The sequence below is a fragment of the Dendrobates tinctorius genome, unplaced genomic scaffold (assembly GCF_039654945.1).
Source record: "Dendrobates tinctorius isolate UK_male_01 unplaced genomic scaffold, ASM3965494v1 ptg000515l, whole genome shotgun sequence".
Lineage (NCBI taxonomy): Eukaryota > Metazoa > Chordata > Amphibia > Anura > Dendrobatidae > Dendrobates > Dendrobates tinctorius.
In genome coordinates this window covers 818,081-889,579 of record NW_027362174.1, presented here as the reverse complement: position 1 = coordinate 889,579, position 71,499 = coordinate 818,081, and the positions used below count along the sequence as shown (strand labels likewise).

The following is a 71,499-nucleotide window of genomic DNA, read 5'->3' as shown; positions in this document are numbered from 1 at the left end:
CTTGAGATTGCTCATGCGTCCTCACAATTTGGTTTCTCAAGTCCTCAGACAGTTCTTTGGTCTTCTTTCTTTTCTCCATGCTCAATGTGGTACACACAAGGACACAGCACAGAGGTTGAGTCAACTTTAATCCATGTTAACTGGCTGCAAGTGTGATTTAGTTATTGCCAACACCTGTTAGGTGCCACAGGTAAGTTACAGGTGCTGTTAATTACACAAATTAGAGAAGCATCACATGATTTTTCGAACGGTGCCAATACTTTTGTCCACCCTCTTTGTTATGTTTGGTGTGGAATTATATCCAATTTGGCTTTAGGACAATTCTTTTTGTGTTTTTTCATTTAAGACAAATTAAATGAAGATAATAATACCAAAGAATTTGTGTTTGCAATCATTTTCAGGAAGAAACTGAGTATTATCTGACAGAATTGCAGGGGTGTCAATACTTTTGGCCATGACTGTATAATAGGTTCCATGGGAGATGCATGTCCCTAATGCATCAGCCCACAGGCTGCGCCCAGCCGCCCCCCCACCTTTGTAATTCCCACAGTAAATATCGGCAGGCTCTGGCCACCTGCGGCTATTGTAATGTATGTCTGGCCTGCCGCTTTTCTATTGGCCTGCCCTCTGTATCTGTGTGATATATTCTGTGTCCTGTGAGTAAAGTGTTGTCAGACTGGAAATACGTGGAGAAGCAGTGATCTTTTATATGCGCCCATGTAACCAAGGAATTCCAGCCAGCGTCCTTCATTCAGACTCCAGCCAAAGCAGAGTGGACCTCTGGAAACACGGGGTGGTACTGAAAGAGGTTCCCCAGCTTGGTAGACCCCTTTACACTGGTGGCAGGCAGCGGAATATGATACCCCTTCTACAGGAGGAAAGGAATGAATGGAAAACAACTACCAGAAGTTAAAGAGGACTACATTAAAAGATCTGATGGAAGCCCGAGGGTTGATCGCCAGCAACAAAACAAAAGCGGATTTGATAGCAGCCATCATGGAACACGACAGTTGCCAGCGCATTGGCAAGAGGGGGGATCGATGCAAGGCCAAATTACGCCCCCTCCCCATTGTGGAGGAACCATTTAGCCGAGTAACGGTCGATCTGATAGGGCCGTTAGCCAAACCCAGTCCGTCAGGGAAAAAGTATATATTGACAGTGGTAGATTATGCCACACGGTATCCAGAGGCGGTTGCGTTACCTAACATACTGGCAGAGACTGTGGCGGCCGCCCTGCTCCAGGTGTTCTCACGGGTTGGATTTCCCCGGGAGATTATCTCGGACCAGGGTACCCAGTTTACAGCAGAGGTGACCAACAAACTATGGAAGCTGTGCGGTGTAAAGTCCATTAGCGCCCCGTACCACCCGCAAACCAATGGGTTGTGTGAACGCTTTAACGGGACATTAAAACAGCTCACGGGTCCCGTAGAAGCGAGTAATCGCGAAACGGCCGTTGTCTGGCACCTCCCTTCCCTAGCATTACTCCACGTCCTGCATGTCCACACATTTGATGGAAAATACAGTGGGGAAAAAAAGTATTTAGTCAGTCAGCAATAGTGCAAGTTCCACCACTTAAAAAGATGAGAGGCGTCTGTAATTTACATCATAGGTAGACCTCAACTATGGGAGACAAACTGAGAAAAAAAAATCCAGAAAATCACATTGTCTGTTTTTTTTTTCATTTTATTTGCATATTATGGTGGAAAATAAGTATTTGGTCAGAAACAAAATTTCATCTCAATACTTTGTGATATATCCTTTGTTGGCAATGACAGAGGTCAAACGTTTTCTGTAAGTCTTCACAAGGTTGCCACACACTGTTGTTGGTATGTTGGCCCATTCCTCCATGCAGATCTCCTCTAGAGCAGTGATGTTTTTGGCTTTTCGCTTGGCAACACGGACTTTCAACTCCCTCCAAAGGTTTTCTATAGGATTGAGATCTGGAGACTGGCTAGGCCACTCCAGGACCTTGAAATGCTTCTTACGAAGCCACTCCTTCGTTGCCCTGGCGGTGTGCTTTGGATCATTGTCATGTTGAAAGACCCAGCCACGTTTCATCTTCAATGCCCTTGCTGATGGAAGGAGGTTTGCACTCAAAATCTCACGATACATGGCCCCATTCATTCTTTCATGTACCCGGATCAGTCGTCCTGGCCCCTTTGCAGAGAAACAGCCCCAAAGCATGATGTTTCCACCACCATGCTTTACAGTAGGTATGGTGTTTGATGGATGCAACTCAGTATTCTTTTTCCTCCAAACACGACAAGTTGTGTTTCTACCAAACAGTTCCAGTTTGGTTTCATCAGACCATAGGACATTCTCCTCTGGATCATCCAAATGCTCTCTAGCAAACTTCAGACTGGCCCGGACATGTACAGGCTTAAGCAGTGGGACACGTCTGGCACTGCAGGATCTGAGTCCATGGTGGCGTAGTGTGTTACTTATGGTAGGCCTTGTTACATTGGTCCCAGCTCTCTGCAGTTCATTCACTAGGTCCCCCCGCGTGGTTCTGGGATTTTTGCTCACCGTTCTTGTGATCATTCTGACCCCACGGGGTGGGATTTTGCGTGGAGCACCAGATCGAGGGAGATTATCAGTGGTCTTGTATGTCTTCCATTTTCTAATTATTGCTCCCACAGTTGATTTCTTCACTCCAAGCTGGTTGGCTATTGCAGATTCAGTCTTCCCAGCCTGGTGCAGGGCTACAATTTTGTTTCTGGTGTCCTTTGACAGCTCTTTGGTCTTCACCATAGTGGAGTTTGGAGTCAGACTGTTTGAGGGTGTGCACAGGTGTCTTTTTATACTGATAACAAGTTTAAACAGGTGCCATTACTACAGGTAATGAGTGGAGGAAAGAGGAGACTCTTAAAGAAGAAGTTACAGGTCTGTGAGAGCCAGAAATCTTGATTGCTTGTTTCTGACCAAATACTTATTTTCCACCATAATATGCAAATAAAATGAAAAAAAAAACAGACAATGTGATTTTCTGGATTTTTTTTTCTCAGTTTGTCTCCCATAGTTGAGGTCTACCTATGATGTAAATTACAGACGCCTCTCATCTTTTTAAGTGGTGGAACTTGCACTATTGCTGACTGACTAAATACTTTTTTTCCCCACTGTATGTGAAATAAAGACTCACAGTTTTTCAGCTACATTGGTGAGTGCTGCATATTTCTTCTTTTTTTGCTTCACATTGAAATATTCATGTTTTTTCATGCAAGCACCTCCATTTTTTGACTGAATCATATGCCGCAATACTTCAGTTAAAGAGCTCCGTCTGATAATGTGGTGATTTGTGTGCCCTAGTATGCCGTTCATCTGTTTGCTCTTTGCTGGGAGCAGTTATATGTATGTATAATAGGTGCCATGGGAGATGCATGTCCCTAATGCATCAGCCCAAAGGCTGCGCCCAACCACCCCCCCACCTTTGTAATTCCCACAGTAAATATCGGCAGGCTCCGGCCACCTGCGGCTATTGTAATATATGTCTGGCCTGCCGCTTTTCTATTGGCCTGCCCTCTGTATCTGTGTGATATATTCTGTGTCCTGTGAGTAAAGTGTTGTCAGACTGGAAATACGTGGAGAAGCAGTGATCTTTTATATGCGCCCATGTAACCAAGGAATTCCAGCCAGCGTCCTTCATTCAGACTCCAGCCAAAGCAGAGTGGACCTCTGGAAACACGGGGTGGTACTGAAAGAGGTACCCCAGCTTTGTAGACCCCGTTACATGCAGCATCCCCCCTTCCCCCCTCCTTAACAGCTCTGTGTCTGCATTGCTAATAGGACACTTCCTGTTACAAGCATTTGGCTCCTCTCCGCAGCTAGGAATGTTAATTAAGCTGAGTGGAAATAGTGTCTTTGTCCTGGCCATGAGGCTGGCTACAGGTATAGGAAATATTAAAAGAAGCCCTAGCGTGCCCCTCCCTCGCGGCAGAGATATAATAATCACATCTCTGCGTAGGCAACGAGGCCAGCTTTCTAATCCCTAATGTTCACGGCTCTCACCCCTCTAGAAACTGAGATATGGATTGCTCCCAAATGGAGTGTCTTAATTACGGCATGCTTGGTGTTGTCTTATTGGGTTCGATAAACTGGGAAACATGATATCCTTGGTGAGTTTATACGAGCTTCCCTCATTAAGATATGGTTATTATAAGTTTTTAGATAAATTGCAACTTAGAGAGTAGGGGGGTTGAACCTCACCAGACCGCCCGTTTCATGAGGTCACAAACCCAAAGGGATAAGGTATTCCCTCCCAAAATTCATACAGTTGAAGCTGCAGATGCCATGCTAGAAAGACCTACACGATGTCTTGGGATATCTGGCTGCTGCCCATCCCCCTTGCCATATGGGATTGCCTAAAGAACCATAAGCAACTGTGAGTGTAATTTCTGTCTTTTCATCCATGTTATTTTTATATTCACAATGTACATATGTAATGTCTCAACTTTGTAACAACTTTTTATCTGTGTAATCACTGCCCTTTTGGGAATAAATGACAAAATTATCAGTTTGTCTCCATGCTCTAAGAAACGAACTATGCGCCTTTTTTTAGATAATCGCTACTAATTTGGGGGTTTGCCACGGACCCTCTTAATTAACTCTTTGATTAAGTGAATTGTGGCTAGTGGCAGCATGGTGTGTGCGGTTGGTTAGGCTAGTTGGCAGTACAGAAGGGTCTTATATTGCTGAATGAGTGGCTGAGGCCAGCGATTTGATAATTCCCTTACTGCAGTAGTCTAATTGCCCGTGCACAACAAGCAGCCCATCCAGCGACTAATTATCCCAGGTGCAGTTCCCTGACTGACCTGAGGAAAAGGGGGGGCGCCGGAGAGCTGCGAGTTCCAAAGTGGAACTGAGAAGGTGGGATATCTATAAATCCCCACAGTTCTTGAAAGGTTGTTAGCAGTGGTGGGGCATCCAAAATAACCCCCCTGCGGTAAATTGTTAGAGCAAGATTAGCTAGCTGGATATTTTTGTCACATGATGCCGGTGGTGGGATAACTAAGATAAGCCCCCACTGTGCCTGTGATAGCCGTGTGCCTTTAGTACGTCGCGTCCCTCTGTCCGCTGACCCACCCGTGTCAGTTGTGGGATCGTCACATATTGGTGGCACAGGGTAACATAGTTTTGAAGGCTGAAGGAAGACCTTATGTCCATCTAGTTCAGCCTATTTTTAGTGCAGCTGTTCTGCATTGCTGATCCTGGGGAAGGCAAAAAACCCACAGAGTAGAAGCCAATTTTCTCCATAGGGAAAAAAATTCCTTCCCCTAAGCTGGGTCAACCATCTACCTATAATATTCTGTTATTCGTAACCTTCTATACTGTTACTCACAAGAAAAGCCTCCATTCCTTTCTTACATTCATACAGTGAGTTGGCCATCACCACTTCCTCAGGATGAGAATTCCAGAGCCTCACTGCTCTTACCGTGAAGAACCCTCTTCTATGCTGGTGCAGAAATTGTCTTTCCTCCAAACAAAGAGAATGCCCCCTTGTTCTTGTCACAGTCCTTGGTACAAACAGTTCATTGGAGAGATCTCCGTATTGCCCTCTGATATACTTGTACATATATATTAGGTCTCCCCTAAGTCTTCTCTTTTCTAGAGTAAATAGACCTAATTTTGATAACCTTTCTGGGTATTGTAGTGAACCAACTCCATTTATCATTTTAGTAGCCCGCCTTTGAACCCTTTCAAGTTCAGTAATGTCTTTCTTGAGCACCGGCGTCCAAAATTGCACACAATCCTCCAAGTGTGGTCTGACGAGTGATTTGTACAGAAGGAGAATTATGTTTTCATCTCGTGTTCCCAGACCTCTTCTAATGCATCCCATGACCCTACTTGCTTTGGTGGCAGCTGCCTGACACTGGGCACTCCAATTTAGCTTCTTATTGACTAAGATGCCTAAGTCTTTTTCCATGTCTGATTTCCCCAGCAGTTTCCCATTTAGTAAGTAATTGTAGCCTCTGTTTCTCCTTCCCATGTGCAGAACCTTACACTTATCTGGGTTAAACCTCATTTGCCATTTTTCAGCCCAATTCTCCAGTTTACTCAAATCTGTCTGTAGTTGCAAACTGTCCTCCTTTGTGGTAACGACCTTACATAGTTTTGTATCATCTGCAAATACTCATATTTTACTGTGTAAGCCATCCACTAGATCATTAATAAATATATTAAATAGTAGGGGGCCCAATACAGACCCCTGTTGTCCCCCAGTAGTAACCCTGGCCCAATCTGAGGATGCCCCATTAATAACCACTCTTTGTTTTCTATCACTCAGCCAGCTCCCTACCCATCTACACACATTTTCCCCTAGCCCAAGCTTTCTCATTTTACCAATCTTTTATGTGGGACAGTGTCAAATGCTTTAGAGAAGTCGAGATAAATGTCATCCAATGATTCTCCTGGGTCCATTTGAGAGCTTACATCCTCATAGAAGCTGATCAGGTTAGTATGACAGGAGCGATCCTTCATAAATCCATGTTGATATGGAGTTAAACATTTATTAACATTGAGATATTCCATAATGGTATCCCTTAGAAACCCTTCAAAAATTTTACCCACAACAGATGCTAAGGTTACCGGCCTATAGTATCCAGGTTCCCTTTTACACCCCTTTTTGAATATTGGTACCACATTTGCTTGCCGCCAATCAAATGGAACAGACCCTGTTTCTATAGAGTCTTTAAATATAAGGAATAGAGGCCTGTCTATCGCATTACTTAACTCCCTTAATACCCAAGGGTGAATGCCATCAGGGCCTGGTGATTTGTCCGTTTTAATCTTACTAAGGCAGTTCTGCACTTCTTCCTGGGTCAGGCAGGTAATACTTAATGGGGAGTTTACATTATCGCTCTGCATTTCCCCTGGCAAATTTTTTTCCTGTGTGAACACTGTTGAGAAAAAAGTAGTTAAAACATTTGCTTTTCCCACAGCGTTCTGTATGATTTCACCCTCATTGTTTATTATAGGGCCGACACCATCAATTTTAATCATTTTACTGTTTAAATGACACACGCCAGTTTTTCTTTTTTATAAATTTTGAATTTTTTTTCCACCACTTAAATAAAAAAGAACCCAGACATGTTTGGTGTCTATGAACTCGTAATGACCTGGAGAATCATAAAGGAAGGTCAGTTTTAGCAATTAATGAACATGGTAAAAAACAAACAAAAACAACTGTGGAATTTAACTTTTTTGCAATTTCACCTCACTTGGAATTTTTTTTCCCTTTTTCCAGTACAAGATATGTTAAAACCCAGGGTGTCCTTCAAAAATACAACTTATCCCACAAAAAACAAGCCTTCACATTGCCATATTGTCCAAAAATTAAAAAAGTTATGACTATGGTATGAAGGGGAGCAAAAAACAGAAATTAAAAAACTGAAATACCCCTGGTCCTTAAGGGGTTAAAAAAGACATGTGTTGTAAAGTTACTTTATGCACCCAAAAAAGCACATCTATATCATAAACTATTTTACAAAAATGATGTTGGGTCCCCCTACATTTGATAACCAGCTCAGGTAAAGCAGACAGCTGCGGGCTGATATTAGGCTGGGAAGGTCCATAGTTATTTCCCAACCTAAAAATAGAAGCCCACAGCCGCCACCAAATTGGCGCATGCACAGATTCAGTAATATTGTCACTTTGCCCTTCCCTATTAGTTTAGCGGGGTGGCAATCCGGGTAATAGTTTATGGGGTTGATGTCAGCTTTGCAATGAGCTGGATTTGTAATGGAGGGGCGTAAATCAGATCCCCCATTACTAACCCAGTAATAATTAAAAAACACACAAACAGGAAAAAATAGTTTATTTTAAAAAACACTCTCCCACACCTCGTTCACCCATTTATTAATAAGCAAAAAACACATGAAGAATAGATCCAACCTAATCCAGCAAATGAGAAGTTCAAAAATGGGAACCTAAAAGATGTGAAAAGAGAGTTAAATAAATAAAAACAGGGGACAGTCTCTCATACACCAGTTTATTCAAATACCCGCAGCTCCGACGTAATCTATTGGGGTTCCCACGATGTCCAGCAATTCTGTATTGTAACCTATGGAGCGCTGTTCTGAGAATGAGGCTTCATTGGCCACTCCCGGTCATGTCTCACGAGAGATGACATACTATGTTACAGACGAGTGTTGTAGAGCGTTATAGTTATAAAAGACATTTTACTTTTGAGTGGTGGTCTCCCGCATTGAACTCTACAACATATGGTTTTGGCCATCCAAAGTTAACAGCATCATGTGGTCTGAAGAGGCGTAGCGCCCCATTAGCTAAAGTCCACACACCTAGCCTGGACCCCCATGTTCCTGTAGCATGCCAGGGCATGGAAGATGAGAACCGCACACCAAGGATACTGCCTTGGGCCACGTTACATTTGGTGTAGTCTGCAGGTTCGAGTCTTGCAACAGAAAGAACAAAGGGATGCGGGGAAGACTCGCATTACATGGATGTTGGTAACCATGGTGTGGCTTAAGCTGGCTCCGAGTATGGTCATTCAAATGGCGATTAGTGGCACAGCGCGAGAAGAAGAGGACCCGCCCATCGTGAGCATAGAGGTATTGAAAAGGGAGCGAAAAACACTCCAGCCCCCAAAGGTTCCGCTTCCAGAAGGGAGTGTCCCAAAGAGACGCCAGCCTACAGTGAGAAATGCCCACCCAAAGAAGGTGAAGTGGAAAGAGAAGGCCAACTCTTGTAAACAGCTCTGGCCAAAATTAAGAGACCACCACATCACATCCCTGTCATGGCTGCCCAATCTCCAGACCAGAACCCCATTGAGCACCTCTGGAATGTAATCAAGAGGAAGATGGATAGTCACAAGCCATCAGACAAAGAAGAACTGCTGACATGTGTGTACCAGGATCGGCATAAGGTCACCCAAAAGCCATGTGAGAGACTGGAGGAAAGCAGCCAAGACGCAGGAAAGCTGGGATTAACAATCGTGGGGATTCCACAGAATATTGATCTCTGAACTCTTCCTGAGGTAAAACATTAGTATTGTTGTTTTGAAATGATTATGGACTTGTTTTCTTTGCATTATTTGAGGTCTGAAAGCACTGTTTGTTTGTTGTTTTTTTAATTTTGACCATTTCTCCTTTTCAAAAAAAACAAAAAACAATTTATTGCTTAGAAATTCTGAGACATGTTGTCAGAAGTTTGTAGACTAAAAGAACAATTTACATTTTACTCAAAAATATAAAGAGAAAAATCAGACAAACTGGACATTTGGAAGTGGTCTCTTAATTTTTGCCAGAGCTGTGCATGACAAGGGAGAACAGATGGACGCATTATCAAAATGGGATGGTGTGCCAAAGAAAACCCCACCCAGTGGGAGGCAGAGCATTGATGTAGAATGGACAGCAACAAGGAGGCCAGCGCCATTAATCTCCTGGGAGTCGGGGAGAGAGCAGTACCTCATGGAATCCAGTGAGAGTCTGTGCTGGCGAAAGAAGCCCACAAAGGTGGTGACTGGGGCAGGTCGGTCCCCTTCCTGTCTGGAGTGGCTCAAGCAGAGCTGAAAAACGCAATGGATGCTGGAAAAAATGATTGCTCCATGAGGAACACAGTGGCAGGCCTCACACTCAGTGTGTGGTCGGGTGGTGGAAGGGTGGAATGGAGGTGGTGGAGCAAGAACTGGATGACGACATGATGGAGGAAGTGATCACCTGTCTAACTGGAAGAATGATGGTGCCTCTCAAGAAAACATTTCTGCGGCAGTGCCCACCTCGGTCCCTGACAGTGGTGGGGCAAAAGAGCATGAGGCACGTAGCCTGAAGGAGAGGGAAGACTGGGTGGTCTGGTGGAGAAGGCCAGTTGTGGGACTGGAGATCACACCCCTCACCCAAAGACTCGTGACCTTACAAGCCCATGTACCAGTGGGTACCCCACCACTGCCCCTGCCTGCGTCTAAAACTGTGAAGGTGACGAACACAGCTATAAATCGATGGATCTGAGAGGTCATAGAGGCCAAAAAGTAGATAGGAGTGGATAAAGGTCCAGTTGGATGGTCCAGAGGGAGAAAGCCTTGTCCAGCAAATGATGCAGGGATGGTGTTGTCCTTTGACGGAGAGCGGTGATCTGGTTTCTTGGAAGAGGAATACACAAGACATATTGTATAAGTGAACTCCCGCCCCGTCAAGTGTTGTCCTTTTCTCTCTTGCATGCAGAGGTTGTTGCCTGGGGAGTAGGTAACATTTTTGAAAGAGGATGGTTCATGAGTATGGTACACATTGGCCATCTTACAAGTGAAGATGGGGCCAGATGCAGAGGGAGAGTCTACAGCGGTGCAGTCCACAGTAGAGGCGGGGGAGGAGCCCACCGCAAAGACTCTAATGCTCCTGTGTACAGGGATCCACTTGGAGGACGTGTTCGAGGAGATAATCCCAAATCCTCACAGTTCGGGTGAGTAGTTGGGAGCTGTATGTGGAGTGTCCTCAGGACTGTCAGTTACAGTGACTAGCCCAACTGCTGTGTCCGTGGCCCAAGGTGCGCATTCTGAGGTGTATGTGCGAGAGACGAGGCCAAGGAAGACCTTGGTCTGAGAGACCAGAGGGGCTCCCGTTGTGCCGTTAGACCCTGGTGTCTGGAGCAGTTAAAGGTTACAGAAGAGCTAAAATCCAGATGACCTGTGCTCCAAATGTTCAAGACTCCCATAGTTTGCTACATAAGGATGGCTGAATCCTTTTATCCCCCAATTATGTTGCACTCCTTGCGCTTTCCTCTGCTGGATTGAAATGCGCTGAAGCCCGATCCAGGATTAAAATTGCCACTAATGGGCTATGTTGCTGTCATAAGGACTGATGACGCCCCAATGGACTGTGCTCTTTTTGTATGGGCTACCTTCACTTTGTTGTTTGTATGTTCCAGGGCCCTTTCAAAAGAAGAGTCAGATAAACCAAATGGACTGGTTTCAGGTTAAAGGACTTCATCTGTTGCTGTTGCGGAGTCCTTACCGAGAAGGACTGAGTCAACTTTGCACTAGAAGAAAAAAAGGGCCCAGCATTGTACAACACATGTTGTATCGTGGCAAAATTGTTTGGTGTCTTTCAGGTTCCAGATGGCCAAGGACAGCCATGGTTAAAGAAGGGGGAAATGTAAGAAGGTGAATTCGTTGCCCACATTCCCCATTGAAGACATGTTTTTTGTTGTAATGCGTTACAAGGTTTGAATGCTTAATAATCTGTATTGATAGTGATAGAGTCTAGCACTAGCTAGCCTACAGAGTTAATAGTTGAGACTAACCCAGAGTGGGAGGGGATAAAGTGAAGTCAAATAGAGCCTAGCATGCAACTAGAGCAGACCTCTGGTCTGATTAATCAGCAAAGCCGCATAAAGTGGGTGTCCCCGAAGCGAGCGGAGACCAAGGCAATGGATAGCATGATCAGGAGTAGAGAAGAGGAAAAATGATAGAAAGAGTGAGTGATCCTTAGGATACAAGGCCTGTGGCAAGAAGCTTAGCGGGATGGTATGGAGTTACTGTATCTAACAGTCAAGTGACAGAGCAGCACTGAGAAGGAAAGTGGGACGAAGAGAGAGAGGGCTCCGTGTGACAGCTCCAAGGTGTCGGCAAGTAGAGAAGCTAAGTAACGACCATAGCGGCATCAGTAGTTCCCCTATGGGGAAAAGGACACTGTACAGCGGGTTGAGAAATAGGACTCTTGATTACCGGTTAGTGGTGCTTTTGTTGGGGACTAGGGAAGCCCTGAAGTGCTGTGCTGGGTGGTGGTGAAGCAGGAGAGAGAGACTAAGGGACAGAGAGTAGAGCGAGCCCAGGAATGTGTATGAAAATGTCATCTATTTATATAAAATTGTGTATCACCAACCAATCACGAAGCATCTTTCATTTCACCAGAGATGTTTAAAAGAAGCTGAGCTGTGATTGGTTGTTATGAGCAACAGTTTTCCCGCTCCACAACACCTCTGCAGACACTGACATGGTGGGAGAAATCTCGCATCCCCGGGAACATAAGCTCCCAGCCATTGTCTGATCCCCAGAAAGGAGCAGAGAGCACATGACAGAAATGAATCCCCCCCTCCCCGCCCATATCCCCATCACACATCCTCCATACCCATAGGTCTTCGCTCTTAAAGGGATCTCCTGTATGGAAGTCAAGACAAATCCACTCAGCGCTCTGGTTCTGACGCCAGGCTGATGGGATGATGTGGGATATTAGGGGTAGTAGTCCGGTGGCTCTGGCTGACGGGATGATGTGGGATATTAGGGGTAGTAGTCCGGTGGCTCTGGCTGACGGGATGATGTGGGATATTAGGGGTAGTAGTCCGGTGGCTCTGGCTGACGGGATGATGTGGGATATTAGGGGTAGTAGTCCGGTGGCTCTGGCTGACGGGATGATGTGGGATATTAGGGGTAGTAATCCGGTGGCTCTGGCTGACAGGATGATGTGGGATATTAGGGGTAGTAATCCGGTGGCTCTGGCTGATGGGATGATGTGGGATATTAGGGGTAGTAGTCCGGTGGCTCTGGCTGACAGGATGATGTGAGATATTAGTGGTAGTAGTCCGGTGGCTCTGGCTGATGGGATGATGTGGGATATTAGGGGTAGTAGTCCGGTGGCTCTGGCTGACAGGATGATGTGAGATATTAGTGGTAGTAGTCCGGTGGCTCTGGCTGACAGGATGATGTGGGATATTAGGGGTAGTAGTCCGGTGGCTCTGGCTGACGGGATGATGTGGGATATTAGGGGTAGTAGTCCGGTGGCTCTGGCTGACGGGATGATGTGGGATATTAGGGGTAGTAGTCCGGTGGCTCTGGCTGACGGGATGATGTGGGATATTAGTGGTAGTAGTCCGGTGGCTCTGGCTGACGGGATGATGTGGGATATTAGGGGTAGTAGTCCGGTGGCTCTGGCTGACGGGATGATGTGGGATATTAGGGGTAGTAGTCCGGTGGCTCTGGCTGACGGGATGATGTGGGATATTAGTGGTAGTAGTCCGGTGGCTCTGGCTGACGGGATGATGTGGGATATTAGGGGTAGTAGTCCAGTGGCTCTGGCTGATGGGATGATGTGGGATATTAGGGGTAGTAGTCCGGTGTCTCTGGCTGACGGGATGATGTGGGATATTAGGGGTAGTAGTCCGGTGGCTCTGGCTGACGGGATGATGTGGTATATTAGGGGTAGTAGTCCGGTGGCTCTGGCTGACGGGATGATGTGGGATATTAGTGGTAGTAGTCCGGTGGCTCTGGCTGACGGGATGATGTGGGATATTAGGGGTAGTAGTCCGGTGGCTCTGGCTGACGGGATGATGTGGGATATTAGGGGTAGTAGTCCGGTGGCTCTGGCTGACGGGATGATGTGGGATATTAGGGGTAGTAGTCCGGTGGCTCTGGCTGACGGGATGATGTGGGATATTAGTGGTAGTAGTCCGGTGGCTCTGGCTTACGGATGATGTGGGATATTAGGGGTAGTAGTCTGGTGGCTCTGGCTGACGGGATGATGTGGGATATTAGTGGTAGTAGTCCGGTGGCTCTGGCTTACGGATGATGTGGGATATTAGGGGTAGTAGTCCGGTGGCTCTGGCTGACGGGATGATGTGGGATATTAGTGGTAGTAGTCCGGTGGCTCTGGCTGACGGGATGATGTGGGATATTAGTGGTAGTAGTCCGGTGGCTCTGGCTGACGGGATGATGTGGGATATTAGTGGTAGTAGTCCGGTGGCTCTGGCTTACGGATGATGTGGGATATTAGGGGTAGTAGTCTGGTGGCTCTGGCTGAAGGGATGATGTGGGATATTAGGGGTAGTAGTCCGGTGGCTCTGGCTGATGGGATGATGTGGGATATTAGGGGTAGTAGTCCGGTGGCTCTGGCTGACGGGATGATGTGGGATATTAGGGGTAGTACTCCGGTGGCTCTGGCTGACGGGATGATGTGGGATATTAGTGGTAGTAGTCCGGTGGCTCTGGCTGATGGGATGATGTGGGATATTAGGGGTAGTACTCCGGTGGCTCTGGCTGACGGGATGATGTGGGATATTAGTGGTAGTAGTCCGGTGTGTGAGAATCATGTGGGAATAGTGGATGAGGGCAGGTATATCTCGCCCAAATACCTTTCCTATGTGGCCTAGTCTGGTCAGTATCGCACCTGCTTGCTAATGAATAATGGGAGGTGGATATAAAAGGATGCAAGGTGGTTGTGTGAGTGTCTCAGCCTGGGAACACAGAGAGCTTGTCTGTGTGAGAGACACACGTGAGTGGAAGCAGTGCCCACTGCAACTGTGGTTTGGCTGGACGGGAGAAGCCCGCCAGTTGGTAGTTAGGTTGTCCATTATTTAGTTAGTGCCGGACAGGCAAGGATTTGTTTTATGCTTTATTTCTTTATGCATTGCTTTCACCATTAATAAACCTGACCCAGGGTCAGTTACACCCGGACCCCAGCTCTGTGCCTGAGTTTCATGCTGAACGCACGTGACCTTTGACCCCAGCAAAGGCGATCCTGGAGTGTTTTATCACATTGTGGTGGAGAATGCGGGCATCACGTTGCAAGCATGAGCATGGAGGACGTGGTGAAAGCGCTGGTACAGTCCACCGCCGTCCAGCAAGAAGCTAATCGGGTGATGATGGCCCAGCTGAAGGAGTTGGTGGACATGACAGTTACCGATCGTTCGCTTCTCCAGCAGGTGGCGCAGCGCTTGGCAAGCTTACCTGAGCTTAACCCGGAAGCCGAGTCGAGAGTGATTCACGTGAGTCGGTATTGGCAGAAGATGACGACCGAAGATGACGTTGAGGCATACCTGACCATGTTTGAACGGACGGCGGTGCGAGAAAAATGGCCGAAGGCACGATGGGCCGGCCTGACTGCCCCGTTTCTTTCCGGTGAGGCCCAAAAGGCTTATTATGACTTAGAACCTGAAGCCGCGCAGGACTTTGACAAATTGAAAGCCGAGATCTTGGCCCGGCTGGGAGTGACGACCGCTGTCCGTGCACAGAGAGTGCATCAATGGACTTATCAGCCAGATAAACCACCGCGGTCACAGATGTTCGACCTGATCCACGTGATGAAGAAGTGGCTACAACCCGAGGTGTTGACAGCGCCAGAGATAATCCAGAGAGTCGTCATGGACAAGTACCTGAGAGCTCTACCGCCAGCCCTGAGGAAGTGGGTAAGCCATGGAAATCCTACGACGGCAGATCAACTGGTGGATCTGGTTGAACGTTACTCCGTGGCGGAAGGACTCCGAGACGACGCTACCCCACCTCGTTCTTCATCATCTCCACGTGGAACCGGTAAGACTTTTCCAGGGAATAGGGGAGATGGAAAAATCCCTAAGACAGTGGGGGAGGAAAACGGGACTGCCCGCACTGCGAGGCCGAGAGTAACGAACTATGGTCTAAGCAAGGGGCCCGTTAGGTGTTTCCGCTGCCAAGAGATGGGACATATTGCTGCGAACTGTCCGGTCACTACTGAACCCATGCAGTGCGACGTCACAGACTCTAAAAACCGCATGTCTATGGTTGCACGGGTAGTGAGTGTGAATGCCGGTCAAAAGGATGCGGAAAAACACTTGTGTGATTTAACTGTTGATGGCAAAAATGTGGTGGCATTGTTAGACTCGGGAAGTGTGGTGACTCTGGTGAAGGCCAGTCTGGTGTCAGCCCCGACTGGACCATCAGACAAATTTTCTGTAACGTGTGCATGGAGACACCTGTTCGTACCTCACCACGGTCATATGCATTACTACTTCCTATGGGTCTGTGCAACATAAAGTGGGAGACTCATCTCCAGAAAGTACAAGCTGTGATTGACGACCTGTGGGAGGCAGGTCTAACCGCGAACCCCAAGAAATGTCACATCGGGCTAGAAGAAGCCCGGTATTTGGGGTATGTAATTGGGAGGGGTGTTGTTAAACCCCAGGTTGATAAGATTCAGGCGGTTCAGGACTGGCCACAACCTGTCAACAAGAAGCAGGTGCAAGCCTTCCTGGGGATCGCCGGTTATTATCGCCGGTTCATACCCAATTTTACAGCCATCGCTACCCCCCTGACGGATCTTACAAAAGGGAAAGACTCCGTCATGATTAAATGGAGTTTAGCAGCTGAAGAAGCCTTCCATAGCCTAAAACGGGCACTTTGCTCTCAACCCGTACTGGTGACTCCGGACTTCCGCAGTGAGTTTGTGGTACAAACGGATGCCTCTGATACCGGTATCGGGGCTGTACTCTCACAAGTGAGGGACGGAGTGGAACACCCAGTCCTCTATCTCAGCAGGAAGCTGAATAAACACGAGCAAAGGTATGCAGTCGTAGAAAAAGAGTGCCTCGCCATTAAGTGGGCTCTAGAGGCCCTCAAATATTACCTGGTGGGCCGAAAGTTCAGGCTGATCACTGACCATGCCCCTCTCAAGTGGATGCACTTGAACAAGGAACGGAATAGCCGGGTGACCCGGTGGTTCCTTGCCCTGCAGGCCTACACTTTTACGGTGGAGCACCGCCCAGGGGTACAGATGGGAAATGCAGATGCCCTGTCCCGAGTGCACTGTTTGGCGGGTGTCATTGCTCGACCGGAGTGGTCTGAGCAGAGGGGGGGGATATGTGAGAATCATGTGGGAATAGTGGATGAGGGCAGGTATATCTCGCCCAGATTCCTTTCCTATGTGGCCTAGTCTGGTCAGTATCGCACCTGCTTACTAATGAATAATGGGAATCAAAGAATCATAGAATCATAGAATCGTAGAGTTGGAAGGGACCTCCTGGGCCATCTGGTCCAACCCCCTGCTCAAAGCAGGATTCGTTAAATCATCCCAGTCAGATGTCTGTCCAGCCTCTGTTTGAAGACTTCCATTGAAGGAGAACTCACCACTTCTCGTGGCAGCCTGTTCCACTCATTGATCACTCTAACTGTCAAAAAGTTTTTTCTAATATCTAATCTGTGTCTCCTCCCATTCAGTTTCCTCCCATTGCTTCTAGTCTTTCCTTGTGCAAATGAGAATAAAGTTGATCCTTCTATAATGTGACAGCCCTTTAGATATTTGTAGACAGCTATTAAGTCTCCTCTCACTCTTCTCTTATGCAAACTAAACATTCCCAAATCCTGCAACCTTTCCTCATAAGACAGGGTTTGCAGACCGGTCACCATTCTGGTCGCTCTTTTCTGAACTTGCTCCAGTTTGTTGATGTCTTTTTTAAAATGTGGTGCCCAAAACTGGACACAATATTCCAGATGAGGTCTGACCAAAGAGGAGTAGAGGGAAATAATGACTTCACGTGATCTAGACTGTATGCTTCTGTTAATACATCCTAGAATTGCATTTGCCTTTTTTGCTGCTGCATCACACTGTTGACTCATATTCAGTCTGTGATCTATTAGTTTACCCAAGTCTTTTTCACATGTGCTGTCACTTAGCCCTATTCCTCCCATTCTATATATGCTTTTTTCATTTTTATTGCCCAGATGTAGTACTTTGCATTTCTCCCTGTTAAAAACCATTCTGTTAGTTGCTGCCCACTTCTCCAGTTTATTTAAATCTTTTTGAATCCTCTCTCTCTCTTCTCTAGTATTAGCTATCCCTCCTAGCTTAGTGTCATCAGCAAATTTAATCAGTTTACCCTCAATTCCTTCATCTAAATCGTTGATAAAGATGTTGAACAATACAGGGCCCAGGACAGAGCCCTGTGGTACCCCACTTGAGACATTCTTCCAACTGGATGTGCAGCCATTTACGACCACTCTTTGGAGGAGTGGGAGGTGGATATAAAAGGATGCAAGGTGGTTGTGTGAGTGTCTCAGCCTGGGAACACAGAGAGCCTGTCTGTGTGAGAGACACACGTGAGTGAAAGCAGTGCCCACTGCAACTGTGGTTTGGCTGGACGGGAGAAGCCCGCCAGTTGGTAGTTAGGTTGTCCATTGTTTAGTTAGTGCCGGACAGGCAAGGATTTGTTTTATGTTTTATTTCCTTTTGCATTGCTTTCACCATTAATAAACCTGACCCAGGGTCAGTTACACTCGAATCCCAGCTCTGTGCCTGAGTTTCATGCTGAACGCACGTGACCTTTGACCCCAGCAAAGGCGATCCCGGAGTGTTTTATCACAGGTGGCTCTGGCTGACGGGATGATGTGGGATATTAGTGGTAGTAGTCCGGTGGCTCTGGCTGATGGGATGATGTGGGATATTAGGGGTAGTAGTCCGGTGGCTCTGGCTGACGGGATGATGTGGGATATTAGTGGTAGTAGTCCGGTGGCTCTGGCTGACGGGATGATGTTGGATATTAGGGGTAGTAGTCCAGTGGCTCTGGCTGACGGGATGATGTGGGATATTAGGGGTAGTAGTCCGGTGGCTCTGGCTGACGGGATGATGTGGGATATTAGGGGTAGTAGTCCGGTGGCTCTGGCTGACGGGATGATGTGGGATATTAGGGGTAGTAGTCCGGTGGCTCTGGCTGACGGGATGATGTGGGATATTAGTGGTAGTAGTCCGGTGGCTCTGGCTGACGGGATGATGTGGGATATTAGTGGTAGTAGTCCGGTGGCTCTGGCTGACGGGATGATGTGGGATATTAGGCGTAGTAGTCCGGTGGCTCTGGCTGACGGGATGATGTTGGATATTAGGGGTAGTAGTCTGGTGGCTCTGGCTGACGGGATGATGTGGGATATTAGTGGTAGTAGTCCGGTGGCTCTGGCTGATGGGATGATGTGGGATATTAGTGGTAGTAGTCCGGTGGCTCTGGCTGACGGGATGATGTGGGATATTAGGGGTAGTAGTCCGGTGGCTCTGGCTGACGGGATGATGTGGGATATTAGTGGTAGTAGTCCGGTGGCTCTGGCTGACGGGATGATGTGGGATATTAGGGGTAGTAGTCCAGTGGCTCTGGCTGACGGGATGATGTGGGATATTAGGGGTAGTAGTCCAGTGGCTCTGGCTGACGGGATGATGTGGGATATGAGGGGTAGTAGTAAAGTGGCTCTGGCTGACGGGATGATGTGGGATATTAGTAGTAGTAGTCCGGTGGCTCTGGCTGACGGGATGATGTGGGATATTAGGGGTAGTAGTCCGGTGGCTCTGGCTGACGGGATGATGTGGGATATTAGTGGTAGTAGTCCGGTGGCTCTGGCTGACGGGATGATGTGGGATATTAGGGGTAGTAGTCCGGTGGCTCTGGCTGACGGGATGATGTGGGATATTAGTAGTAGTAGTCTGGTGGCTCTGGTTGACGGGATGATGTTGGATATTAGTGGTAGTAGTCCGGTGGCTCTGGCTGACGGGATGATGTGGGATATTAGGGGTAGTAGTCCGGTGGCTCTGGCTGACGGGATGATGTGGGATATTAGTGGTAGTAGTCCGGTGGCTCTGGCTGACGGGATGATGTGGGATATTAGTGGTAGTAGTCCGGTGGCTCTGGCTGACGGGATGATGTGGGATATTAGTAGTAGTAGTCTGGTGGCTCTGGCTGACGGGATGATGTTGGATATTAGTGGTAGTAGTCCGGTGGCTCTGGCTGACGGGATGATGTTGGATATTAGGGGTAGTAGTCCGGTGGGTCTGGCTGACGGGATGATGTGGGATATTAGTGGTAGTAGTCCAGTGGCTCTGGCTGACAGGATGATGTTGGATATTAGGGGTAGTAGTCTGGTGGCTCTGGCTGACGGGATGATGTGGGATATTAGTGGTAGTAGTCTGGTGGCTCTGGCTGACGGGATGATGTGGGATATTAGGGGTAGTAGTCCGGTGGCTCTGGCTGACAGGATGATGTGGGATATTAGGGGTAGTAGTCCGGTGGCTCTGGCTGACGGGATGATGTGGGATATTAGGGGTAGTAGTCCGGTGGCTCTGGCTGACGGGATGATGTGGGATATTAGTGGTAGTAGTCCGGTGGCTCTGGCTGACGGGATGATGTTGGATATTAGGGGTAGTAGTCCGGTGGGTCTGGCTGACGGGATGATGTGGGATATTAGTGGTAGTAGTCCAGTGGCTCTGGCTGACAGGATGATGTTGGATATTAGGGGTAGTAGTCTGGTGGCTCTGGCTGACGGGATGATGTTGGATATTAGGGTAGTAGTCTGGTGGCTCTAGCTGAAGGGATGATGTGGGATATTAGTGGTAGTAGTCCGGTGGCTCTGGCTGACGGGATGATGTGGGATATTAGTGGTAGTAGTCTGGTGGCTCTGGCTGACGGGATGATGTGGGATATTAGGGGTAGTAGTCCGGTGGCTCTGGCTGACAGGATGATGTTGGATATTAGGGGTAGTAGTCTGGTGGCTCTGGCTGACGGGATGATGTTGGATATTAGGGGTAGTAGTCTGGTGGCTCTGGCTGACGGGATGATGTTGGATATTAGGGGTAGTAGTCCGGTGGCTCTGGCTGATGTGGGATATTAGTGGTAGTAGTCTGGCTGACGGGATGATGTGGGATATTAGGGGTAGTAGTCCGGTGGCGCTGGCTGACGGGATGATGTGGGATATTAGTGGTAGTAGTCCGGTGGCTCTGGCTGACGGGATGATGTTGGATATTAGTGGTAGTAGTCTGGTGGCTCTGGCTGACGGGATGATGTGTGATATTAGGGGTAGTAGTCTGGTGGCTCTGGCTGATGGGATGATGTGGGATATTAGAGGTAGTAGTCTGGTGGCTCTGGCTGACGGGATGATGTGGGATATTAGTGGTAGTAGCCCGGTGGCTCTGGCTGACGGGATGATGTGGGATATTAGGGGTAGTAGTCCGGTGGCTCAGGCTGATGGGATGATGTGGGATATTAGGGGTAGTAGTCTGGTGGCTCTGGCTGACGGGATGATGTGGGATATTAGGGGTAGTAGTCCGGTGGCTCTGGCTGACGGGATGATGTGGGATATTAGTGGTAGTAGTCTGGTGGCTCTGGCTGACGGGATGATGTGGGATATTAGTGGTAGTAGTCCAGTGGCTCTGGCTGACGGGATGATGTGGGATATTAGTGGTAGTAGTCCGGTGGCTCTGGCTGACGGTATGATGTGGGATATTAGTGGTAGTAGTCCGGTGGCTCTGGCTGATGGGATGATGTGGGATGTTAGGTGTAGTAGTCCGGTGGCTCTGGCTGATGGGATGATGTGGGATATTAGGGGTAGTAGTCCGGTGGCTCTGGCTGATGGGATGATGTGGGATATTAGGTGTAGTAGTCTGGTGTCTCTGGCTGACGGGATGATGTGGGATATTAGGGGTAGTAGTCCGGTGGCTCTGGCTGATGGGATGATGTGGGATATTAGGTGTAGTAGTCCGGTGGCTCTGGCTGATGGGATGATGTGGGATATTAGGTGTAGTAGTCTGGTGTCTCTGGCTGACGGGATGATGTGGGATATTAGGGGTAGTAGTCCGGTGGCTCTGGCTGACGGGATGATGTGGGATATTAGAGGTAGTAGTCCGGTGGCTCTGGCTGACGGGATGATGTGGGATATGAGGGGTAGTAGTCCGGTGTCTCTGGCTGACGGGATGGTGTGGGATATTAGGGGTAGTCGTCCGGTTCTGGCTGACGGGATGATGTGGGATATTAGGGGTAGTAGTCCGGTGGCTCTGGCTGATGGGTGATGTGGGATATTAGGGGTAGTAGTCCGTTGACTCTGGCTGACGGGATGATGTGTAGTGTTGAGCGATACCATCCGATATTGAAAAATATCGGATCAGATTGGATAGGCCGATATCCAAAAAGTATCGGGTATCGCCGATTCCGATCCCGGAAGTTCCATTCAAGTCAATGGGACAGAAATATCGGAATTAAAAAAAAACCCTTTCTTTCCTTGTAGGTTTATTCTACATGAAGAAAAACAACTAATAATAATGTAGAATGTATTGTGGGAGGTGGAGGAGACATTAAAGCCATAGAGGTTTAACCCAATCAAAAGGAATAGTAGGAATTTTTTTTTTTTTTAAAGACGTTCGAAGTTAGAAAGATATTGACTAAGTTAACCTCTTTTATATTTTGTCAGATATGTATGTTTCACTACTTCCATGCTCTTCACCTTCTTTTTTACTTCTCCCACACTTTCTCCTTCATCATCCTCAGCAGCAGCATCTTTTTCATCAACTTCTTCACCTTCTTCCTATTATTCTTTTTTTGTACATTCTCCATATTCTTCTTATTCAACTATTATTCTTCTTCTTTTATTCTTCTTCATATTCTACTTCTTCATCTTCTTCCTATTCTTCTTCATCATATTCTTATTTGTGACAGACATTCCTGTAGTTGTTATCTATAAAAGCTTGAAGATTACACCTTCCGTTCAGCCTGTCACAAAAGATTTACATCAGGATTTGTCCGCATTCAGTTTGGCCTGCAGCAACAGGCCTTTTCAAGGGGCACCACGAGGAGGAACGGACTCACCCCCATACACTGCTTAGTCTTCTTCTGCTTATAATTTAGATAATATCATTTGCTCTGATTTTTAGTCTTATGCTTAATGTTCTTCTGCTTTTGGTTTTTCTGCTTCTTGGTCTTCTGTCTCTTGTTGTTCTGCATCTTGGTGGTTGTCTTCATGTTCTTTGTCCTCTTGGTCATCTTCTTCAGGGTCATCTTTTTGGTCTTCTTCGGTGTGGTCTTCAGGGTCGTCGTCAGGGAGATCCAGAGTGAGAACCAAAAACCATTTCCACAAGCTCGAACTTGGAAAAGTAGCAGAAGGTACAAGAAGGCTGAGGAACTGCTGAGAACCAGCTGACGGTGCTGGAACCCGGATGGTTAGCAGAAGGAACAAGAGCAAATGGAATTAGCGAGGACCAGCTGACGGTGCTGGAACCCGGAGGGGCTGCATAAGGAACAAGAGCCAATGGCTCAACCGTGGACCAGCTGACGGTGCTGGAACACGGTTACTAAGCAGGAGGTACCTGTGCTAGAAAGCACTACCAAGGACCAGCAGACGCTGCTGGAACTCGGATACCGAGAAGGAGGCACCTAGGCCAAAGGCACTGCCGAGAACTAGCTGACGGTGCTGGAACCCGGATGGGTAGCAGAAGCTGCAAGAGCCAATGGAACTAGCGAGGACCAGCTGACGGTGCTGGAACCCGGAGGGGCAGCATAAGGAACAAGAGCCAATGGGATAACCGTGGACCAGCTGACGGTGCTGGAACACGGTTACTAAGCAGGAGGTACCTGTGCTACAAAGCACTACCAAGGACCAGCAGACGTTGCTGGAACTCGGATACCGAGAAGGAGGCACTTAGGCCAAAGGCACTGCCGAGAACCAGCTGACGGTGCTGGAACCTGGATGGGAAGCAGAAGCTGCAAGAGCCAATGGAACTAGCGAGGACCAGCTGACGGTGCTGGAACCCGGAGGGGCAGCAGAAGGAACAAGAGCCAATAGCACAACCGTGGACCAGCTGACGTTGCTGGAACACGGTTACTAAGCAGGAGGTACCTGTGCTACAAAGCACTACCAAGGACCAGCAGACGTTGCTGGAACTCAGACACCGAGAAGGAGCTACCTAGGCCAAAGGCACTGCCGAGAACCAGCTGATGGTGCTGGAATCTGGAAGGGTAGCAGAAGCTACAAGAGTCAATGGAACTACCGAGAACCAGCTGACGGTGCTGGAACCCAGAGTGGCAGCTGAAGGAACAAGAGCCAATGGCACAACCGTGGACCAGCTGATGGTGCTGGAACACGGTTACTAAGCAGGAGGTACCTGTGCTACAAAGCACTACCAAGGACCAGCAGACGTTGCTGGAACTCGGATACCGAGAAGGAGGCACCTCGGCCAAAGGCACTGCCGAGAACCAGCTGACGGTACTGGAACCCGTATGGGTAGCAGAAGGTACCCATGAAAAAGACAAAGTTGCAAGGCCGCAAGCCGGCCGCAGTTACCGAAACCCACAGTCCTACAGAGGGTGCTTGTCCTATTGGCACTACAGAACCAGCTTTTATTACCAGAACCCGCAGCCCACATAGGAAGCACCTAAACTACAGGCACCATAGACTCGGCTAACTCGACCGCAACACGACAGGACAACGTATTGGTGGCAAAGTGACGTTGACACTCCCTGGAAACAGCAGGCGTGCTGGAACTAGGATGGGCAGGAGGGAGTACCCATGCCAAAGACACTTCTGAGCAGCAACTGGTGATGTTGAAGCCCAGGGTCAATCAGGGTGTAGGCTGAGGCCTAATTTCATCAAGTTTAATATCTGTTGTAGACTACTACTGATTTTAAACGTGCTCCAACTAGGCCTCTGGCTCCACTCTGTCTCTAGTATTTCCCTTGGCCTCCAACCACGCCAATTGCTGCTCAGAAGTGGCGTCTGCACAATCAACACTTGTTCCTGTGCTACTGGGGTTCAGTAACGTCAGCTGTTCCCCTGATGTGTGTCCGGCAATGTCTCCTGCTCTGTCCACATTCCCACATTCCACATTGCCGGACACACATCTGGGGTTCAGCTGACGTTACTGAACCCCAGTAACACAGGAACAAGTGTTGATTGTGCAGATGCCACTTCTGAGCAGCAACTGGCGGAGTTGGAGACCAGGGGAAATACTAGAGACAGAGTGGAGCCAGAGGCCTAGTTGGAGCACGTTTGAAATCAGTAGTAGTGTGAATGTGGAGGCAGCAGGAGATATTGCCGTCCACAGAGTAGGGGAGCAGCTGGCATTACTGAACCCCACTAACACTGGAGCATGTGTTTCTCTCTGTGCAGATGGCACTTCCAAGCAACAACTGGCTCTGTTGAAGCCCAGGATCAGTCATGGAGCAGGCGGAGGCCTAATTGCAGCAAGTTTTAAAGGTGATGTAGTTTTAATGTGGAGGGAGCATGAGACTTTGCCGTCCACACAGCAGGGGAGCAGCTGGCGTTACTGAACCCCACTAACACAGGAGCTAGTGTTTTTCTCTGTGCAGACGGCACTTCTGAGCAACAACTGGCTGTGTTGAAGCCCAGGGATTACAGTTCAGGTGGTAGAAACATGAACACAACAGGAGGCCTGGATACTGTTGCCAACTAATTATTTATTCTGGAAGAGGACTGGCAAATTCTGGCGAGATCCATTCCATGTTCATTTTTAGAAAAGTAAGCCGGTCAACGTTATCGGAGGATAGTCGTGTGCGACGGTCTGTTAGTACACCACCTGCGGCACTAAAGACGCGTTCCAATAATACACTGGCAGCAGGGCAAGCCAGCACCTCCAATGCATACTGACTAAGCTCTGGCCATGTATCCAGCTTAGAGACCCAAAACTTGAAGGGGGAAGAGCCGTCTGGGAGTACACTGACAGGGCAAGACATGTAGTCTGTCACCATGTGACGGAAACGTTGCCTCCTGCTGACTGGAACTGTCTGTGATGGTGTAGACATTTGTGGCGGACACACAAAACTGCCACATTTGGGCCATACTGGTCTTGCCTTGTGCTGAGGCGCTGCCTTTGCTCCCTCTTTGTGCAGAGCTTCCTCCACTGCCTTGACGCACAGAGCTGCTTTGTAAAGCACTAGCAGCACTGCTCTCAGGTGGAATGGAGAACATGATGGACTGCACCAGTGTGTCTTGGTGCTCCCGCATTTTACGCTCCCGGTTCAACGGTGTTAAGAGGCTTTGTAATTTGTCCCGGTAGCGAGGATCTAGGAGGGTGTACACCCAATAATCAGCCGTGTTGAGAATGTGGGCGATGCGGCGGTCGTTTCTCAGGCACTGCAGCATGAAATCAACCATGTGCTGCAGACTCCCAACTGCCCAAGAAACGCTGTCCCCTGCTTGAGGCGTCATCTCTACCTGCTCTGCATCACCCCACCCTCGCTGTACATACTGACTAGAGCATTGTGTACCTCCCTCCTCTGGAGAGATGTCTTCCTCCTCCATTGACTCCTCCTCATCCTCCTCACAAAGTGTCCCCTGCCTAGGCCTTTGTGAGGAACCACGCTGCGCAGACTGTCCAGAAGCAGATGGCATTTGTGACTCCTCATCCTCCACCTCTTCAAAAACCTCCTCCCTTAGTGCTTGCAGTGTTTTTTGAAGCAGGCAGATAAGGGGGACAGTCATGCTGACTAGTGCATCATCTGCACTGGCCATCCGCGTGGAATCATCGAAGGCACGCAAATCGAGGCAGATGTCCTTCATAGAGGCCCACTCAGTGGTGCTGAAGTGTGACCGGCGCACAGTGCGACTTGTTTGCGCCTGATGCAGCTGGTACTCCATGACTGCTGCCTGCTGCTCACACAACCGCTCCAACATATGTAACGTTGAATTCCACCTGGTGGGTAGGTCACATATGATGCGATGTTCCGGAAGGCGTAATCGGCGCTGCAGAGCAGCAAGGCGCGATCTTGCCGTGCTGGAACGCCGCAAGTGAGCGCACTCTATGCGGACCTTGTGCAGCAGTGCATCAAGATCCGGATAGTCCCTCAGAAAGCTCTGCACGACCAAGTTCAGCACATGTGCCAGACATGGGATATGAGTGAGGTTGCCTAGGCCCAGAGCTGCCACCAGATTTTGGCCATTGTCACACACTACCAAGCCTGGATGGAGATTCGCTGGCAGAAACCACACGTCGCTCTCCTGCTTGATGGCATTCCAGAGCTCCTGCGCTGTGTGGCTTCGATTCCCCAAAGAAATTAATTTGAGTACGGCCTGTTGACGTTTGGCCACGGCTGTGCTCATATTGGTCGTAACAGGCTCCTGCAGCGCTGATTCTGAGGAACTGGAGTATGAGGAGGAGTCAATGTGTACAGACTGGATTCCTGCAATCCGTGGAGTTGGCAGAACACGTACAGCGCCACTCTCCAGATCTGTACCCAGCTCCACAACATTGACCCAATGGGCAGTGAGGGAAAGGTATCGTCCCTGTCCATGGTTACTGGTCCACGCATCGGTGGTCAGGTGGACCTTGCTACTGACGGCGTTTAGTAGCGCATGTTTTATTTTTCCCTCCACATGTTTTTGCAGGGCAGGGACGGCTTGCCTGCTGAAATAAAAGCGGCTGGGCACGGTGTATTGTGGGACTGCCAATGCCATGAAGTTCCGGAAGGTGTCAGTCTCCACCAGCCTGAATGAGAGCATTTCAAGGGCCAGTAGTTTGGCAATGCCAGCATTCAGAGCCTGTGCTCAGGGATGGTTTGCCGAGTATGGCCGCCTTTTATCCCATGCCTGTGCTACCGATGGCTGTAGAGTGGCCTGGGTGTGTGAGGATGACTGGTAACGTGGTGCTGTGGGTGGAATGTCACTGGGTCTCCGGACAACAGTGCCAGAGGTTCTTCCTTGGCGATCCTGTGAGGAAGCCGAACCAGCTGTGTGTGAGCTGGAGGAAGAGGCCCCAACACGAGCTGAAGAGGTGGTAGGTGGTGCTGTACGTTGGCCTACGTCTTCAGTGTGTCTGTGTAACTCCACGACGTGCTTGGTCCGCACATGTTTCCACATATTTGTGGTATTGAGGTTGCTGACATTTTTCCCTCTTTTGACTTTCTGATGACACAGCTTGCATTTGACAAAGCAAATGTCATCTGCAACTGTGTCAAAAAAGGACCACGCACTGCAAGTCTTGGGAGCGCCCGTTTTGGCTTTGGGAAGAGGAATGCTCCTAACGGATGCCGCAGAGGAGGCTACAGGCAACCAAGTCTGCCCCCTCCCTCTCCCTCCTGTTTTGGCCGTTCGGGGATTCTCTTCCTCAGAGCTGCTCCCACCACCTTCCTGTTCCTCACGCCATGATGGGTCAAGGACCTCACCATCTACACTCCCTTCTTCAAACACCTGCTTCCCCTGGGTAGTCTCGCCAGCACCGTACGCACCAGAAAGTGGCACCTGAGTCTCGTCATTATCTGATGCGTACTGAGGTGTGCTGACCATAGGCACTGGCCCACCCCGCCTCTTCAGATTCAGAGGGACAAAGAAGTTGCGCATCACTGCATACTCCCTCTTCTTCACTTTCTTGAATGCTGCTTGGCTGGCCCCCTCTTTCCAAGCCAACAGATTCAGAGAACAGTAGAGACTATGATGGCTCCTGTCCAGGGCTCTCTGACTGCCTAGGCACTTTGGCAGGTGGTGAAGAGACAGATGGTTGCTCTTCAGTGCTCTGGCCCTGAGAGGACGTGGAAGTCATTGAAGTCAATGCGTTAGCTGCCATCCATCCGACAACGGCTTCAATTTGTTCCTCCCGCAGCAGTGGGGTACGGCGAGGTCCTACAAAGCTGCGCATAAAGGACTGTTGCCTGGTAAAACTGGGGGATGCTGACTCACTGGTGCCCGCAGCAGGCACAGAATCCCCACGTCCTCTCCCTGCAGAATCCCCACGTCTTCTCCCTGCAGAATCCCCACGTTCTGTCCCTGTTGAAACTCCACGCCCACGGCCACGTGCCTTACTCCCTGCCTTCTTCATCTTGGTAGACTGATAAAGATAGGCAGAAAAGTACAAAGGGGGGGCCTTAGTGTGCTTATTCCTGAACAGCAGCTAACAGGTATAAGAAACACTTATTTTATAAAGTGTGTGGACTACACTTTAATATGAGCTAATGTGGCCCACACAACTGTTAAATGGAGTGTTTGGTGAACTTTATTTTGTTTTGTTTTTTTCAAAAAAACTAAAAAGGATGTGACCAAAGATTTGAAAGTGATAGTATCACAAACTTTTTGGAGCTATTACAATGCAGGAAGGTAACCTACAATGCAATAGATGAGTGTGATATACAATGTCTGTGAAGTACGGGGTTTTGTCTACAAAATATGATGTTTTCTGTTGGAACTTTCTAGAAAAATCCGGCACTCTATGACAATGAAAGCTGCCAGCCTGCATCCCCCTCACAAACCCCTCCCTCCTCCTTTCACACACAGAGCAGTCCCCCCCCCCTCCAGCTTAACCATTTGGCTCCTCTCCACAGCTGAAAGAAAAAAAAGTGAGGGAAAAGTTCTTTGTCTGAAGCCAAGAGGTTTGAATAAATCTATGAGAGATTGCCTTGAGAAAACCATACACACCAGAGTTATAATAATCATATTTTTGTGATCTGAGCGGTCCCAGCTTCGCTGCCATGGTTTTCGCGAAGCCCTCGGATAACTAGAACCTGAATTATGGAGTACTCCCAACTAGAATGGCCCAGTTATGGCATGTTTAGTATTTTCAGATTCCACTCGGTGAATTACAACCAATGATGATATGAATGATGATATATGTCTGTGCGGGTTCCCCCGACTGAGTTATGAAGATTATAAGTTTTAGTAAGATTTCTAACTTTGAAAGAGGGAGGTGGGACTTACCCAGAATGCCTCTTTCCGTGATGTCACATAGCAGAGTCTATAAGGCATTCCCTTGGCAAAACCAGGGGAGAGCAGCTGCAGAGTCCATGCTGACAAGAACTCCAGATGAGTGGAGATATGTGGCTCCACCCCCCTCAGCCGCATTGTTTTGCCTAAAGAGTCATGAACAACCTTGAGTGTACCTCTGTTGTTAATCCCTTTATTTTATATTTGTATCTGTACATATTTTATGTCTCAACGTTATAGCAACTTTTATCTGTGTAATCACTGTCCTCTTTCGGAAAATGAATGATAAAGTTATTTAGTTCTGTCTCCATGCTCTAAGAATGGAACTATACCCCTTTGTTAGATAATTACGCTACTAATTCAAGGGGTTTGCCACGGACCCACTTAATTTAACACTGTGAATTAAGTAAACTGTGGATGGTGGCAGCGCGTTGTGTACGGTTATTGCGGCTTGCTGGCAGTCCAGAAGGGTCTTATATTGCTGAATGAGGGGCTGCGGCCACAGAATTGATAATTCCCTTACTGCAGAAGCCTAATCGCCGGCTCACAACAGGCAGCCCGTCCGGTGACTAATTATCCTAGGTGCAGTTCCCTGACTGACCTGAGGGTAAGGGGGGCGCCGGAGAGCTGCGAGTTCCAAAGTGGAACTGAGAGAGTGGTATATACATAAATCCCCACAGTACTTGGAAGATTGATAGCAGTGGTGGGGCACCCAAAATACCCTCCTGCGTCAAATTGTAGAGCGAGATTAGCTTGCTGGATATTTTTGTCACATGGTGCCAGTGGTGGGATAACTAAGATAAGCCCCCACTGCGCCTGTGATAGCCGTGTGCCGGCAGTGTGTCGCGTCCATCCGTCCACTGATACACCCGTGTCAGTGGTGGGACTGTGACATAGTGGTGACACAGGGTCCGTTGTCCGTCGCGTTTTGGTGGCAGCGGGACCCCCGTTAGTCACCGTATTGGGCGAACAGCGGTGGGCTGTTCGTCACATATTGGTGGCAGAGTGGTGGGATCATCCTAGAGCATTAGTGATTTGGCTTGAGCAATCATTCCTTTCACTAAAGACCTGCACGGTTCCTGCGGGAATCCTGCATCATAGGTTTTGGAGAACAGACTCAGTGGTTATTAGTCCTGAGACATTTTTGTGTACGTGCAAGTATTCCCTCCCGTTTCTTCGTTTTTCTTTTCTATCTTTTATTTGGCAACCATGGCGGCGATGAGAGTGGAGTGGTATAAGCAGCAGAAAAAGGACACCCTTGCTGGGTTATGCACGTACCGAGGCATTGACGCCGCAAGCGGAACCAGAGATCAAATGATCGCGGCTCTAGTGCAGCTGGACAACGACCAGAATCCAGACTTTGGCCCAAGTGGCAATGGGGCTGCAGCAGAGGCTTTACTGCTGAGCGCTGGCCCCACATTCAACCAGAGCACGCTGGACCCCCACCTGTAAGCGGCCTTGGACGCACTCCCTGCCGAAGACTGTGACGGACGTCTGCAGCTGATCCAGCAAGGTCGAGCAAGAGCAGAGCAGCGAGCCGAGCGGGAGAGAGCGGAGCAGCGAGCCGAACGCCAGGCGCAGAGGGCCCATGAGCTGGAGATGCTCCAGCAGGGGTGGCATGCCCCCACAGCCCAAAGCAGTGAGCCCAGCAGCATCCAGACTCCTAAACTCCGGCCAGAGCATTTTCCCGTGATGAAAAAGGACGGGGACTTGGACACGTTTCTGCGAGTCTTTGAGAAAGCCTGCAGACAGGACAGTACCGTCTGCCCGAAGCCCAATGGGCCAGGTACTTGACCCCAGGGATAAAAGGCAAAGCCCTGGAGGCGTTTGCTTCTCTTCCGCAAGCGCATGATGATGACTATGACGCCATAAAGCAGGCGCTGATCGCCAAATACCGGCTGACACCTGAGGTATACCGAAAGAAGTTCCGGCACCTCCAACGTGGCCCACACGATAGCTACAGTGATGTGGTGCAAGGACTCAGGACCCACTTTGAGCAGTGGATCCATGGACTGTCCGTTGAATCCTTTGAGCAGCTACGGGATCTGATGATCAAAGACCAGTTCCTGCATCTCTGCCCAGCTGAGGTCCGACAGTTCATCCTGGACCGTGAACCAACGAATGCGGACAAAGCGGCGCAGATCGCCGACAACTATGAGGCCAACAGGAAGCCAGAGACGCGGAGGCCAGTCACCACCAGCTGGAGAGGGGGTAAGCCTGCACCCAACCCCAATGCCCCAGCTAGCCGTCACTCTGGAGGTCCTGTCCCTGTTGCCAACACCAGGCCTACTACTGACAGTCGCCCGTGTTTCACCTGCAATCGGACTGGTCATTTCCGTCACGCCTGTCCGGAAAAGCCGAAGAGTCCCCCAGCCAAGGCCTCTGGGCCCAACGCCTCTGTTCTTTTGGTGGGAGGTGTGGTTGGGAGGATTGACGACAACGTTCAACCTGTTCAGGTGGGGGCCCGTCTTGCTACAGGCCTCAAGGACACCGAGGCTGAACGAACCATCATCCGTCCTGGACTGGCGGCCCCTGAAGAGTTTGTTGAGGGGAAAACCCTGACTGTCACTGGGATTGGAGGCACCCGTTGTACCTTGCCAGTGGCCCGGGTTTTTCTTGATTGGGGTGCTGGGAGCGGGTTGAGGGAGGTGGGAGTGTCTGAAAACCTGCCCACTGATGTTTTATTGGGTACTGACTTGGGGAGGATGGTTGCATACTACGTCCCTGACACCCCTCCCCAACCTGATAATAAGGGTAATACTAACCCTGATGATGATGATGATGATGGGACACTGAATGTGTTACCTGCTAATGACGTGATGAGTAATGATGCAACTAACAACCATTCTTTCCCCAGGTATGATGCTGATGCTGATGTGAATGTACCAAAGCAAACTGATAACCATTCTTTTCCTAGGAAGGATGATGATGATGTTGATGTATCTGTGCCGACTGAACCCGTTAACCCTTTCTTTGAAACGGTAGATGTGTCCACAGGTACCGAAGTGTTCAGCCCCGTCACTCTGCGGAGTGAGACAGCTGAGGAACCCCTGGCAGGAGCAAGCAACGGTGCTCAAGGAAATGGGGAGGTGCATGGGGACCATGAGGAATGTAATGCCGTGCCGCTGACCAGTGCCACCGAGGAAGGTAACTGGCCCATAAGTAGCACTGCTCCTGAAGTGTTGGGGGTGGATGGGGAGGTAGAGCCCAGGGCAGCACCGGCTGGTGGGTCTGTAGAAATCCCCAGGGAGGCAGCATACATAGCAGCTGTCACACGCAGTCAGAGCGCCCAGATCGCAGGTAGCGCACTGTCTTCTGGACCCTCTGCTGCTACAGGAGAGACTGAACCAGAGGTGAACCCAGAGCCGATTCCAGAGGGTCCCAGTAAGGAAGGGTCCCTGACGTCACTTCTGGCAGCCTCCAGCATGGAGTTCCAGGCTGCTCTGCACTCAGATGCCAGCCTGGAGAAATTGAGAGGTCTCGCCAAGACGCCCACCTCCAAGTCTGATAAGGAGAAGGTGTTCTGGGAACGAGGAAGGTTGTAGCGGGAGGCAGTACCCGGAGATTCCCAAAAGGAGTGGTTGAGGGAAAGACAGCTAGTCGTTCCCCTACAGTTCAGAACTGAGTTGTTGCGGATTGCCCATGAGATTCCACTCGCTGGACACTTGGGGATCAGCAAAACAAAGGCACGGCTGTCTCAACACTTCTATTGGCCCAAGATGGGGACAGATGTGACGCAATACTGCCGCTCCTGTAACACCTGTCAAAAAGTGGGTAAGGCGGGGCCTGCTCTTAAGGCTCCCCTTATTCCTTTGCCGGTGATAGAGGAGCCTTTCCAGAGAATCGCGGTGGACATCGTAGGACCGCTGTCCGTCCCCAGCAGCTCCGGAAAGCGATACATTCTCACCGTGGTAGACTACGCTACCCGGTACCCAGAGGCAGTAGCTCTGTCTACAACCAGGGCAGATAAGGTGGCTGACGCACTGGTGACCATCTTTTCAAGGGTAGGATTTCCCAGGGAGATGCTTACCGATCAAGGGACCCAATTCATGTCTCGCTTAATGGAGGCTCTTTGTGAGAAAATGCAGGTGACGCATCTGGTATCGAGTGCGTATCACCCACAGACTAATGGTTTGTGTGAACGCTTCAACGGTACCCTCAAACAGATGCGGGTTGAGACCCAAGGCCGCGACTGGGAGCGGTACCTCCCACACCTGCTGTTCGCTTACAGAGAAGTTCCGCAGGCCTCGACCGGGTTCTCCCCCTTCGAACTCCTGTATGGCAGGCGAGTCCGGGGACCCCTAGGGTTGATAAGAGAATCCTGGGAAGATGAGCCAAACCCCACAGAAGTGTCCATCGTGGATTATGTCATGCGCTTCCGTGACAAGATGCAGACCTTGACGCAGTTGGTGCATGACAACATGACGCAGGCTCAGGCTGACCAGAAGCGCTGGTACGACCAGAACGCCCGGGAGCGGACCTACCAGGTGGGTCAAAAGGTGTGGGTGCTGGTCCCCGTACCAACGGATAAGCTTCAGGCAGCCTGGGAAGGCCCATACGTCGTCCACCAACAGCTCAACCCGGTCACCTACGTGGTCACGCTTGACCATGCTCGGGGTAGGCGCAAGGCCTTTCACGTCAACATACTGAAGGCGCACTACGAACGTGATGCTTGTGTCCTACCGGTCTGCAATCTGCCAGAGGACGGGGAGGAAGATCCCCTCCTGGACATGCTGGCCCAAGCCAAGGCTGATGGGTCCATTGAGGACATGGAGATAAGTGGTTTGCTAACCGTATCTCAGCGGTCGCAGTTGGTGGAAACCCTGGAACCTTTCCGGGCCGTGTTCACCAACCGTCCTGGGAGGACGGAGTTAGCGGTTCATGAGGTGGACACCGGGAATCACGCCCCATTACGGCGAACACCTTATCGGATCTCTGAGGCGGTGCAACAAGTCATGCGCCAAGAGATCGATGAGATGTTCAGGCTAGGAGTGATTCGACCGTCAAAAAGAGCGTGGGCTTCACCTGTAGTCCTCATGCCTAAAAAGGATCGAACCACCCGGTTCTGCGTGGACTACAGGGGGCTCAACGCCATCACAACCTCTGATGCAAACCCGATGCCACGCATCGAGGATCTGCTTGAGCGGTTGGCAAAAGCCAAGTACATATCCATCATGGATTTGAGTCGGGGATACTGGCAGATCCCCCTGAGCCCAGAGGCGCAGGAGAAATCCGCCTTTATCACCCCCTTTGGACTGTACGAGTCCACGGTCATGCCCTTCGGCATGAAGAATGCCACTGCCACTTTCCAGCGGATGGTCAACCACCTGCTTTGGGGACTGGAGGAGTACGCGGTGGCGTACTTAGACGATATTGCCATCTTCAGTTCCACCTGGGAGGAACACCATCAGCACCTCCAGGAGGTGCTCAAGCATCTTCACCAGGCAGGCCAGACCATCAAGCCGGGGAAGTGCCAGATAGGCATGCACGAGGTCCACTACCTGGGGCACCGGGTAGGCGGGGGTTTCATGAGTCCGGAGCCAGAAAAAGTGGACACAATCTTGTCCAGGCCCACCCCCAGGACCAAGAAACAGGTGAAGTCCTTCTTGGGCACTGCAGGGTACTATAGGCGGTTCGTACAGGACTATAGCACCCTTGCAAAACCCTTGACTGACCTCACCAAGCAGAGGCTACCCAAAACAGTCAACTGGACAGATGACTGTGAGGCGGCTTTCCAAGCTTTGAAAGCAGCCCTGTGCAGCTCTCCAGTGTTGAGAGCAGTCGACAGCAGTCGCCCGTTTCTGGTACAGACCGACGCCAGCGAGTTTGGCCTCGGTGCTGTGCTTAGCCAGGTCGACTCGGGGAACCAGGAGCACCCCGTGTTGTACCTGAGCCGGAAACTCTTGCCGAGGGAAGTGGCATACTCGACCATTGAGAAGGAGTGTCTGGCCATGGTGTGGGCACTGCAACGTTTGCAGCCCTACCTGTACGGGCGCGCCTTCACGGTGGTAACCGACCACAACCCTCTGAGCTGGTTGCACACAGTGTCCGGAACCAATGGAAGGTTGCTCCGCTGGAGCCTTGCCCTTCAACAGTACGACTTCACTGTAAAACACAGGAGGGGCAGTGAAAACGGCAATGCCGATGGGTTGTCCCGCCGGGGCGAACCCGCTGAGGTGCGCATGGCCGATAACCGAGAGGTAATACCTCCTTAGCGCCCTCTTAAGGGGGGAGGTGTGATATACAATGTCTGTGAAGTACGGGGTTTTGTCTACAAAATATGATGTTTTCTGTTGGAATTTTCTAGAAAAATCCGGCACTCTATGACAATGCAGTGTGCCAGCCTGCATCCGCCTCGCAAACCCCTCCCTCCTCCTTTCACACACAGAGCAGTTTCCCCCCCCCCTCCAGCCTAACCATTTGGCTCCTCTCCACAGCTGAAAGAAAAAAAGTGAGGGAAAAGCTCTTTGTCTGAAGCCAAGAGGTTTGAATAAACCTATGAGAGATTGCCTTGAGAAAACCATACACACCAGAGTTATAATAATCATATTTTTGTGATCTGAGCGGTCTCAGCTTCGCTGCCATGGTTTTCGCGAAGCCCTCGGATCACCAGAAACTGAATTAAGGAGTAATCCCAACTAGAATGGCCCAGTTATGGCATGTTTAGAATTTTCAGATTCCACTCGGTGAATTACAACCAATAATGCCATATATATGTCTGTGCAGGTTCCCCCCACTGAGTTATGAAGATTATAAGTTTTAGTAAGATTTCTAACTTGGAAAGAGGGAGGTGGGACTTACCCAGAATGCCTCTTTCCGTGATGTCACATAGCAGAGTCTATAAGGCATTCCCTTGGCAAAACCAGGGGAGAGCAGCTGCAGAGTCCATGCTGACAAGAACTCCAGATGAGTGGAGATGTGTGGCTCCACCCCCCTCAGCCGCATGGTTTTGCCTAAAGAGTCATGAACAACCATGAGTGTACCTCTGTTTTTAATCCCTTTATTTTATATTTGTATCTGTACTTATTTTATGTCTCAACTTTATAGCAACTTTTATCTGTATAATCACTGTCCTCTTTCGGAAAATAAATGATAAGGTTATTTAGATCTGTCTCCATGCTCTAAGAATCGAACTATACGCCTTTGTTAGATAATCGCTAATTCAAGGGGTTTGCCACGGACCCTCTTAATTTAACACTGTGAATTAAGTAAACTGTGGATGGTGGCAGCGCGTTGTGTACGGTTATTGCGGCTTGCTGGCAGTCCGGAAGGGTCTTATATTGCTGAATGAGGGGCTGCGGCCACAGCATTGATAATTCCCTTACTGCAGAAGCCTAATCGCCGGCTCACAACAGGTAGCCCATCCGGCGACTAATTATCCTAGGTGCAGTTCCCTGACTGACCTGAGTGTAAGGGGGGCGCCGGAGAGCTGCGAGTTCCAAAGTGGAACTGAGAGAGTGGTATATACATAAATCCCCACAGTACTTGGAAGATTGATAGCAGTGGTGGGGCACCCAAAATACCCCCCTGCGTCAAATTGTAGAGCAAGATTAGCTTGCTGGATATTTTTGTCGCATGGTGCCAGTGGTGGGATAACTAAGATAAGCCCCCACTGCGCCTGTGATAGCCGTGTGCCGGCAGTGTGTCGCGTCCCTCCGTCCGCTGATACACCCGTGTCAGTGGTGGGATTGTGACATAGTGGTGACACAGGGTCCGCTGTCCGTCGCATTTTGGTGGCAGCGGGACCCCCGTTAGTCACCGTATTGGGCGAACAGCGGTGGGCTGTTCATCACAATGAGGCTCCAAAAAATAGGGTAATACTAATCTGGCTGCAGCTGAAGGGCACAATCCAGAAAAAAGGCTCCTCCATCTACTCCTATATAGTGTTTGCAACCAACCAATGTAGATGGATACGGATGGATGCACACTAATAGAATGAAAAATGAGCTGCAATAAAAGAAAAATATGTGTGAGGCAGTGACGCACGCTGAGCGGCCTACAACCAGACGTAGCTGCAGGACACACTACTCAGCGTGAGCTGCACTCACACACAGAGACCTCTCAGACAGCCGTGAACAGTGCAGAGAACTGGGCACTAGCACTGAAAGGCTGCAGAGAGGCTCCGCTGTCTACTCCTATATAGTGTTTGCAACCAACCAATGTAGATGGATACGGATGGATGCACACTAATAGGAGAATGAAAAATGAGCTGCAATAAAAGAAAAATATGTATGAGGCAGTGACACGCTGAGCGGCCTACAACCAGACGTAGCTGCAGGACACACTACTCAGCGTGAGCTGCACTCACACAGACCTTGCAGACAGCTGTGAACACTGCTCAAGGCAAAAGAAAGGTACAGTGGTAGATTATGTAGCCTGGGTAAAGCACAATATGATTGTGAAAATCGCTATTTCTAACTGCCCCTCACAGTCTTGAACAGCAGCCTGTTCAGTTAGGGAACTGAATTCACAGCAGAGTGAATCCTAAATGGCAGCGGCGGCTTTTATAGTGCATCATGACATCATTTCAGCAGCCAATCACAACCATGCCAATAGTTAACATGCCTAACAGGATGTGCCGACACTTCTGAGGATTGTCATTGGGTGAATCAAATCAAACTGGCTCATAGCATTATGGGAACTTCCGATTCCTGTATTCGATATGCTAAAAGTATCGGAACCAGTATCAGAATTCCGATACCGCAAATATCGGCCGATACCCGATACTTGCGGTATCGGAATGCTCAACACTACTGATGTGGGATATTATAGTGAATGTGGCTATGTGGAGTGGGTCGGGCTCTACACTCAGCTTTATCTAATATATAAAGCTCAAAGTGTGTATGTATGTATGTATGTATGTATGTATGTATGTATGTGTGTGTGTGTGTGTGTGTGTGTGTGTGTGTGTCCGGGATTGGCATCCGCACCGTCGCAGCTACAGCCACAAAATTTGGCACAGTCACACCTCTGGACCCCGAGAGTGTCATAGGCTATGTTGTGAGGTGAAATTTTAACCCCGCGCATTCCAATTTACCAAACAATTTTGCCCCTGTCTACATAATGGGGAAAAAGTGTGTGCGCGTCAAGCCCCGCCCCTCATTATGATGTCATAATGGTTGCCATGACGACGCTGATGTCATCATAGGTTGCAAGCCCCGCCACTCATTATGATGTCATAATGGTTGACTATGGGATGGAGGATGTGTGATGGGTATATGGGCACGGGACTATGGGATGGAGGATATGTATGATGGGTATATGGACACGGGACTATGGGATGGCGGATCTGTATGATGGGTATATGGGCACTCGACTATGGGATGGAGGATGTGTGACGGGTATATGGGCACGGGACTATGGGATGGCGGATCTGTATGATGGGTATATGGGCACTCGACTATGGGATGGAGGATATGTATGATGGGAATATGGGCACGGGACTATGGGATGGAGGATATGTATGATGGGAATATGGGCACTGGACTATGGGATGGAGGATATGTATGAGGGGTATATGGGCACGGGACTATGGGATGGAGGATATGTGATGGGTATATGGGCACGGGACTATGGGATGGAGAATATGTATGATGGGTATATGGGCACGGGACTATGGGATGGTGGATATGTATGATGGGTATATGGGCACGGGACTATGGGATGGAGGATATGTATGATGGGTATATGGGCACAGGACTATGGGATGGAGGATATGTGATGGGTATATGGGCACGGGACTATGGGATGGAGGATATGTGATGGGTATATGGGCACGGGACTATGGGATGGAGGATATGTGATGGGTATATGGGCACTGGACTATGGGATGGTGGATATGTATGATGGGTATATGGGCACGGGACTATGGGATGGAGGATAATAATTTGTTATAACTAACCACAGTTCGTTACTATGCCCGGGCAGCGCCGTGCTCTTCAGCTAGTATGTTCTAAGAGAATCATCCACAGTTTTGCACCCGCTATCTACTGTACATACTTCTGCATAATTTATTGTTTAGTGGCCATTCATGCAGTCTGCAAGGGCAGAGCACCCCCACAGTCCTCAGAGCCTGCCTGGACATCCATGTATCCACAGTGTGTCGGGACGTGGAAGCCGAGTTTTTCACCCATGGCTACCGCCTCGCGCCATGTGTAGCAGAGCTGATCGTCTGCAGCCAGGCCCAGCTGCGCGGGCGGCTCTCTGTACAGTGGCTGACAAAGGACTCTGCACCATCACCGGGCGTCACGGAATAACTGTGAGAACTGGTTCATCCAGTGATGCAGAAAACTGAGATTACAAACAACAGCAGAGCAGGAACTGTGAAAGCAGAGAAGACAAAGGGGTGAAAGGAGTCCAACAACCTCCAAGACCAGTACAACTGCCATCACCAGTACAACCTCACTGCCACCAGACTCCTATTATTATAGTGCCATTTAAGCCATGGCGCTTTACATGCACATAATAAAAAAAAACAAGCAATCTTAAACAATGCAAGTCACGACTGGTCCAGGAGGAGAGCGGACCCTGCCGGCGAGGGCTCACAACCTACAAGGGATGGTGGAGGATACCAAAGGCGAGGGTTAGGCCATGTGCACACGGTACGGATTGTGCTGTGGATTTTTCCGCACGGATTTGCAGGTAAAATGACCTGCGTTTTATCTGCGGATTACCCTGCGGTTTCCCCTGCGTTTTGACACCTGTACAATGGAACAAGTGTCAAACCGCAGTAAATCCGCACAGAAAAATCAGCAGCATGTGCACTGCGGTTTTTAAAATCCATTGATCATCATTGTAGTGTACAATGCCTGCGGATCCGCATCGTGTGCACATACCCTTATGTCCTCATCCTTCCAGATTCCTCTGTCCCCTTACAGTATCAGGTCTTTCTCCAGACTCACCTGTCTTCTCTTAAGACAAATCTGGCCTCCTCTGATTTCTCCTCTCTCTGGTGGATCATGCATCCACTGTGTCATGGACTGTGGAGAGCCTGTAGCGGAGCAGCTAAGCGAACACCTGGGTTTTCACTAGAGCCCCTGATGGTGGGGTTAGACTTGAGCCACAGGTGGACCTCAGATGCCACTCCAGGACAGATCCCAGGACCGTGGCAGATTCTCCAAAGATCAGGACAGAAGACATGGACTTAGATTTCAAGGCAGGACCGGATTCTCATGGAAGAGATATCAGAGCTAATTTAGAAGAGAATGACTCTGGAGCAGGAACAAATAATGCAGGTCTCAAGCACGGGTCTGGGAACCTCATGTACGGGTTCAGACACCGCAGGTGCAGTTTCAGGATTGGGTACCGATTCAGACAGGACTGTTGCTGGTAAACTGGGCTGTACAGGGATCTAACAGATTAGCAGCTTGCAGACTGACCAAGATAATTGTTGCTTCGACATCTCCAAACAGATGGAGGTGCCTTAAGTACTAAGTGCCTTCCAGCTTTTGGCTGGTGAAACATTATGAGTGTGTGCACATGCACTGTCTCTAAGAGACAGGGAGCATGTCTGCGCTCCAATTGCATCTCCAGGAGACCTGCATGATGTGTGCAAATCACAGGGCAGGAGACGCAGCAGGGCGGTATGTCCCTGCTGGGATGGAGGAGTGGAGGCATGCAGGGATGCTGGTGTTACATCTTCTTGGTCCAACTTTCTCCCTCCAGCTGCCTCTGGTACCTGCACAGATGTGTTTCTGGCCTTGCAGGGTTGTTTTATCTGCCTTTGGAGGGTTTTATTGCTCGTTATTTTCATCTCCTCTTGCAGATAAAGTTGTGATTTATTGCTGCGGACTATGAGAACATTACTGACTTGGCACTTGAGCCATTGATCTCAGGGCAGCAGAAACGTGTGATCTGTACCACTAAACTCTAGAGACATTTGTAGGATCAGCGATGGGTGCACAGTACAGCCAAGTGCACCAATATGAAGAGGTTCTTTTACGCACCTGTCAGCACATGACTGTTCATACTGTGCACAGGCACTAGGTGCATCACAGCAGCCATTTACCTGCACCTGCCTGTTTCTCTCCATTTGTGCCATCTCTGATCTATGGAGCTGTCAGAGGGGGAGACTGAGCCGACAGGCAGGTGAGAAGGTGCAGCTAAAGGACTGGCTGCCATGATGCTCTGAGCACAGCGCAATCATTCTGTGCCAACAGAGGCTTTCACAAGAGTTTTGTTTCTTGCAAGTTTGTTCACCCCAGTGGATAAGAGTGATAATCCTCAAAGATCTACTGCAGCAGCTGCAGGACTAGGAGGATGTGGTGCAGCCGCCACTGATCCCCCAACTACCAGCGGTGTCGTTGCCACATAATGTGGGATGTTCTGAGAGGTTGTGCCTGTTCCAAATTAAATGGTAAAATTCAAGTATGTGCACAGAGGAGACACGCTGATACATTAAGAATCAAAGCTGATCTTACATCATCCGGGCAGTCTTTATATAGGTTATTAGAATTCACGCATTGTAACAATATAATTCGCTCATCTGATCTGTGCTGGTATTAGCCAGTAAGTATGTATGCCGACACCCAGCTTGGGGGGTAGGGGTCCTCCTAGCCTCCAAGTTTCGTTTCTCACTTTCCTATGGTTTTCCTAAGTCCATTACACAGACATTTCTGAGACCCCCTTATCATGGACTTCATTTTAGTTTCTTTCTAAATGTATTTCTTTCCAAGATGAAGTCAGGAGCGGTAACATATAGTGTCTCAGACGGCGGTCAAGCTGCCGGACGTGGCCCCAGATGAGGCGACGTCACTGCACACTACAGCAGAAAGTTCAGTCACTGACTAATCTGTTAGCGCGGCCATCTGTCACAATAATCAGTGCAGGGATAATGGGCAATCAGACCCCCCAGCAACATAACCCATCGTCATCCGGGCCTGCCATCAGTGCTGGGCCTTCCACATGGAGCAGCCATCACCCCACAATGAGGCATGAGCAGACACCAGAGAGCAGTAGAGTGAACAGCGACTTTATTACATCAAATATTAATACAAAAATTACATTTACATTCAGATTCATGTCACAAAATGGGCGAGGAGGGAATGAAAGGTGCAATGCAGTCACAGCAGCCGCAGCAGGACCCCGGGATGGGACAGTGTTGGGTCCAGATCAGACTGCCAGCACGGAGTCGGGCGGGGGTCCCAGTACCGCGTGTTCACGTCACATTGCACCACTTGTCCTCTTGAAATGTCTTTTACACGATGGACACAGCCGCTCCACGACCTCAGTGGATGGAGCCCTCCTTGTCGATCTTGCAGTACAAGTACATGGATACCACCATGGCAGCCAGCTGCGGAGAGATCAGAGCTCAGTGTGCTGACCCGGCCAGTGTCAGCCCCATCCACAGGCTGTATGTGGTAATGCAGCCACTCTCCCCCCAGGGTCCCTGAAAGAGCCATGCTCATGTCACACGGTGGTGGGTGTATGATCCCTGGGTTCTGAGGGTCTCCCAGTGACATCCTCCATCTTCTGGGGGGGGGGGTGGTCACCAAGCATCTGACCCTCACTGCCGCCATGGACAGTGGAATACTCCAGACCAGTACCGTAGCTGTATCGGCGTGCAGAGCGTGCCAGTACAGTTACATTCTGTGGCAGAGCAGGGAGAATCGATCCCCTGCAATGCCGCCCGACTGCCATGGGGCCCCTGAGCAGGCGGGGAGCCCCTGTGCCAGCAGTGGGCCCCCGCCCGTCATCGCAGGTTCAGCTGTATCGGCTACATGCCGATACAGCTGACCTCATTGATGAGAGAGAGCGTTGCGCCACTGACGCCAACACTGACAGGTGTTGCGATGACGTCACTAGCCGGCGCCTGCAGTCCGCAGATGTGTGGGCGCTCAGAGCAGCGGTGGAACCAGGAAGAAGAGGCATTTATATTTTATGGGTGCTGCCTTATACTACAGGGTCTGCCTATGGGGGTGCATTATACTATAGAGTCTGCATTATGCTATATGGAGGCCAATGGAGAGTACATTATACTATATTGAGGACTATCTAGGGGGCCATCAGTGTTTTTGTGCCATCAGTTTGGGGGCTACTAAGGGGTCAGTATAATCTGTGGGTGGTACTATACAGGGAGGCATTAAACTGTGTATAGGGGAGCTGTACAAGGGGAAACCTCTGCACATTATCAAATGTAAAGTGGGCACTTATTGTTATAGGGGAACTCAAGTTACTGTTACTGTCAAAGGGGCACACAGGGCATTATTACATTCTAGGGAGCAAAATGTGGGCCTTATTTTAAAGGGCACTTGCACCCGGCATTACTATATTATAGAGAGTTACTTTAGAATTTAGACATCACACAGAACCACATAATAGGTGCAGTAATAGGGACACATACGGCAGCAGAGGCTCAGTATTGGGGTATCAGGTGTAGTAATAGGGACACATACGGCAGCAGCGGCTCAGTATTGGGGTATCGGGTGTAGTAATAGGGACACATACGGCAGAGGCTCAGTATTGGGGTATCAGGTGTAGTAATAAGGACACATACGGCAGCGGCTCTGTATTGGGGTATCAGGTGTAGTAATTAGGACACATACGGCAGCGGCTCAGTATTGGGGTATCAGGTGTAGTAATAGGGACACATACGGCAGCAGCGGCTCAGTATTGGGGTATCAGGTGCAGTAATAGGGACACATACGGCAGCAGCGGCTCAGTATTGGGGTATCAGGTGCAGTAATAAGGACACATACGGCAGCGGCTCAGTATTGGGGTATCAGGTGTAGTAATAAGGACACATACGGCAGAGGCTCAGTATTGGGGTATCAGGTGCAGTAATAAGGACACATACGGCAGAGGCTCAGTATTGGGGTATCAGGTGCAGTAATAAGGACACATACGGCAGCGGCTCAGTATTGGGGTATCAGGTGCAGTAATAAGGACACATACGGCAGAGGCTCAGTATCAGGGTATCAGGTGCAGTAATAAGGACATACGGCAGCGGCTCAGTATCGGGGTATCGGGTGTAGTAATAAGGACACATACGGCAGAGGCTCAGTATTGGGGTATCAGGTGCAGTAATAAGGACACATACGGCAGAGGCTCAGTATTGGGGTATCAGGTGTAGTAATAAGGACACATACGGCAGAGGCTCAGTATCAGGGTATCAGGTGCAGTAATAAGGACATACGGCAGCGGCTCAGTATCGGGGTATCAGGTGTAGTAATAAGGACACATACGGCAGCGGCTCAGTATCGGGGTATCAGGTGTAGTAATAAGGACACATACGGCAGCGGCTCAGCATCGGGGCATCAGGTGCAGTAATAGGGACACATACGGCTCAGTATTGGGGTATCAGGAGGATATGGAGATTGGTAATAGATGGTGATGGGGCTGGAATATGAGAAGTGAAACGTGTCGTTGTATTCTCTGTAGCAGAGTCCTGTCTGGAGGAGTCGTCGTGATGTCGGTCTGGGCCAGATGGAAAAGACGGGAAAAGTGAACGATTCCATCAGAAAGATAGTCAGCGGTAAGTCATTATCTGTAGCTGTGATCACTTATGTTTTGTAGGACTGGTATCTACCACTGACCATATGGCGGTAATATCTATATTGGTCTTTATATAGAGATTAATTTAAGTAACAGCGTGGTCATCTGCTGAGGTTCTCCTCCACTATTAGGGTGTGTCAGCTAGTTGTAATTAAGGGCCACTCAGAAGTGTTGCCCCCCCCACCACTGAACCAAGACCCTAGCTACGCCTCTGCTCCAGACATTGTCCTGCGGATCACCTACCTCCAGCGCACAGATCCCTGCGGCCACTCCACCCACGATGGCGGCATTTGACTTCAGCAGGTCCACGATTTGTTGCAGGCAGCCCTGTGAGGAGAGGGGGAGGTCAGCAGCTGCAGGGTTGGAGAGCACACGCGGCGCTCGGAGCCCACAGCACTCACCGGTCTGTAGCTGGCCTGTGCCGCCTGCATGGTGCACGGGGTGACCGTGGAGTTGCAGCACGGTGCTGGGTATTCCCCGGTCGATTGCACAAACTTAGAATTATTGAAGTCGCGGTAGTTGTTTATTCCACAACACTTCAGCTGTAAGAGAAGCAGAGCGTGACGAGCAGGGGGCACGGACCACCACAGTCACCACGTGGCACCACGCTCACCTCAGACATCATGTCGTCCCAGATCTTCGTCACATCCTTATTTTCTCCGTAATCCTTCTGTAGAACTGGAGTCAGGACTGAAGTCAAGAAGGACTCCGCCTAGAAAGATGGCAGATCGGCAGTCATTTAGGGGGAGCATCAAGGGGCACCGCTTATCCTGGGGCCACACGTCACGCGAGACGCAGCCTTCTGGCCTCTAAGGCGCCACAGTTTGGGCAGATATTCGGGGCAGAGCGCAACTGACACTGGTCCTGCTGCAAGGGAGGGACCTCGCCACAGTCAAGAGGCGTGATCCTCCCCCCACACCACGACCCCGCAGCCTCCAATCCTCCCCCACACCACGACCCCACAGCCCCCAATCCTCCCGCCACAATCAAGAGGCGTGATCCTCGCCCCCCACACACACACACACCACGACCCCGCAGCCCCCCAATCCTCCCCCCACACCACGACCCCGCAGCCCCCCAAATCCTCCCCCCACACCACGACCCCGCAGCCCCCCCCAAATCCTCCCCCCACACCACGACCCCGCAGCCCCCCAATCCTCCCCCCACACCACGACCCCGCAGCCCCCCCAATCCTCCCCCCACAATCAAGAGGCGTGATCCTCCCCCACACCACGACCCCGCAGCCCCCAATCCTCCCGCCACAATCAAGAGGCATGATCCTCCCCCCACACACACACCGCAACCCTGCAGCCCCCAATCCTCCCCCCACACCACAACCCTGCAGCCCCCCAATCCTCCCCCCACAATCAAGAGGCGTGATCCTCCCCCACACCACGACCCCGCAGCCCCCAATCCTCCCGCCACAATCAAGAGGCATGATCCTCCCCCCACACACACCGCAACCCTGCAGCCCCCAATCCTCCCCCCACACCACAACCCTGCAGCCCCCAATCCATGACCCCGCAGCCCCCCGCCACAATCAAGAGGCGTGATCCTCCCCCCACACCACGACCCTGCAGCCCCCAGTCCTCCCGCCACAATCAAGAGGCGTGATCCTCCCCCCACACAACCCTGCAGTCCCCAATCCTCCCGCCACAATCAAGAGGTGTGATCCTCCCCTCACACCACGACCCCGCAGCCCCCCAATCGTCCCCCCCACCACGACCCTGCAGCCCCCATTCAAGAGGCGTGATCCTCCCCCCACACCACGACCCTGCAGCCCCCAATCCTCCCCCCAACACCATGACCCCACAGCCCCCAATCCTCCCACCACAATCAAGAGGCATGCTCCACCCCCCCCAATCAAGAGGCGTGATCCTCCCCCCACACCACGACCCCGCAGCCCCCAATCCTCCCCCCACAATCAAGAGGCGTGATCCCCCCACGACCCCGCAGCCCCCAATCAAGAGGCGTGATCCCCCCCCACAGCCCCCAATCCTCCCCCACACCATGACCCAGTAGCCCCCCAATCCTCCCGCCACAATCAAGAGGCATGATCCCCCCCACACACACACACACCACGACCCTGCAGCCCCCAATCCTCCCGCCACAATCAAGAGGCGTGATCCTCCCCCCACACCACGACCCAGCAGCCCCCAATCCTTCCCGCCACAGTCAAGAGGCATGATCCTCCCACACCACGACCCCGCAGCCCCCAAACCTCCCGCCACACCACCTGCCACTCAAGAGGCGTGAATGGCGGGATTTGGCACAGACGTGTGTACATGGCTCCATTCTCTGCTGCCGGGGAAAGAGTCTGCTGTGCGACTCCCAGACTGGAAGAACATGAACACAGCAACCCCAGATCCCTACAACCAGTGAGCGGCTGCATCATTCCTAGGAGCGAGAAGGGCAGAGGCCGAAACGTGGGAGACTTACCACAGAGGAATAAACGAGAGCGACCACCGCGCCTGCGACCTCCGCGATGAAGATGATCAGCACGATGCAGAAGAACTGGAGAAGGGAAGACAAGAGTCACCCAATACACCACTAATGACCCTCCTGCAGTCCAAGCCCCTATCACACGCGCCACCAGCAGCCCACCCACCGCACGCGCCACTAGCAGCCCTCCTCCATCCGAAGCCCCCCACACTGCATGTGCTACTAAGAATCCCCCCTCCAGCCAAAGCTTCCCTCCACCACATACACCATTATCCCAACCCACCACCTAGTGCAGCACCTGCCTCCCAAAATTCTCATACACCGTCACTCCAACCCCGCCCTAAGTGCCTAGCGACAGCCGCACCCCCATCAGCGCCATGTGGGCTGCCGGCAGCAGTCATCTGGATGAGCGGCACCTCCTCACCGTTATCAGCAGACACTTGCTCTCCTTCTGTGCGCCGCAGCAGCCCAGGAAGCCGAGGATCAGCAGGAGCGCCCCGATGGCGATCAGGAAGTAGCCGACATTGACGAACTGAGTGGCCACGTTATTCGGGATCGTGCCAAAGATCTTCAGGAAGGAGCTGCTGTCCACACTCACCCAGATCCCGACCCCCAGCAGCGTCCCCCCGGCCAACTGCAAGAGAGGAGAAGAGTCACTACACAGCCCCCAACAATCCCGGGAACAGTCCTCACACCGTGACCCCAAAGCTGCTGAACAGAGAGGACCAGGATGCAAGCACGGGCCGTCACGTCTGCCCCTCCCTACTGGTATATGGGGGGGGGCATTGATCGCCAGCTTCTAACAAGTGCAGATAGGGTTAAAGGAAAGGCACTGGCTGCAGGGCCCCCCCCCCCTAGGAGACAACCCCCCCTCCTCCACCAGCACACCAAGCAGGAGATGCCCCCCCCAACCCCACAATCCTCCCCCCCACAATCCTTCTCTACACCACAACCCTGCAGCCCCCCCCCCCCCTACACATGGCCACGACCCCACAGCCCCCCAGAAAAGGCAGGAGGGGTCTGGCTCCCATACTTACAAATATGGCCAGGTTGAATAGGACCATCAGGACTTTGATACAAGTGAAGCAGCTCATGGTTCCTGGAAGAGATCAGGAAGGAGGGTCACAGGCAGAAGACCCCCAGCGCCAGCAGGACCCCCCCCCCCCCACCACAGAGCCAGCAGGACCCCCCCCACCACAGAGCCAGCAGGACCCCCCCCCCCCCACCACCACACAGAGCCAGCAGGACCCCCCCCCCCACACACACACACAGAGCCAGCAGGACCCCCCCCCACACACACACACACAGAGCCAGCAGGACCCCCCCCCACACACACACAGAGCCAGCAGGACGCCCCCCCCCCACCACCACACAGAGCCAGCAGGACCCCCCCCCACACACACACAGAGCCAGCAGGACGCCCCCCCCCCACCACCACACAGAGCCAGCAGGACCCCCCCCCCACCACCACACAGAGCCAGCAGGACCCCCCCCACACACCACACAGAGCCAGCAGGACCCCCCCCCCCACACAGAGCCAGCAGGACCCCCCCCCACACACACACAGAGCCAGCAGGACCCCCCCCCCCCCAGCAGGACGCACGAGGCCGCCCCCGTGCCTGTACCGGGGTCCCGCTCTCCTCCGCAGGGGGCTCTGGTTCGGGGGGCGACACGCGGTGAGGAGAGAAATCTGTGCGGCACCTCAGGGTTAACTATCGGACCGCGCAGTGTGAACAAGGACCACCAGAAAGGGGGCAGCGCGGTACCAGCCGCCCCGGGAGCTCCGCGCCGCCGCCCGCCTCACCTGTACCCGCCGCCCAGCAGTCCCCGGCGCCACACCCGCACGGTCTTATACCTGCACCTGCAGCCCGGGGCGGGGCCAGGCGGCTGCCAGCCAATCCCCCGTGTCCGGCTGCACGTAGCCCCTCCTCCGGCCCCTCTCCCCGCTCGTCCCGTTCACAACTTGCGTTTCATCCACAAAAGTCACAAAAAAATCAGTTACAGACAAGATAATTTTTTTTTTTTAAATTTAGCACAAAAACTGATAACAAATACAAGAAGACAAAAAAGGGGGAAGGACATCTAGAAACCGGAGAGAGACGCCTCAGAAGAAGCTGCGATGGCGGCGGGAGCGTCCTGAGCGACAGGTGTCCTCCACAACCGGCCCAGAGAGCGCCCGGCGGCAAAATGACAGCCGGCAGAGCGAGCGCTCCTGTGAGAGAGACGGGCGAGACGACAGCCGGCAGAGCGAGCGCTCCTGTGAGAGAGACGGGCGAGACGACAGCCGGCAGAGCGAGCGCTCCTGTGAGAGACGGGCGAAACGACAGCCGGCAGAGCGAGCGCTCCTGTGAGAGACGGGCGAGGCGACAGCCGGCAGAGCGAGCGCTCCTGTGAGAGAGACGGGCGAGACGACAGTCGGCAGAGCGAGCGCTCCTGTGAGAGAGACGGGCGAGACGACAGCCGGCAGAGCGAGCGCTCCTGTGAGAGAGACGGGCGAGACGACAGCCGGCAGAGCGAGCGCTCCTGTGAGAGACGGGCGAGGCGACAGCCGGCAGAGCGAGCGCTCCTGTGAGAGACGGGCGAAACGACAGCCGGCAGAGCGAGTGCTCCTGTGAGAGAGACGGGCGACACGACAGCCGGCAGAGCGAGCGCTCCTGTGAGAGACGGGCGAAACGACAGCCGGCAGAGCGAGCGCTCCTGTGAGAGACGGGCGAGGCGACAGCCGGCAGAGCGAGCGCTCCTGTGAGAGAGACGGGCGAGACGACAGTCGGCAGAGCGAGCGCTCCTGTGAGAGACGGGCGAGGCGACAGCCGGCAGAGCGAGCGCTCCTGTGAGAGACGGGCGAGGCGACAGCCGGCAGAGCGAGCGCTCCTGTGAGAGACGGGCGAGGCGACAGCCGGCAGAGCGAGCGCTCCTGTGAGAGACAGGCGAGACGACAGTCGGCAGAGCGAGCGCTCCTGTGAGAGACGGGCGAAACGACAGCCGGCAGAGCGAGCGCTCCTGTGAGAGACGGGCGAGACGACAGTCGGCAGAGCGAGCGCTCCTGTGAGAGACGGGCGACACAACAGCCGGCAGAGCGAGCGCTCCTGTGAGAGACAGGCGAGACGACAGCCGGCAGAGCGAGCGCTCCTGTGAGAGACGGGCGAAACGACAGTCGGCAGAGCGAGCGCTCCTGTGAGAGACGGGCGAGACGACAGTCGGCAGAGCGAGCGCTCCTGTGAGAGACGGGCGACACAACAGCCGGCAGAGCGAGCGCTCCTGTGAGAGACGGGCGAAACGACAGCCGGCAGAGCGAGCGCTCCTGTGAGCGACGGGCGAAATGACAGCCGGCAGAGCGAGCGCTCCTGTGAGAGACGGGTGAAATGACAGCCGGCAGAGCGAGCGCTCCTGTGAGCGACGGGCGAAATGACAGCCGGCAGAGCGAGCGCTCATGTGAGAGACGGGCAAGGTGACAGCCGCCAGAGCGAGCGCTCCTGTGAGAGAGATGACAGCCGGCAGAGCGAGCGCTCCTGTGAGAGACAGGCGAAACGACAGCCGGCAGAGCGAGCGCTCCTGTGAGAGACGGGCGAGAAGACAGTCGGCAGAGCGAGCGCTCCTGTGAGAGAGACGGGCGAGACGACAGTCGGCAGAGCGAGCGCTCCTGTGAGAGAGACGGGCGACACGACAGCCGGCAGAGCGAGCGCTCCTGTGAGAGACGGGTGAAACGACAGCCGGCAGAGCGAGCGCTCCTGTGAGCAACGGACGAAACGACAGCCGGCAGAGCGAGCGCTACTGTGAGAGACGGGCAAGGCGACAGCCGGCAGAGCGAGCGCTCCTGTGAGAGAGACGACAGCCGGCAGAACGAGCGCTCCTGTGAGAGACAGGCGAAACGACAGCCGGCAGAGCGAGCGCTCCTGTGAGAGACGGGCGAGACGACAGTCGGCAGAGCGAGCGCTCCTGTGAGAGACGGGCGACACAACAGCCGGCAGAGCGAGCGCTCCTGTGAGAGACGGGCGAAACGACAGCCGGCAGAGCGAGCGCTCCTGTGAGCGACGGGCGAAACGACAGCCGGCAGAGCGAGCGCTCCTGTGAGAGACGGGCGAAATGACAGCCGGCAGAGCGAGCGCTCCTGTGAGCGACGGGCGAAATGACAGCCGGCAGAGCGAGCGCTCCTGTGAGCGACGGGCAAGGTGACAGCCGCCAGAGCGAGCGCTCCTGTGAGAGAGATGACAGCCGGCAGAGCGAGCGCTCCTGTGAGACAGGCGAAACGACAGCCGGCAGAGCGAGCGCTCCTGTGAGAGACGGGCGAGAAGACAGTCGGCAGAGCGAGCGCTCCTGTGAGAGAGACGGGCGACACGAGAGCCGGCAGAGCGAGCGCTCCTGTGAGAGACGGGCGAAACGACAGCCGGCAGAGCGAGCGCTCCTGTGAGCGACGGGCAAAACGACAGCCGGCAGAGCGAGCGCTCCTGTGAGAGACGGGCGAAATGACAGCCGGCAGAGCGAGCGTTCCTGTGAGAGACGGGCAAGGCGACAGCCGGCAGAGCGAGCGCTCCTGTGAGAGACGGGCGAGACGACAGCCGGCAGAGCGAGTGCTCCTGTGAGAGACGGGTGAGACGACAGCCGTCAGAGCGAGCGCTCCTGTGAGAGAGACGGGCGACACGACAGCCGGCAGAGCGAGCGCTCCTGTGAGAGACGGGCGAAACGACAGCCGGCAGAGCGAGCGCTCCTGTGAGCGACGGACGAAACGACAGCCGGCAGAGCGAGCGCTCCTGTGAGAGACGGGCGAAATGACAGCCGGCAGAGCGAGCGCTACTGTGAGAGACGGGCAAGGCGACAGCCGGCAGAGCGAGCGCTCCTGTGAGAGAGACGACAGCCGGCAGAACGAGCGCTCCTGTGAGAGACAGGCGAAACGACAGCCGGCAGAGCGAGCGCTCCTGTGAGAGACGGGCGAGACGACAGTCGGCAGAGCGAGCGCTCCTGTGAGAGAGACGGGCGACACAACAGCCGGCAGAGCGAGCGCTCCTGTGAGAGACGGGCGAAACGACAGCCGGCAGAGCGAGCGCTCCTGTGAGCGACGGGCGAAACGACAGCCGGCAGAGCGAGCGCTCCTGTGAGAGACGGGCGAAATGACAGCCGGCAGAGCGAGCGCTCCTGTGAGCGACGGGCGAAATGACAGCCGGCAGAGCGAGCGCTCCTGTGAGAGACGGGCAAGGCGACAGCCGCCAGAGCGAGCGCTCCTGTGAGAGAGATGACAGCCGGCAGAGCGAGCGCTCCTGTGAGAGACAGGCGAAACGACAGCCGGCAGAGCGAGCGCTCCTGTGAGAGACGGGCGAGACGACAGTCGGCAGAGCGATCGCTCCTGTGAGAGAGACGGGCGACACGACAGCCGGCAGAGCGAGCGCTCCTGTGAGAGACGGGCGAAACGACAGCCGGCAGAGCGAGCGCTCCTGTGAGCGACGGGCAAAACGACAGCCGGCAGAGCGAGCGCTCCTGTGAGAGACGGGCGAAATGACAGCCGGCAGAGCGAGCGCTCCTGTGAGAGACGGGCAAGGCGACAGCCGGCAGAGCGAGCGCTCCTGTGAGAGACGGGCGAGACGACAGCCGGCAGAGCGAGTGCTCCTGTGAGAGACGGGTGAGACGACAGCCGGCAGAGCGAGCGCTCCTGTGAGAGACGGGCGAGACGACAGTCGGCAGAGCGAGCGCTCCTGTGAGAGAGACGGGCGACACGACAGCCGGCAGAGCGAGCGCTCCTGTGAGAGACGGGCGAAACGACAGCCGGCAGAGCGAGCGCTCCTGTGAGCGACGGACGAAACGACAGCCGGCAGAGCGAGCGCTCCTGTGAGCGACGGGCGAAATGACAGCCGGCAGAGCGAGCGCTACTGTGAGAGACGGGCAAGGCGACAGCCGGCAGAGCGAGCGCTCCTGTGAGAGACAGGCGAAACGACAGCCGGCAGAACGAGTGCTCCTGTGAGAGACAGGCGAAACGACAGCCGGCAGAGCGAGCGCTCCTGTGAGAGACGGGCGAGACGACAGTCGGCAGAGCGAGCGCTCCTGTGAGAGAGACGGGCGACACAACAGCCGGCAGAGCAAGCGCTCCTGTGAGAGACGGGCGAAACGACAGCCGGCAGAGCGAGCGCTCCTGTGAGCGACGGGCGAAACGACAGCCGGCAGAGCGAGCGCTCCTGTGAGCGACGGGCGAAACGACAGCCGGCAGAGCGAGCGCTCCTGTGAGAGACGGGCAAGGCGACAGCCGGCAGAGCGAGCGCTCCTGTGAGAGACGGGTGAGACGACAGCCGGCAGAGCGAGCGCTCCTGTGAGAGACGGGTGAGACGACAGCCGGCAGAGTGAGCGCTCCTGTGAGAGACGGGCGAGACGACAGCCGACAGAGCGAGCGCTCCTGTGAGAGACGGGCGAGGCGACAGCCGGCAGAGCGAGCGCTCCTGTGAGAGACGGGCAAGGCGACAGCCGGCAGAGCGAGCGCTCCTTTGAGAGACGGGCAAGGCGACAGCCGGCAGAGCGAGCGCTCCTGTGAGAGACGGGCGAGACGACAGCCGACAGAGCGAGCGCTCCTGTGAGAGACAGGTGAGACGACAGCCGGCAGAGCGAGCGCTCCTGTGAGAGACGGGCGAGACGACAGCCGGCAGAGCGAGCGCTCCTGTGAGAGACGGGCGAGACGACAGTCGGCAGAGCGAGCGCTCCTGTGAGAGAGACGGGCGACACGACAGCCGGCAGAGCGAGCGCTCCTGTGAGAGACAGGCAAAACGACAGCCGGCAGAGCGAGCGCTCCTGTGAGTGGGCGAGACGACAGCCGGCAGAGCGAACGCTCCTGTGAGAGACGGGCGAAATGACAGCCGGCAGAGCGAGCGCTCCTGTGAGCGACGGGCGAAATGACAGCCGGCAGAGCGAGCGCTCCTGTGAGAGACGGGCAAGGCGACAGCCGCCAGAGCGAGCGCTCCTGTGAGAGAGATGACAGCCGGCAGAGCGAGCGCTCCTGTGAGAGACAGGCGAAACGACAGCCGGCAGAGCGAGCGCTCCTGTGAGAGACGGGCGAGACGACAGTCGGCAGAGCGATCGCTCCTGTGAGAGAGACGGGCGACACGACAGCCGGCAGAGCGAGCGCTCCTGTGAGAGACGGGCGAAACGACAGCCAGCAGAGCGAGCGCTCCTGTGAGCGACGGGCAAAACGACAGCCGGCAGAGCGAGCGCTCCTGTGAGAGACGGGCGAAATGACAGCCGGCAGAGCGAGCGCTCCTGTGAGAGACGGGCAAGGCGACAGCCGGCAGAGCGAGCGCTCCTGTGAGAGACGGGCGAGACGACAGCCGGCAGAGCGAGTGCTCCTGTGAGAGACGGGTGAGACGACAGCCGGCAGAGCGAGCGCTCCTGTGAGAGACGGGCGAGACGACAGTCGGCAGAGCGAGCGCTCCTGTGAGAGACGGGCGAAACGACAGCCGGCAGAGCGAGCGCTCCTGTGAGCGACGGGCGAAACGACAGCCGGCAGAGCGAGCGCTCCTGTGAGAGACGGGCGAAATGACAGCCGGCAGAGCGAGCGCTCCTGTGAGAGACGGGCAAGGCGACAGCCGGCAGAGCGAGCGCTCCTGTGAGAGACGGGCGAGACGACAGCCGGCAGAGCGAGTGCTCCTGTGAGAGACGGGCGACACGACAGCCGGCAGAGCGAGCGCTCCTGTGAGAGACGGGCGAAACGACAGCCGGCAGAGCGAGCGCTCCTGTGAGCGACGGACGAAACGACAGCCGGCAGAGCGAGCGCTCCTGTGAGAGACGGGCGAAATGACAGCCGGCAGAGCGAGCGCTACTGTGAGAGACGGGCAAGGCGACAGCCGGCAGAGCGAGCGCTCCTGTGAGAGAGACGACAGCCGGCAGAACGAGCGCTCCTGTGAGAGACAGGCGAAACGACAGCCGGCAGAGCGAGCGCTCCTGTGAGAGACGGGCGAGACGACAGTCGGCAGAGCGAGCGCTCCTGTGAGAGAGACGGGCGACACAACAGCCGGCAGAGCGAGCGCTCCTGTGAGAGACGGGCGAAACGACAGCCGGCAGAGCGAGCGCTCCTGTGAGCGACGGGCGAAACGACAGCCGGCAGAGCGAGCGCTCCTGTGAGAGACGGGCGAAATGACAGCCGGCAGAGCGAGCGCTCCTGTGAGAGACGGGTGAGACGACAGCCGGCAGAGCGAGCGCTCCTGTGAGAGACAGGTGAGACGACAGCCGGCAGAGCGAGCGCTCCTGTGAGAGACGGGCGAGACGACAGCCGGCAGAGCGAGGCTCCTGTGAGAGACGGGCGAGACGACAGTCGGCAGAGCGAGCGCTCCTGTGAGAGAGACGGGCGACACGACAGCCGGCAGAGCGAGCGCTCCTGTGAGAGACAGGCAAAACGACAGCCGGCAGAGCGAGCGCTCCTGTGAGTGGGCGAGACGACAGCCGGCAGAGCGAGCGCTCCTGTGAGAGACAGGCGAAACGACAGCCGACAGAGCGAGCGCTCCTGTGAGAGACAGGCGAAACGACAGCCGACAGAGCGAGCGCTCCTGTGAGAGACGGGCAAGGCGACAGCCGGCAGAGCGAGCGCTCCTGTGAGTGGGCGAGACGACAGCCGGCAGAGTGAGCGCACCTGTGAGAGACGGGCGAGACGACAGCCGGCAGAGCGAGCGCTCCTGTAAGAGACGGGCAAAACGAAAGCCGGCAGAGCGAGCGCTCCTGTGAGAGACGGGCGAGACTACAGCCGTCAGAGCGAGCGCTCCTGTGAGAGACGGGCGAGACGACAGCCGGCAGAGCGAGCGCTCCTGTGAGAGACAGGCGAAACGACAGCCGGCAGAGCGAGCGCTCCTGTGAGAAATGGGCGAGACAACAGTCGGCAGAGCGAGCGCTCCTGTGAGAGAGACGGGCGACACGACAGCCGGCAGAGCGAGCGCTCCTGTGAGAGACGGGCGAAACGACAGCCGGCAGAGCGAGCGCTCCTGTGAGCGACGGGCGAAACGACAGCCGGCAGAGCGAGCGCTCCTGTGAGAGACGGGCGAGACGACAGTCGGCAGAGCGAGCGCTCCTGTGAGAGAGACGGGCGACACGACAGCCGGCAGAGCGAGCGCTCCTGTGAGAGACGGGCGAAATGACAGCCGACAGAGCGAGCGCTCCTGTGAGAAACGGGCAAGGCGACAGCCGCCAGAGCGAGCGCTCCTGTGAGAGACGGGCGAAATGACAGCCGGCAGAGCGAGCGCTCCTGTGAGCGACGGGCGAAACGACAGCCGGCAGAGCGAGCGCTCCTATGAGAGACGGGCGAAATGACAGCCGGCAGAGCGAGCGCTCCTGTGAGAGACGGGCAAGGCGACAGCCGCCAGAGTGAGCGCTCCTGTGAGAGAGACGACAGCCGGCAGAGCGAGCGCTCCTGTGAGAGACAGGCGAAACGACAGCCGGCAGAGTGAGCGCTCCTGTGAGAGACGGGCGAGACGACAGTCGGCAGAGCGAGCGCTCCTGTGAGAGAGACAGGCGACACGCCAGCCAGCAGAGCGAGCGCTCCTGTGAGAGACGGGCGAAACGACAGCCGGCAGAGCGAGCGCTCCTGTGAGCGACGGGCAAAACGACAGCCGGCAGAGCGAGCGCTCCTGTGAGAGACGGGCGAAATGACAGCCGGCAGAGCGAGCGCTCCTGTGAGAGGTGGGCGAGACGACAGCCGACAGAGCGAGCGCTCCTGTGAGAGACGGGCGAGGCGACAGCCGGCAGAGCGAGCGCTCCTGTGAGAGACGGGCAAGGCGACAGCCGGCAGAGCGAGCGCTCCTTTGAGAGACGGGCGAGACGACAGTCGGCAGAGCGAGCGCTCCTGTGAGAGAGACGGGTGACACGACAGCCGGCAGAGCGAGCACTCCTGTGAGAGACGGGCGAAACGACAGCCGGCAGAGCGAGCGCTCCTGTGAGCGACACGACAGCCGGCAGAGCGAGCGCTCCTGTGAGAGACGGGCGAAATGACAGCCGGCAGAGCGAGCGCTCCTGTGAGAGACGGGCAAGGCGACAGCCGGCAGAGCGAGCGCTCCTGTGAGAGAGACGACAGCCGGCAGAGCGAGCGCTCCTGTGAGAGACGGGCGAGACGACAGCCGGCAGAGCGAGCGCTCCTGTGAGAGACGGGCAAGGTGACAGCCGGCAGAGCGAGCGCTCCTTTGAGAGACGGGCGAGACGACAGTCGGCAGAGCGAGCGCTCCTGTGAGAGAGACGGGCGACACGACAGCCGGCAGAGCGAGCGCTCCTGTGAGAGTCGGGCGAAATGACAGCCGGCAGAGCGAGCGCTCCTGTGAGAGACGGGCAAGGCGACAGCTGGCAGAGCGAGCGCTCCTGTGAGAGAGACGACAGGCGGCAGAGCGAGCGCTCCTGTGAGAGACGGGCGAGACGACAGCCGGCAGAGCGAGCGCTCCTGTGAGAGACGGGCGAGACGACAGCCGGCAGAGCGAGCGCTCCTGTGAGAGACGGGCGAGACGACAGCCGGCAGAGCGAGCGCTCCTGTGAGAGACGGGCGAGACGACAGCCGGCAGAGCGAGCGCTCCTGTGAGAGACGGGCGAGACGACAGCCGGCAGAGCGAGCGCTCCTGTGAGAGACAGGCAAAACGACAGCCGGCAGAGCAAGCGCTCCTGTGAGTGGGCGAGACGACAGCCGGCAGAGCGAGCGCTCCTGTGAGAGACAGGCGAAACGACAGCCGACAGAGCGAGCGCTCCTGTGAGAGACAGGCGAAACGACAGCCGACAGAGCGAGCGCTCCTGTGAGAGACAAGCAAAACGACAGCCGGCAGAGCGAGCTCTCCTGTGAGTGGGCGAGACGACAGTCGGCAGAGCGAGCGCTCCTGTGAGAGAGACGGGCGACACGACAGCCGGCAGAGCGAGCGCTCCTGTGAGAGACGGGCAAAACGACAGCCGGCAGAGCGAGCGCTCCTGTGAGAGACGGGCGAAACGACAGCCGGCAGAGCGAGCGCTCCTGTGAGAGACGGGCGAGACGACAGCCGTCAGAGCGAGCGCTCCTGTGAGAGACGGGCGAGACGACAGTCGGCAGAGCGAGCGCTCCTGTGAGAGAGACGGGCGACACGACAGCCGGCAGAGCGAGCGCTCCTGTGAGAGATGGGCGAAATGACAGCCGGCAGAGCGAGCGCTCCTGTGAGAGACGGGCGAGACGACAGCCGGCAGAGCGAGCGCTCCTGTGAGAGACGGGCGAGACGACAGTCGGCAGAGCGAGCGCTCCTGTGAGAGAGACGGGCGACACGACAGCCGGCAGAGCGAGTGCTCCTGTGAGAGACGGGCGAAACGACAGCAGGCAGAGCGAGCGCTCCTGTGAGCAACGGGCGAAATGACAGCCGGCAGAGCGAGCGCTCCTGTGAGAGACGGGCGAAATGACAGCCGGCAGAGCGAGCGCTCCTGTGAGCGACGGGCGAAATGACAGCCGGCAGAGCGAGCGCTCCTGTGAGAGACGGGCGAGGCGACAGCCGGCAGAGCGAGCGCTCCTGTGAGAGACGGGCGAGGCGACAGCCGGCAGAGCGAGCGCTCCTGTGAGAGACGGGCGAGGCGACAGCCGGCAGAGCGAGCGCTCCTGTGAGAGACGGGCGAGGCGACAGCCGGCAGAGCGAGCGCTCCTGTGAGAGACAGGAGAGACCACAGCCGACAGAGCGAGCGCTCCTGTGAGAGACGGGCGAGACGACAGCCGGCAGAGCGAGCGCTCCTTTGAGAGACTGGCGAAACGACAGCCGGCAGAGCGAGCGCTCCTGTGAGTGGGCGAGACGACAGCCGGCAGCGCGAGCGCTCCTGTGAGACGGGCGAGGCGACAGCCGGCAGAGCGAGCGCTCCTGTGAGAGACGGGCGAGGCGAAAGCCGGCAGAGCGAGCGCTCCTGTGAGAGACGGGCGAGACGACAGCCAACAGAGCGAGCGCTCCTGTGAGAGACTGGCAAAACGACAGCCGGCAGAGCGAGCGCTCCTGTGAGTGGGTGAGACGACAGCCGGCAGAGCGAGCGCACCTGTGAGAGACGGGCGAGACGACAGCCGGCAGAGCGAGCGCTCCTGTGAGAGACGGGCGAAACGACAGCCGGCAGAGCGAGCGCTCCTGTGAGAGACGGGCGAGACGACAGCCGGCAGAGCAAGCGCTCCTGTGAGAGACGGGCGAGACGACAGCCGGCAGAGCGAGCGCTCCTGTGAGAGACAGGCAAAACGACAGCCGGCAGAGCGAGCGCTCCTGTGAGAGACAGGCAAAACGACAGCCGGCAGAGCAAGCGCTCCTGTGAGTGGGCGAGACGACAGCCGTCAGAGCGAGCGCTCCTGTGAGAGACGGGCGAGACGACAGTCGGCAGAGCAAGCGCTCCTGTGAGAGAGACGGGCGACACGACAGCCGGCAGAGCGAGCGCTCCTGTGAGAGACGGGCGAAACGACAGCCGGCAGAGCGAGCGCTCCTGTGAGTGACGGGCGAAACGACAGCCGGCAGAGCGAGCGCTCCTGTGAGAGACGGGCGAAATGACAGCCGGCAGAGCGAGCGCTCCTGTGAGCAACGGGCGAAACGACAGCCGGCAGAGCGAGCGCTCCTGTGAGAGAGACGACAGCCGGCAGAGCGAGCACTCCTGTGAGAGACGGGCGAGACGACAGCCGGCAGAGCGAGCGCTCCTGTGAGAGACGGGCGAAATGACAGCTGGCAGAGCGAGCGCTCCTGTGAGAGACGGGCGACACGACAGCCGGCAGAGCCCTGTACCGCGTACCCCACAGCCCTGGGAGGGCGACCCATTTTGGCATCACGAACAGGATTACGGAGCCCGGTGTCCCCAGGTCCTGTGTGCTATAGACTGTGTGCGAAATTGGCGTCATTGCCGCCATTATCCCGCTTGATTGGCGTGCGTGGGAAGAAAAAGGGCAGTCCTTCATGGGCGGAGCCTGCCGCAGAGCGCGAAGAAGTGAAGTGCCGTGCGGGAGGAAGGGGAGGAGCTGAGGCCTACTGCCGGTAAGCCGCTCAACCCCGGGGCCCGGGGGGAAGGAGAATGTCTCAGGCAAGCGCCGATGCAGCGGCGGACGCCCCCACCAGCCCCTCAGCGCCCCAAGATTCAGTGCCCAACGTGGCTGCGGCTCCGGTAGCACCCACCGCTGCGGTCCCCATAATGCCACTGTCTATGCCCTACATACCGGGAGCGGCCTGGCTACCGCAGTACTCGGGTGAGTCCCATACCCTGAGTGAATTTAAAGAGAGACTGTGCAGTTTGAGGTGTATCCTCTGTCTGAAAGCCAGAAGGTGAATATCCTGATTGGACAGCTAACGGTGCAGCGCAGAGAGAGGTGAAAGCCTGGCAGGACACCGATAAAGAGACTGTTAAAAAGATCCTGGCCAAGCTAAGGAGCACCTTTGACACCTGCACTGCAGCTGAAATCAAGATGAGGTATTTGGATGTAAACAGAAAGTGCAGGACAGTATCAGGGACTATGCTCTTAACCTGCAGGAGGCGCTGCGAGCCATCAAGCAAATTGATCCTGACAGTGTGAAAGATGGAGACAAACTGTTAAAAGAGCAGTTCATTGAAGGACTTCTATCCAGTACCCACGGAGCACAGCTGCGCATCATAACCCTACAGAACCCTGATCTAGACTTCAAGGACAGGGCTATCCGGGTGCTGCATGAACCAACTGACAGCCGTCCAGTGCCCCCTAGGCGCCCAGCGATCACCTATCACCAGGAAGCAACATCTTTTCCTTCCATCCCTGTGGAGGCTGATGCACAGACTCTGGATAAAGATCCAACAGAGGAGCTGTGTCTACAGGTCCAGGAGTTGACCAAAGGGATGGCTGCACTTACCAAAACCGTGCAGTCCCTGCAGGTGTCCTCCAAAGAGAAGATCCAGCTTGCTTCCAGTCCAGAGGATGTCCCGTGGCTCCGGAGGAGGAGAGCCCCGCCACTCCGAGGGAGGAACAACGACCGCTATGACCAAGACGGACGTCCCATCTGTCGTCGCTGCCACAAGGCAGGTCATCTTGCAAGGTACTGTCCTTTAAACGAGCAACCCCTGGGGCAGAGGGCCAACCCCCAGGAGAAGGATCCCCAGGCCCAAGGAACTGGCGAGCCAAGTATGTTGGAGGGAGACTGGTCCTTCCTGTGGTGATTGACGGCATCCCCATGAACGCTTTGCTGGACACTGGCTCCCAGGTGACCACTATGCCGTATATCCTCTATAAGCGGTATTGGGCTGACTCTGAACTCACCCGTGGCCCAACTGATGAACTAACAGCAGTTGCCAGTAATGGTCAGACCTTGCCGCAGATTGGATGCAAGGAAATTTCTGTTAAAGTTGGGCGGGTGGAGCTAAAATCACAAGGACTGATAATTGTTGATATTGATCGACGTGAATGTAATCCCATGATGACTCTTGGTACAAATGTAATTGAAAATTGTCTTTCCGAGGTTATTGTCTTGTTGCAACAGGTGGCTGAGACTGCTGGTTCCAGAGAACAACGCGTCCTGCAGAAGGAGATCCGAGCCCTGATGCAAAGACAACAGGTAGAACTCGCTGGCGGAGAGATTGGCAGCGTCAGAGTGAGTGATGCTTTCCCCATTGTAATACCTCCCAGATGTGAAATGTTGGTTTGGTGTCGGGCAGCCATAGGCCCTAGAGGGAGAGATTACCAGGCATTGGTGGAACCAGTATTCTCCGAGAGCAGGCCCACTGTCCTGACAGCCAGAGGGGTGGTTGATGTCCGCAAAGGGAGAGTACCTGTACGCCTTTTGAATTGTGGGGAGGAGGAGGCCACAATACCTTGGTGTGCCACAGTTGCTAAGCTGCTCACTGTCAGTAACAATGCAATGCAGGCAGCAGAGCCTTTGGTCTCGTCCGACCAGGTGGAGGACAATGGCTCTGGAAAGCAGCTGGAGGAGTGGTGCCAGCAACTGCAGGTGGGGACTGACTCTACACCTTCATACCAGAAACATGGGGTTTACAGGGTGACCCAGGAATATGAGCGGGTATTTAGTAAACACCCTCTAGATTTTGGGAAAGCAAAAGGGGCTCAACACCATATCCCCACTGGAGATCATCCACCCATTAAAGAAAGGTACCGGCCTATACCCCCCACACAATACCAATGTGCTAAGAGTATGTTGAGGGAGATGAAGGAGGCAGGGGTTATCAGAGACAGTTGTAGCCCCTGGGCAGCTCCAATAGTTTTTGTAAAGAAAAAGGATGGTACCATGAGAATGTGTGTTGATTACAGGAAAATTAACAGCATTACACATAAAGATGCCTACCCATTACCAAGAATTGAAGAGTCATTAGCTGCACTTAAAACTGCTAACTACTTTTCCACCTTAGATCTCACTAGTGGGTATTGGCAGGTTCCCTTGGCAGAGGAAGACAAGGAGAAAACAGCATTTACCACTCCAATGGGTATCTGTGAGTTCAACTATATGCCATTCGGGCTCTGCACTGCCCCAGGAACATTTCAACGGCTGATGGAGTGCTGCCTGGGACACATGAACTTTGAGACAGTCCTGTTGTACCTTGATGATGTCATTGTTTTCTCCAAGACTTATGAAGACAATCTGGACCACCTGGCTGAGGTGTTTGAAGCCTTGTCCAACTTTGGCCTGAAGGTGAAGCCTTCCAAATGCCACCTCCTGAAGCCCAAGGTACAGTACCTCGGTCATGTAGTGAGTGCAGAAGGTGTGGCACCAGATCCTGACAAAGTCACAGTCATCCGGGACTGGCCGAAGCCCAGCAACCTCCACGAAGTACGCCAATTCCTTGGGTTGGTAGGCTACTACCGAAGGTTCATCAAAGACTTCACTGAAATAGCTACTCCTATGCAAAATCTCCTGGTGGGACAGTCCAAGAAAGCCAAACAGAAAAGTTCCACATCTGAATGGACTGAGGAGTTGGAGAGGTCCTTCACCCAACTGAAGATGGCTCTCACAGGAGATGAAGTTTTGGCCTACCCAGACTATGACCAACCCTTTGTGTTGTACACTGATGCCAGCAACGTGGGACTGGGAGCAGTACTGTCACAGGTACAGAATGGCAAAGAAAGAGTGATCTCCTACTCCATCAGGAAGCTTCGTCCTACTGAAAGGAACCCTGACAACTACAGTTCCTTCAAGCTGGAGTTCCTTGCCATAGTCTGGGCTGTGACTGAAAGATTCAAGCATTACCTAGCTTCAGCCAAGTTTACCATCTTCACAGACAACAACCCGTTGACTCACTTGGACACTGCAAAGCTAGGTGCACTGGAGCAGCGATGGATGGCTTAGCTGTCTAATTATGAGTTTACCATCAAGTACTGAGCAGGGCATAAGAATGCCAATGCTGATGCGCTGTCCAGAATGCCTAATCTGCCAGATGCAGGAGAAGACCCTGAAGCTCTGGAAGAAGTAGAGTTACCTCCCTTCCACTGGCTAATTGCGGCCCAACGTGTTTGGGAGTGAGAAACAGACGGTCTATCCTGAAAGAGGCTACCCTAAATCCATTGCCTCACGATGACTGGGCAGAAACCCAGGATAGCGACCCTATAGTCCGCCTGGTGAAGGAGCTACTGTCACAAGCTGACTCACGCCCGGATTCAGATGCTCCTGAAGAAACCCAGCAGTTGTGGAAGGAAAGAGGCAGACTGTTCATCTATGAAGGAAAGCTGTGTCGGAGGAGTATCAATGCCCGCACTCATGAGCTGGTCTGGCAGGTGGTGGTCCCAAAGAGAGAGGCATCAATGGTCTTGGAGGCATATCACAATGGAGCTGGACATTTTGGATGGAAGAAGTTGGAAGCATTGCTCCGGGAGAGGTTCTAATGGGCTGGTATGAGGAAAGCCATTGAAAAGTGGTGGCGAGAGTGTGGACAATGCAACCTGCGCAGAAATGATCGGAACAGCCAGAGAGCTCCTTTACAGCCAATAATAACCAAACAGCCACTTGAGTTGGTCGCCCTAGACCATGTGAAGCTGGTCCCAAGCCGTTCAGGCTACATCTATGCTCTTACCATCGTGGACCACTACTCAAGATTCCTGGTAGTTGTGCCTGTCAAAGATCAAACAGCCAGGACAGCAGCCAGAGCCTTTCAACATCACTTCTGTAAACCACATGGATATCCTGAGCGAGTGCTTACAGATCAAGGTCCCGCTTTTGAGGCAGAAGTGTTCCAGGAATTCTGTAACTTGTATGGTTGTAAGAAGATCCGGACAACACCATACCATCCACAGACCAATGGCATGTGTGAAAAGATGAACCAGGTAGTGATTGACCTACTGAAGACCTTGCCTTTGGAGGAGAGGAATCTGTGGCCAGAAAAGTTGCCAGACCTCTACAACCATATTCCTGTGAATTCCACCAACTGCACCCCAGCCTACCTAATGAGAGCAAGGCCTGGTAAGTTGCCTATTGATTTGGACATGGGAGTCCTTACACCTGAAGTGACGTCACCAGATGCTGACTGGGACACAGAGAGGCAGCAACAGTACAGAAGAGTACAAGAATGTGTGGAAAAGAGTCTAGCTCAGGCAAGACAAAAACAAGAGAGGAACTACAATCAGCATGCACCTGCGGTTCCCTTGTCACCAGGAGAACAAGTCCTCAAGAGGAAAAGGAGGATGCATAAATTGGATGACCAATGGGAAGCTGAACCCTACACCATTCTACCCTCAAACTTTGACAATACCAAGGTGTGCCTTATTAGTAAAGATGGAGGAGAAACCTCAGCAGCAATATCAAGGGATCATTTGAAATTATGCCCTGACCAGTTAAGAGAAAGAATGGAAGAACAAAATAACATCCAACCTATAGAAGAAGAAAAGGTCAACACCATACTTGGAGAATTCCCTGCAAATTGGACTAAAGTAAATGATGCCATAGTGGTGCCAGTATTGACATTTCCCCAACTGGTAGCACAGGAAGACGTGATTCAAGAAGATCCTGAAGATCAGGAAAATCAGGCAGCAGATGCCACACCAGCAGTGGAGCCAGAGAACCCTCGCCCTGCCAGTGGTGAATCTGTCATGCCCACAGTGAGTAGAACTGGTTCTAGGAAATCTAGTATTCCTGTGCTACGCAGAACCACCAGTAGTGTATCCAGTACATCACACACTACACCAGTAGTTGGCACCAGACAGCCGGTAAGGTCCTCAACCATGCCAGTGTTACGCAGGTCTACCCGTACTACACAAGGTATACCACCCATCAGATATCGCATATAAATAAGTTAAAGTAATGTTAACCTGTACATGTATATATGTAACTGTTTTCAAGTTTGTGCCTACAGATAATCTGTAAGAGTTTCCTTTGAATTTTCCAGTTTTGCTTCCATGGACATTTCGGCCACCGGACTGTGTGTGGTCACTACCCTTGTAAATAGTTCACCATTTGCCCAGGAATGGACCATGGACATTGATGCTTGGACTTATCATCATAGGACTATTTTTGGAGCTTGTGGTTTTTGTACATTTTTCATTTTTCAAAATCTTGTAACCTCGATAATTGTTTATTTGTCATTTGTTATTCATGTTTTCTTTCATCAGCCCAGGAGTGCTGACTTGCACTAGGGGGGAATGAGGCGCCCCCAGGAGTATGGTCGCCACAATGGCATTGCCTTCCTCCAGGGAGGGTGATGTCATGCTTGGAAGCAAAGAAGGGTCTCTCTGACAGTTAATCATGTCATGCCACACAGTTCCCACTCTAGGCCAGCAGAGGGAGCTCCGAACCAGGATTGGGGAGGAGCGCGCCCTGAGGACCAGGAGGGAAAATAGTCAGTGTGAGCAGGGCAACGAGTGTAGATGTGTGGAGAGAAGCTGGAGGTTGAGCTGAGGATAGAGAGCTCCCTCCCAGTGGTAGCGCATGATCTGGAGTCTGGTCTCCATGGTTGTATAGATACTGAAGGTCCTGCAACAGAAACCAGAGTAATAGGAAGCTGTAAATGCTCTATTCCCAACTAAGACTCGGAGTGACAGGTGAGCCAAGAGAGATAGAAGGCTACAGCTGTCTGCCATACGAGGTAGTTCTAAGAGAAGATAAGGAGGAACTTCAGTGTAACACTGTACTGCATGTACCTCAAGCCAACGCTAGGAAGGAGACTACACAACCCATCTGATAGAGAGATCCCTGAGTTGCTTCCAGGCTAGCCTGCTCCTGTGCCATCTGTAATCAGGACCCTGGACTGCGTTTGCCAAGTAAAGGTAAAGAAACTGCACCCTGTTGTGTCCTCAGCACTACTACATCTCTGTGCCAAACACTGCACCTTCTTCCTAACCCTTTATCTACTCTGCCCTGGGACAACAGCCCTACCTGTGGAGGGCTACAACATCAATGCTGCACTACACCATCTGTCCCAGAGGATCTCTCTGCAGCGTCTGCTTAACACCTCCCTTGCCGAACACCACAGGTGGAGTCACGAATCACTCATAAACTTTATTCCCAACTCAACCCCATTTACATGGGCGCCCAGGGCCACGGACCGGGTCACAGCTGCTGTGACAATCCCCTCTGAGAGACCGGCCCGGTAGTGAGTACTCCACAGCCCTGGGAGGGCGACCCATGGGCGAGATGACTGCCGGCAGAGCGAGCGCTCCTGTGAGTGGGAGAGACGACAGCCGGCAGAGCGATCACTCCTGTGAGTGGGTGAGATGGGCGAGACGACAGCCGGCAGAGAGAGCGCTCCTGTGAGTGGGAGAGACGGGCGAGAAGACTGCCGGCAGAGCGAGCGCTCCTGTGAGTGGGAGAGACGGGCGAGATGACTGCCGGCAGAGCGAGCGCTCCTGTGAGTGGGAGAAACGGGCGAGACGACAGCCGGCAGAGCGAGCGCTCCTGTGAGTGGGAGAGACGGGCGAGATGACAGCCGGCAGAGCGAGCGCTCCTGTGAGTGGGAGAGACGGGCGAGACGACAGCCGGCAGAGCAAGCACTACTGTGAGTGGGAGAGATGGGCGAGAAGACTGCCAGCAGAGCGAGCGCTCCTGTGAGTGGGAGAGACGGGCTAGACGACAGCCGGCAGAATGATCACTCCTGTGAGTGGGAGAGACGGGCGAGACGACAGCCGGCAGAGCAAGCGCTCCTGTGAGTGGGAGAGACATGCGAGACGACTGCCGGCAGAGCGAGCGCTCCTGTGAGTAGGAGAGACGGGCGAGACGACAGCCGGCAGAGCGAGCGCTCCTGTGAGTGGGAGAGACGGGCGAGACGACAGCCGGCAGAGCGAGCGCTCCTGTGAGTGGGAGAGACGGGTGACACGACTGCCGGCAGAGCGAGCGCTCCTGTGAGTGGGAGAGACGAGCGAGACGACAGCCGGCAGAGCGAGCATTCCTGTGAGAGGGAGAGACGGGCGAGACGACAGCCAGCAGAGCGAGCGCTCCTGTGAGTGGGAGAGACGAGCGAGACGACTGCAGACACAGCGAGCGCTCCTGTGAGTGGGAGAGACGGGCTAGATGACAGCAGGCAGAGCGAGAGCTTCTGTGAGTGGGAGAGACGGGCTAGACGACAGCCAGCAGAACGAGCACTCCTGTGAGTGGGAGAGACGGGCGAGACGACAGCCGGCAGAGCAAGCGCTCCTGTGAGTGGGAGAGACGGGCGAGACGACTGCCGGCAGAGCGAGCGCTCCTGTGAGTAGGAGAGACGGGCGAGACGACTGCCGGCAGAGCGAGCGCTCCTGTGAGTGGGAGAGACGGGCGAGATGACTGCCGGCAGAGCGAGCGCTCCTGTGAGTGGGAGAAACGGGCGAGACGACAGCCGGCAGAGCGAGCGCTCCTGTGAGTGGGAGAGACGGGTGACACGACTGCCGGCAGAGCGAGCGCTCCTGTGAGTGGGAGAGACGAGCGAGATGACAGCCGGCAGAGCGAGCGCTCCTGTGAGAGGGAGAGACGGGCGAGACGACAGCCGGCAGAGCGAGTGCTCCTGTGAGTGGGAGAGACGGGCGAGATGACTGGCGGCAGAGCGAGCGCTTCGGTGAGTGGGAGAGACGGGCGAGATGACAGCCGGCAGAGCGAGCGCTCCTGTGTGTGGGAGAGACGGGCAAGACGACAGCCGGAAGAGCGATCGCTCCTGTGAGTGGGAGAGACGGGCGACACGATTGCCGGCAGAGCGAGCGCTCCTGTGAGTGGGAGAGATGAGCGAGACGACAGCCGGCAGAGCGAGAGCTTCTGTGAGTGGGAGAGACGGGCGAGACTACAGCCGGCAGAGCGAGCACTCCTGTGAGTGGGAGAGACGGGTGAGATGACAGCCGGCAGAGCGAGCACTCCTGTGAGTGGGGGAGACGGGCTTAACGACAGCCGGCAGAGCGAGCACTCCTGTGAGTGGGAGAGACGGGCGAGATGACAGCCAGCAGAGCGAGCACTCCTGTGAGTGGGAGAGACGGGCTTAACGACAGCCGGCAGAGCGAGCACTCCTGTGAGTGGGAGAGACGGGCGAGATGGCAGCCAGCAGAGCGAGCACTCCTGTGAGTGGGAGAGACGGGAGAGACGACAGCAGGCAGAGTGAGCGCTCCTGTGAGTGGGAGAGACGGGTGAGACGACTGCCGGCAGAGCGAGCGCTTCGGTGAGTGGGAGAGATGGACGAGACGACTGCCGGCAGAGCGAGCGCTCCTGTTAGTGGGAGAGACAGGCAAGATGACAGCCGGCAGAGCGAGCGCTCCTGTGAGTGGGGGAGACCGGCGAGACGACAGCCGGCAGAGCGAGAGCTTCTGTGAGTGGGAGAGACGGGCGAGACGACAGCCGGCAGAGCGAGCGCTCCTGTGAGTGGGAGAGACGGGCGAGATGACTGCCGGCAGAGTGAGCGCTTCTGTGAGTGGGAGAGACGACTGCCGGCAGAGCGAGCGCTCCTGTGAGTGGGTGAGACGGGCGAGGCGAGTGCCGTCAGAGCGAGCGCTCCTGTGAGTGGGAGAGACGGGCGAGACGAGTGCTACTCTATTGCCATCTAGTGGAGCTTACATCTACCTGCATAGCAGCAGCGTGACATTATAACTGACCGTAGATAGTGTTTTTCCCTTGCTTCTCTGTTGATGGATCTGTAGCGCCCCTGAGGCTCAGTCGCCACAGAGGTACTGCACCTTCTCCTAAGGTGTGGTGCCCCACCATCCAGGTAGGTTGGAGGCTCCTGACCACGCTCCAACACTCGAACCCCACACAATAGAGTAGTTCAGCATACCCACATTGCGGCTCCTTGCTTAGAGAGAAGCAGAGCACCTTTGGTGGTTCCCTGCTTGGAACACTAAACGTGCTGGGAGGTGGGTGGAGTTCAGAATATATATATAAAGTATGAGCGGGATGGTTTAGGATTACAGATCAGTCTGACAGGAGGTCAGTGAGGAAGGAAGCCACTCGGGAGGAGTGGGGATCCCTGAAAGAAGGGATGGAGGAAGGAGAGCTGCAGCTGCCTCAGTGACCTGAGCCAGCTGGCACGGGAAAGGAAAGGAAAGAAGGAGAAGGACGTTTACCTGAAGCCTGAGCTTCCATAGAAGGGAAAGAACAAGTACGGAACATAGGAGTAAAAGGGAACATAGAGGACGTGGGTTAGAGGAAGAACCCTGCCTAGAAGTTCTAAGCGCAAGGCCGGGGCCCGGTCCCAGAGGTTGTATGAACGCTAATGGTTCAGCAGCAGACACCGGTGGAGTAGTGGGCTGTAAATGCACTACTCCCATCTAAGACTTGAGGGCACAACAGCAATACGGATAGAGAGCCGGGACTTTGGAGTAGAGAGTCCCCGAAGCAGGCTACAGCTGTCTGCCGTGCAAGTAGAGTTCTTGGGAACATCTGTCAGGAGGAACTCCAGTGTAACACGGTACTGGAGATCTTCATACCTAAAGGCGCTATAGAGGAGACGTTCAGGAAAGGCACATAAGTTGGCGGAGTGTGGAAGGGAGCTTTCCATCTTGCCTGGAGGTTGACTGAGTGCCTGACCCGGAGGACACGGCACAGAAGCGGGCACTTCAGACTGTGAGTAAAGCTTTGGAACTACATGCCCTGGTGTCCTCCATTCCTTCCTGCGTCCGTCCACCTGACACTGCTACATCCCCTGCTCCAGATACTACATCACCTAAGTGTCTCCACATCTACACTGCCCTGGGACAACAGTGTGGTGCCCCTGAGGCTCAGTCACCACAGAGGTACTGCACCTTCGCCTAAGGTTAGTGCCCCACCATCCAGGTAAGGTGGGAACTCCTTTCCACGCTCCAACACTCGCACCCCACACAACAGGGTAGTTCTGCACAACCACATTGCGACTCAGTGCTTAGAGAGTAGCAGAGCACCTTTGGTGGTTCACTGCTTGGAACACTGGATGTGCTGGGAGGTGGGTGGAGTTTAGCTATATAAAAGAGTGGGAAAGTGTAGGATTAAGGGTTCAGTCTGACAGAAGGTCAGTGAGGAAGGAAGCCACTCGGGAGGAGTGGGGATCCCTGGAAGAAGGGATGGAGAAAGGAGTGCTGCAGCTGCCTCAGTGATCTGAGCCTGCTGTCACGGGAAAGGGAAAGAAGGAGAAAGACGTAGGACTGCAACCTAAGCTTCCATAAGAGAGAGAAAGATCAGTGCGGAACGAAGGAGTAGGAGAACAGAGAGGAGACGTGGGTTGAAAGAGGAACCCTGCATGTAGGTTCTCAATGCAAGGCCAGGGCCCGGTCTCCGAGGTTGTATGGACACTTATGGTTCTGCAGCAGACACCGGTGGAGTAGTAGGCTGTAAATGCACTACTCCCATCTAAGACTTGGGGCACAACAGCAACACGGATAGAGAACCGGGACTCAGGAGAAGAGAGTTCCTGAAGCAGGCTATAGCTGTCTGCCATACGAGTAGAGTTCTTGGGAACATCTGACAGGAGGAACTCCAGGGTACCACGGTACTGGAGGTCTTCACACTTTAAGGCGCAATAGAGGAGTCATTCAGGAAAGGTACATGTTGGCGGAGTGTTGGAAAGGAGCTTTCCATCTGGCCTGGAGGTTGGCTGAGTCTCTGACCCGGAGAACATGGCCCGGAGGCAGGCACCCTTGTGTACCGCAGACTGTGAGTAGAGGTTTGGAACTGCAAGCCTCGGTGTCCTCCATTCATTCTTGCGCCAACCAGCTCAGCACTGCTACATCTGGGTACCATCTTTTACACTGCCTGCGCCTTTCCACAACCATCACCACTACACTGCCCTGGGACATCAGCCCTGCCTGTGGAGGGCTATACCATCACTGCTGCACCATACCATCTGTCCCAGAGGATCTGTCTGCAGCGTCGGCTTAACACCTCCCTTGCCGAGCCCCACAGGAGGCGTCACAAACTATTCCATTCCAATTACTATATTTCCCCCAGTGCTTGGGCGCCCAGGGCCACGGACCGGGTCACCGCTGCTGTGACACATTCCCCCTGACACCGGCCCGGTACCGAGTACCCCACAGCCCTGGGAGGGCGACCCAACGTGGCGTCACGAACAGGATGACGAGACCCGATGCCATCGGGTTCTGTGTGCTTGAGATTTGTTGGACTTTATACTTTTGAAAATGTGCCGAAGACCTGATT

General features: G+C 53.6%; 1 protein-coding gene across 1 annotated transcript; it reads right to left on the bottom strand.

The window, feature by feature from the left end:
* Positions 1–42,088: 42,088 nt before the first annotated feature.
* Positions 42,089–48,883, bottom strand: TSPAN1 (tetraspanin 1). The gene is made up of 8 exons (XM_073564992.1): positions 48,694–48,883; positions 48,106–48,167; positions 47,493–47,702; positions 47,066–47,140; positions 45,240–45,338; positions 45,028–45,168; positions 44,870–44,953; positions 42,089–42,425 (listed from the first exon to the last, which is right to left on the bottom strand). Exons 2-8 carry the CDS (start codon positions 48,160–48,162, stop codon positions 42,360–42,362), a joined length of 732 nt encoding a protein of 243 aa, XP_073421093.1. The 5' UTR covers positions 48,163–48,167; positions 48,694–48,883; the 3' UTR covers positions 42,089–42,359.
* Positions 48,884–71,499: the final 22,616 nt, after the last annotated feature.

Excerpts from the sequence above, each read along its gene's own strand:
- TSPAN1 (XM_073564992.1), bottom strand. The coding sequence starts at position 48,162 with ATGAGCTGCTTCACTTGTATCAAAGTCCTGATGGTCCTATTCAACCTG. Across the intron at positions 47,703-48,105 it reads TATTCAACCTGGCCATATTT|TTGGCCGGGGGGACGCTGCT; the intron begins GTAAGTATGGGA and ends CCTCTCTTGCAG. Across the intron at positions 47,141-47,492 it reads GCAAGTGTCTGCTGATAACG|TTCTTCTGCATCGTGCTGAT; the intron begins GTGAGGAGGTGC and ends TCCCTTCTCCAG.